Here is a 69,278-nt window from a genome sequence, read left to right as displayed (position 1 = left end):
TCCTGAACAGTTAAACTACCTGCTGTTCTTCAGAAATCCCACAGATTCTTTGGTTTTCAGCATTTTTGTGTATTTGAACCCTTTCCAACAATGTATGATTTTGACTGTATGATTTTGAGATCCATTATTTCACACTGAGGACAACTGAGGGACTCATATGCAACTACCTGTAGTACAGAAGGTTCAAATGGTCACTATTGCTTCAAAAGGAAACACAATGCATTAAGAGCCAGAGGGTGAAAACTTTTGGAATTTACAGGTCAGGGTAAATTTAAATTATTTTTTCTTCTGGGAAACATGTAGGTATCTTCTGTAGCTTCTGAAGGGCAGCACTAAATATATAAAAATATGATATTTAGGCAAAATAAGAAAAATTTATACATCTTCATTCTCTTCAAAAGTTTTCACCCCTGGTTCTTAATGCATAGTTTTTCTTTCAAGAGCACCAGTGAGTGCTTGAACATTCTGTAATATTTGCATATGAGTCCCTCAGTTGTCCTCAGTGTGCATAGGTGGATCTCAAATCATATAGTCATTTTTTAAAGGGTTTAAATACAAAAAATGATGAAAAAAAACAAAGAATTTGTGGGACCTAAAGGATTTCTTTGAAGAACAGCAGGCAGTTTAACTGTTCAAGACAAACAAGGGACTCCTGAACAACTATTACTATAAAAAAAACACAATAATAGGAATCAAGCATATGTAAACCTTTGAACAGGGTCATTTTATAAATTCAGCTATAATGTTCTGAATAGTATTATTTAACATGACTAAATAAATGTATTTAGATTGATTTAGTCATGTTTAATAATACTATTCATTAAGAAATGACTTCTATACTTATATATATATATACACAAGCTTACACCAACAAATCTAAACTGCAGTGTTAGATCAGGTAGACAAAGCTGGTTAACCAACCTCATTTTACATTTGTGAGTCATTGAAGTACAGAATAATGCTGTTTTTTCAGCATAAATCTGGTTTTGTTGATTTGTTTACTCCATCATCCAGGCAAGTTCAGCATTGCATTTTCCCATCAGTCTGTCGTGGGCAACCACAGCCCCTCCACTTGTCTTATCACTCAGAGCTGAGATAATAGGGGCAGATTTACTCTGATTAGTGCTATTAGTTCTATCCCTGTCTCCTCATCACAGATGCTTGACATGTTTCTCATAACGGCCCAGCACAGTGGCGCTGAGCAGAGAGCATGACTGACGGCTGCTCCTGACACTGGAGGTCTGTGGAAGGTGACGGCCTGACTATTCCACATTATAAATGTATCACTGGATGTTATTTAAGTGGACCGTCTCTCACAGTTTATACTGTGGCCTGAATAGAGTTGTTAAACAGCATAACTGCATATATGAACGATGACTAAGGCTATCCGGGACAGTATGAGAAGGGCCACGTTCCAACAGGCACATTGCGTCTGGATGCCTGACTCAAATCTGTACATGCAATTGTCTCTAATTGTGACATTGATTCGGGGAGATCTGCATTCTTCAGCCTCTTACGGTTTTTCCAGTTTGGGTCTCGGAGTCTAGGGAACCATTAACACGATACCAATCTAAACCAATGGCTCCAGTTTGGGCCTCCCACGGTCTCCGAGGGGCAACCTGTCCAACCCCAAAGTACCAAAATACCCCCTTCCCCCTCGGTTTTTGCGGACAGAAGGGCATTAACGTGAACGGTGTGTCATTGACAGATGCATGTCAGAGTCGGGGCAATTATGAGGACGCTCTCAAAGACAGCCTGTGTCATCACGTCTCGCAGTCGCCGTTCTGAAGTGAACATGCCCAGCCGTTGTGCGTTTGTGGGGTAATTAACCTAATGATGCCGCCATGTGATTCATAATGTATCTTCGTGAGTCCTCAGGGTGTTACTTTGCAGTTTTGGAGTCTGAGAAGTTATGAAAATGGAGACAAATGCCAGCTGGAATTGCGGTTGTGTAACTATGTTGACTATGTAAATATAAGATGATTTGTCTTTGCTCTGTAAAATCACACTGTGCTCTAAAACAAAGAATGTAGCATGTTTTCTAAGAATGTAATGTAATATGTATGTACATAATAATCTTAAAAAAAAATTGACAATGAGGACAGTAGGATAAATCAGTACCAATTACAATTTTAACTATTTCAAGTGGGATTTATGAGATTTGATCCCATTTTTCTTTGTAAAAGGCAAAAGGTTGATCATACTGATTTCAAACTTAAGAATTCAGTAGTTTGTATATATATTGAACCAAACACTATCATGAGATCTTAGTTGATAATTCAGTATACTTTATTTTTGACAAAACATCCCATGTTTCGATAGTCACAGTAATGTTTTGGTAGCGACCACATCATCTTACCCACATACTAAAAAACACTACTCAAACATACTAAAATACTAAAAATTTGCATAACTGTAGTAAAATTGTATTTATTTCCCTCTAAATAAACGATTGTGTGTTTCCTTTTGACACTATAACCGAAACACAGATGACATGTTTTTGTCGTGACTGTTATGGTAGTGACAATTTTATGGGATAACACCCAAAAAAACAAAGATGTCACTACTGAGTGGTGTGTGTTTTACGTTATTGATGGCCTCTTAGGAAATAAATAATTCATTTTCATATTATAAATAAAAAATATTTTACTGGTGTTATTGTTTAATTTGTGAAATTAAATGAAAAATTACAATAAATTAAAAAAAAAATTAAGTTGTCCTTTGTGATTAACAGTAATGTAAAATGTTAATAAATACTTACCATCTGGTTTTAATGATGCTGGAAATAAGGTGAGCAGTTTTCACAGCCCATAATAGTAGGCACGCCTTTTTATCCTCTCTCTCTCTTTCTCGCTCACTCTCACTCTCTCTGCATGCTGAATGAGACAGAGGAATAGACAGAGACAGGAGCATCGTTCTCATTCCTGGCAAGGCCTTCAGTGTCTTACCGGAGCCTCCTTGTCTGAGCAATAGCTCCCGCTCACAATTTATAGGAAAATCAATCGTTGCTCACTGTCTGTGTACTTTGCTCATTCCAAAGCTTTACAGTGCTGCACATTGTAACGTAAGCTTGGAGAGACTTGTCAGGCTCATTTATAATCCAGAACACCACAAATACAAGTGGGGTTAAAAAGAGAGTGGGATAAAAGAAAAGAAAGAATCTATGTTGCCAGGACTAGAGACAAATAATAATGCTAATAACGATAATAAACAAAAAGAGCGCTTGCACAATGTGCTCCTTAAAATATCCAGTCTTAGACAGTTTTAGGCGATTTACTTTGACCTCATCCAATCTTTCACCCAATAGACCGTAACCAGACAGGATCGAGCCGCTGCCATGGCGACCGGTGTGTTTGGTGGCGACTGGTATCAGTGGGGCTGGAGCTGCGCAGCGCTGTTTAGAGTAACTCGGGTTGCCATGAAAAAATCTGAAGCATGCACAAAACATAATATACAGGGACTCAGCGTCGCCCAGGGAGAGAGTCTCTCTGTCTGCTCTGCTCTCTACAGGTGGCCTTGTTTGGAAATGCTGACAAATAGGAAATTTGGAGCAATAGTAGAGAACTATGGCTCATTCCAAACGTCCACTGCGATGGTCTTGTATCATGTCCAGGACTCTTAAAGAAACACTTTTTGAGTCATACTTCAGGGTTTGGTCATATGGTCTCACATACATATAGAGTGTAATGTAGGAAATGCCGGGGCTAGTTGTCACACAGGCTACAATATATCTTAACTATAAGGTTTGGAGTCGGTCCAAGAAAAAATGCTTGTTTTCTCTGGGGAGTTGGTTTCACAGCTATCTTAAATATTTTTTGTAAATTCAATAGCTGTTGGGGAAAAAAGTGAACAATAAAACCACACTGGGACTTGGTGGTTCAGCTATATTACGAAAGCAGATTTTACCAAAAATTATGTTTTTGCGGCAAGTTTCGTAAGTTGTCAGAAGTGTTTTATATTCTGTAATTGTATACAACGGTTACAATTTTTACATTATCCTGTCAGTTATGATGTTATCATGTTCTTAAATTACTATTTAGTATGGACTAAACAGTGGTTTGTCGTATTTGTTATTTTTTTTTTCTCCCTGTTTCATAATAAGATTTTAATGTTTTTTTTAAGAAGTGTCTTCTGCTCACAAAGCCTCATTTATTTGTTTTCTATTTGAATATATTTTAAAAATGTAATTTATTCCTGTGATCAAAGTTACATTTTCATAATCATTACTCCAGTCTTCAGTGTCACATGATTCTTCAGAAATCATATGCTGATTTGCTGTTGAAGAAACATTTTTTTATTATTATCATTATCATTATCATTATTTAAAACTGTTGAGTACATTTTTTCAGGATTCTTTGATGAATAGAAATATCCAATAATCAGCATTTATCAAAATTAAAAACCTTTTGTAACATTATGCACTATACCATTCAAAAGCCAGTTTGCTTCAAATTGACCAAAGTGATGATAAAGACATTTATAATGTTACAAAAACTTTCTATTTATTAAAGAAACCTGAAAAAATTCTACTCAGCTGTTTTCAAAATAATAATAATAATATGTTTTTTTAGCAGCAAACCAGAATATTGAATGATTTTTGAAGGATCATGTGACTGGAGTAATGATGCCAAAAATTCAGCTTTGAAATCACATGAATAAATTACATTTATTCAGTTATTTGAAATAAAAAATATTTCAAAATGTTACTGTTTTTGCTGTACTTTGGATCAAATAAATGCAGGCTTGGTGAGCAGAAGAGACTTTTTTAAAGACAATAAAAATCTTACTGTTCAAAAACTTTTGACTGGTAATGTGTTTAAGAAATTAATTTGTAATTAAGCAAGGATGCATTACATTAAGACTGCTGAAAATTCAGCTTTGCCATCACAGGATTAAATTGCATTGTTAAATATATTCAAATAAAAAAGTTATTTTAAATTGTAATAATATTACTGTTTTACTGTATGCAGCCTTTGTGAACAGTAGAAACTTAAAATCTTACAAACTCCAAACTTATGAACAGTAGAGTGTAATATTATTGAAATCAGAACTTTAATATATATTAAAATGTCAAAATAGCTTTGAAATCTTCTGAATAGATTTTAAAAAGCTAGTGTTATAATGCAACATGATCTTGTATTTTAAGTAAAATGTGATTCTACAAAATGTACATTTACTTAGTCTACATTTGCATAGATTAAAACATACAATACTGACATATTTACAGCATCAAAACATACAGTAGTGACGTATTTACAGCATCTAAACGTACAATAGTGACGCACTGACAGTATCTAAATGTACAAAACTGACATATTTACAACATCTAAACATACAACACTGACGGATTTACAGCATCTAAAAGTACAATGTTGGTACGTATTGGCAACACCTAAAATGTGAATTATTTACGTATGAACAACTTTACAGATTTAACAAATGAATCCCAATCAATATTACAATCGCAGCATTAACATTTTTATTATATTGTATTCAGTTTTCATATCAATGGGATTATGTTTTTAATTACATTTATTAAATAAAGTTTACAATTACCACTTTGAAGGCCCAGAAAGGTAGTAAGGACATCATTAAAATAGTCCATGTGATATCAGTGGTTCAACCATAATTTTATGAAGTTACAAAAATACTTTTTGTGTGCAAAGAAAACAAAAATAATGACTTCTGTGTCAGCCTTCGACACAAGGTGAGTAATTAATGACAAAATTTTCCATTTTTGGGCAAACTATCCCTTTAAGAAATTGTTACGGTTAGGTTTAGAGATCTTTTTTTTTTTTTTAGATTTGCTATAAAATGGATATGTTTAGGTTCGGGGATAGGTTAAGGTGCCTAAAAATCTAAATTGTTTATTGATAAAATGATAAAAATGCATTGATACAAATAGCTTAATGATATAAAAGATTAGTAAATGTTTTTTAGCTGTATAGTAGTTTTAAACATTATAATATGTCTAAATTGTACATTTCAGCAACAATCAAACCATACAAAAATGTAGTTTTGTGGTGGTTAACATTGCATACCAATATCTACTTATAAGCAATGAGACTAGGCTGTATTATCTTACGAAAGAACATTTTTGCGTTTTACAGTGCAACAATGAAGGCATAGATTTGTGAAGAGGAAGCCTGTTAAGCATCTAACGGTGCCTCATTTTATCTCTGGAGTCAATCCCTGCGCGTCTGTGCTGTTATCTTCCTACCTGTCCTCTTGTTGAGGATGAGGAATCTATTAATTAAAACCTATAGGCTACAGCCATATGCTGTGATTGTTTATACAGTGCTCAGCGAACAAGGAAACTTCACATTCACAAAGGAACCATTCATAAATGTTCACTCTCCTCTCTGAAAAAAAAAAAGAGTTGCTCTTAGCATTTGGGCAAGAGGTAATTGGGATCACTCAGCTTGTCTGATGCTGATAATGGGGCAATGGGAAATTCCTGTCAGGGAGTTTGTGGTGCAAGGTGGTTTCGCAACTGCCTTGGCAGGCTCTGAGCGCTCCACACTGGGACGGTGTATGAGTTGAAGCATGCTCACATAGCTGTCATTAAACAAATTTAAAACAACAACATAACAGCAAAAAAGACAAAGCCTTTGCAGTGATAGTCCTCCTGCTATTTGAGCATTATTAATAGCAATATGCAAGATGGCAATGCATGACCTACTTTTTTTCAGTTTATAAAAAGAAGCAAAAGGCCACTGCCAAATTACACATTAATACAATACAAAACAGAACAGTTAATGAAATATATATGTTGGCCAATAGTGCAGCTATTTCATGGTCACAGTCAAAAATGTATAAAAATGTTTTTCACAAAATAAATACTTCATTATTTAGATTTTTTTATTTTGATTATTGAGATTTAGAAGCTAATATCTGTTATAAACCACACCCTGAGACACTTAAAATGAAGAAATTTTTGTCTACTGTTAACATTTGGTTTTGGCGTACACTCACATTTCCACTGTTTCTTCTTAGTCGATTCAGCTTATAAAAAAAGTTAAAAGAGTTGATTAGTTGTCTTAAAAAGTGCACAGCAACATTAGTGTCCTTAACCACATGTTTCTGTGCTCCAATTAATGTTATTTTAAGAAAATGGCCACGCAGCCCCTTCAGCCAAGAGTTTTTATGCCAGGCAAAGCATAGTTAGTTTTTAAAACCACATGTTCCAATAACCGCAGTATAAATCTACAACTAAATTGTGAAGGAGTATAGCTGTCTATGTTTTCAAACATTTGACTGAAAAAGTCATGTCTAGAAATCTTGTCTAGAACATAACTCACACATATTAAACAGCCTTGCTCAAGAATAGAAAAAAAGCCAAAGGCCTTACATGAGACAATTTTCCAAATATCAACTTATCTGATTTTTTTAGCTTATTCTTTTCATTCGAGGCCATTGTGATATGATGTAGGCCTATATATCAATCATAATGGCTAGGGAAGTCGTTGAAATTTAATAATAGAAAAGGAGTTATTGAAGCATTCATCATTTTATCTTTCAAATAGTGATTAATGAACATAAGCTTGCAAGATACACTCTCTGTTTCTCTTTAGTAACTGTATTGAAGTGAATGAGGGATGGTTGAGATGTGCAACCATGCGGCTACTGTGCGGGTCCATGTTGATAATGATAACAGCTGAAAGAGATTACTTGCAGACACTGTGTAACTAGCACTCGGGTTTCAATTACTATCCCTAAGTGCGAAGAAAAGTGGTGCAAAATTGTCACAAGTGTTGGGAGTCTTTTATGTGTACATTTTTCACATAATAAGGGCTTAATTTAGTCAAGCTGTTGCAAAACTGCTTACAGACCTGCACACAAAAAAATCCACAAAAATAGACTGAATCATCATCAGTTATTTGCTGGGTTTTCTTTTTTGTTGGCCAAGCATCATGGAAAATCTGTTGTTTACCAATTACCAAAATACCAAAACAGGCTTTTTGAAGGTGCATCGTAAACTTGTACAAAACCAGTCATGTGTGCACAAAAGGAAATGTTTGGACTACGTCTCAAAAAGACCATTAAGCACGTCGATGAACCCTTAGATTAGCTGTTGTATTGTACATGCTCAGTTCTCACGATTGAAAACTAAATGTTACAACTGCAAAGAACAGTGTTATCATTAACCTACACTAAAACTACTAAAAAACAAACAAAAAAACTTTTTAATCAACTTAATTGAGATACACTTTTATATAAATAAAAAAAATGTTATATGAATATTTGATGAAAATCATGAACTAAAAAAAAATTGGTAACACTAAGATTTTTTTTATTTTTTATTTGTTTACTCTGTCATGAGAGTTTTAGCATGGTAATATACATACATGACAATGTTAATGTGTTTGGGCTTGCCAATACATCCATAGATATGCTGCTATAAAATAGGGATGCACCGAATTTTCGGCCACCGAAAATTGTCATCCGAAAATGGCATTTTCGGTTTTAGCCGAAAGAGAAAAACAGCCAAAAATATGAGCCGAAAATATATATATATAAATATTTCGGTTTCCGTTTCGGCCCAGAATTTTCATTTCGGATCATCCCTACTGGGAACTTTTTCACAAGATGTGAAATATGTACCAATAAGTACATATAACTGCAGTTTCCAACAGAAATGAACACTACAGACGGTAAAACAGCAAGCACCTGTAATCGTTTTCAAATACAGTTATCATTACTGCTCCATATGTTTCGCTTTCTGGACAGAAAAGCTTGCACGGTAGCTCAGCCGGCACAGAATTGGACATTTAACATATACATACCTCTGGGAACTAGGGATGCATGGCAAAATGAAAGAGAAAACCGGCCGAAAATATGAGCTGAAAATATATATATAATAAATAGCCTATGGCGCAATTTAATTGTATTATTTTCAGTAAAAGTGTGGTTATGTTATTGGCTTGTGTTTTTAAAATTTAGTATCATTACAATTATTCAAGTACTGCTATAAAATCTTCCAAAATTACTTTGTTATTTACTAAACAGTAAAAAATTCTTACAGAGCATTTTCGGTTTCAGTGCATCCAGAATTTTTAATTTCGGCCCAGATTTTTCATTTCGGTGCATCCCTATTTTGCAAGACGCAAAATACATACCAATAAGTACATATAACTGCAGTTTCCAACATTAATGAACACTAGACATGGTAAAACAGCGAGCACTTGTAATCGTTTTCGAACACAGTTTTCATTACAGTTTCATATGTTTCGCTTTTCTGACAGAACAAGCTTTATCAAGCTTTTTAAGCTGGCATGAATTTGGACTTAGGATGCAGAATCCTTGGGTACTAATCCCGTGAAAAACATGATTCACGATGAAGATGAAAGATGAGAGACTGAAAAACAAGCCAAAACGACATGCTTGCAATTGCGTTTTTTACATCGTATTTACTTTTTTTGTTGTTCATACTACTGGGTAGATTCAGGTGAAGTTACAGAGCATTACAAAATTCTGACATTTCAAGTCAGAACTGCCGTGACACGTACAAAACCAACGTCACATAAAATGTACTTTTAAAAGTAATGCATTACAATATTGAGTTACTCCCTAAAAACCAATCTAAACTAATAATGTTACTTAGTTACTTTTAATGGAAAGTAATGCATTACGTTGCTTTTTAAATGGGCAGGGCTTGCTTGTTTGTTTTTAATATAAAAAGTTATATTTTTGGCAAATCTAAAAGCCTTTTGCCTTGAGTAATTTTTGCTTATTAGTATGGATGAATTGGATCATTGAAGGTCGGCAGCAAAGACATGGGTGACAATGACAATTTTCGGTGGCCGAAAATTCTGTGCATCCCTTTTTCACAGCAGCATGTCTATGGATGTATTGGCAAACCCAAACACATTAACATTGTCATGTATGTATATTACCATGCTAAAACTCTCATGACAGAGTAAACAAAACCTTAGTGTTACCACAAAACCAGTCATACGGGTCAGTTTTTGTTTTTTTTGAGATTTATACATCATCTGAAAGCTGAATAAATAAGCTTTCCAGTGATATATGGTTTGTAATATTTGGCAGATACAACTATTTGAAAATCAGAAATCTGAGGGTGCAAATAAATCTAAATATTGAGAAAATTGCTTTTTAAGTCTTCTAAATTAAGTTCTTATCAATGCATATTACTAATCAAAAATTACGGTACGAAAAAAAACTTCATTGAACATGATATTTACTTAATATACTAAAGATTTTTGACATAAAGAAAAATCAATAATTTCGACCCACAATGTATTGTTGGCTATTGCTACAAATATACCTGTGCTACTTATGACTGTTTTTGTAGTCCAGGGTCACATATGGACTTTTTTAAGGCGCAAAGGTGTACCTATTGCCAAAAGCTGCCCTAGTGACATTTATTGTACCATCTTTTCTTGAGGGTGTAAGTAGACAAGAAAAACAAAAAGGCCTATTGACTAAAGATGAGGCTTGAAGGCTCAGCAGCTTCTGTGAAACCACAGGTCTTGTAGAGAAAAACATTATTTTTCTCTGCAACTATAAGTGGTATGTTTTTCCATGTGACGTTGGAAATGACAGTTGACGACAAGGTTAAATGATTGGATTTCATAGATGTGTCTCTGGTGTGCCCAGGTGGCATACTGTACCACCATCAGTCTGTCAGACGTGCTCATCTTTGCCAAGGTATTTGAGGTATCCTGGATTATTTACAATGCAAATGATGCAAAGAAGCATTTTCCACACTACCGCACCAAAGAATATTTTCCATGAGCTTCATCGTGCGGCACCGGGAGTACGTCCCGCCTGCTTTATCGAGCAGAGAATTACGAACGTTAGCAAGATTTCAAAGCTCATAAAAGTCATTTCGAGTCAACCGCAAGCATGCCCAGGTGAATAGATATATTTTACATTTATTGAATATAGTTTCATTTCCATTACACCACAATACAAGCAAATACTGTTTATTTAAACAGCTTCGCTTACATTATTTTCACTTGTATTGAGATCTACTGGAAGGCTAGAAGCCAATTAAAAAAATAAATCTGTTTTAATTGGCAGATACATTTAAACATAAATAATTTGTATGGAAAATTGTACATATGCTAACATATTTGTGCATCTTAATTTCTGTTAGTAACAAAGGAGACGTTTGAGCAACACATCTGAAAGAAAGCAAGAATAAACTTCCATGAAGACATTCAGATGACGTATTTGGCATTGCAGTAAACAAAATGAAAACTCAGCAGGACTCTAACATGTCTAATCGATCATGGCAGCAGCTTTCCAAACACACATCCACACACACTCCTCGATAAACGCTATTGTTTAGGACTGTTAGCTGTTGGACGTAAAAATAGACTGAGTCATTCATCTTGCTTCTTTTCTTGTATTTGGCTGTTTCCTTCTTTTGGCCGAGTATAATGGAAAATCTGTTCTTTTATCAATAATCAAGTCACTACAACATGCTTTTCTGAGCTGCATAGTAAATAAAACTTTGCCTAGCTTGTTATATTTAAACATAGAGGCATGTATGCACAAGAGGAGGTGCAGAGTTTGGGTAACACCTCCAAAAGATCATGAAATCCTTAAAGGAATAGTTCACACAAAAATAAAAAATTGCTGAAATTGTTCTCACCCTCAAGCCATCAAGATGAGTCATTTTATCGAATCATATTTGAAGAAATTTAGCATTACATTTGCTCACCAGTGGTTGCCCTGCAGTGAATGGGTGCCGTCAACAGCTGATATAAACACGGTAATCCACAAGTAATCCAGACGACTCCTTGTGAAGTAAAAAACAAATCCATCACGAAGGTTTTCGTCTCGCATCAAAATCCACCGACATATTTGTTTAGAAAGGTTTTCATTTGTAAACAGTGCTAGATTTGTGCATATTTCTCTTCTGACTCAGACGAAATGGTGTATTTTAGGTGGAAACAACGGTTTGAAGTCTTGATGTCTTGTTTTTATCAACAGTTTGGACTCTCATTCTGACGGCACCCATTCACTGCAGAGGGTCCATCGGTGAGCAAGTGATGTAATGCTAAATTTCTCTAAATCTGTTTTGATGAAAAAGAAACCCTGGGGGTGAGTAAATTTTCAACAAATTTTCATTTTTCATTTTCCAAAAAATAAATCCTTAGTTTAGCTCTGGTATTGTACAAAACCTCTCACCGTAGAAAACAAACTGTGTATATAAACATTCTGTATATAAACACTATTAATTAAGAGGAAGGACATAACAACACAAAGTCAAAGTACAAAAATCTCTTTGTATACATCTATAAATCACAAAATAGGACATGGTAAGTGGAAACAGTGAGAACCGATCTTTCTGAAGAGGTAAAAACCTCATTGTAGACGGCACATGAGAGAGGCAGATGTGGATCGACTGTCCTCTGTAAAAGTCTTTCAGTTTTGGATCCAACTGTCTCTGCTTTGTGGGTTTTTATATGTCCATGTCTTGTCCACGAACAAGCCGAGAGCTTTGTAGCAGTCATATATTGTCTCATGAGGAGATATGGTGCTGGGTGATAGTCCAACGAGGAGCTATGCAGTCGTGGCATGCCAGATATAGTCTGGCTGTAAAACGAGGCTATACCCCCAGTAACATGCCCATGAAATCTGAACCATTCTGTATTGTGATCGATGCTCCAGCTGCATTGTCCACGAATATTGAGGTGTACTGCCCGGCCTGTTAGAAAGAAAGCATCACGTTATTCAAAGTCAGTGTGAATCTGCAACACATTTTAATTCATTTGAGATGTATTTGAGATTATCCAGTGAGATATTTTGGGTTTAATCAAGAATTGTTTGGTTAAGATACCATTTACAATAAGATCAGAACCACACATTAAAGGATTAGTTCACTTCCAGAATAGAAATTTCCTGATAATTTACTGACCACCATGTCATTCCAAGAAGTCATTTTTTTCTCCATTCAAAAAGAAATTAAGGTTTTTGAGGAAAACATTTCAGGTTTTTTTTCCATATAGTGGACTTCAATGGTGGCAACGGGTTAAAGGTCCAAATTGCAGTTTCAATGCCGCTTCAAAGGGCTCTACACGATCCCAGCCGAGGAATAAGGGTCTTATCTAGTGAAACGATTGTTAATTTTTTAGAAAATGAACAATGGATGTACTTTTTAATTACAAATGCTCATCTTGCACTAGCTTGACCTCACGCATTACATAATCACATTGGAAAGGTCACATGAAGTACCAACCCAGTGTTTACAAAGCGAATGTGCAAAGAAAGTCAAATGCCCTTTACAAAAAATGGTAAAACAACAATGTTGGACGATTTTGAAGTTGGTTCGCCTTACCCTACCTACACAGACAAGTACAGACGAAAAACTAACCATGCATGACTTTGGCCCTGTTTACACTAAAACTGCGTCTAAATGGTTCCATAAAGAACCTTTATTATCTGAAGAACCTTTCTGTTTCACAAAAGGTTCTTTGAGGCGAAAGAAGGTTCTTCAGATTATAAAAAGGTAAGAAAGAGATGGTTCTTTAAAGAACCTTTGGCTGAATGGTTCTTTGTGAAACAAAAAATGGTTCTTCTATGGCATCACTGTGAAGAACCTTTTAAAGCACCTTTATTTTTAAGAGTTTATTATTTAGATGGAGGATGTCCTTTGAGCAGTCGAAAGGGGAATCTACTTATACATATCTATGGATACAGCAACAAGCATGATGTTATGAGAAAATGTGGGCAGCCACGCTATCGTTTTCAAAAATTTCCGTTTTGTTCCGTTTACATTAAAACGCAACCCCAGAGTTTTCAAACTAAAACGGGATCTACAGCATTTTCAAAAGTCTCGGTTTTCGAGGGTCGAAAACGCCGGAGTAGTGTAAACAACAGGCGTAACCGTAGTAAAAGTTACGCATTTTAAAACTAAAATGCTCTAGTGTAAACACAGCCTTTATCAAAGTGATAACGTAATGTGTGAACCTGCCCCCAATAGTCAACTAACCATTAGTCGACGAGAAGAGGCTTGGTCAACCAAAATTTTATTAGTCACTTAGTCGCAGAGAAAAAAAATTCACAGCAAGTGGCGAAGTCACGCAGTCCGTCACGGAGAGATTGTTAACGGCTGATCTATGTGGTAATATAGTACATCGGGCAGGACATCCAAATGCTTGCCTATCATTCATCGACCTCAAATATGGCTTTTCATCTGAAATATGTAAGTAGTAGCATCTAATCTAATGTTAACCTAGAAAAATGTGCGCTATTGAAGTGTCTGTGTGGAGTGTCGAAGTTGAACAGTATCGCACTCACTGCATGACAGATGGAGGTGCCGGTGTGGTCACTTGCTCTTAAAATACGTCATTTTTGGTCATACAGATAAAAGTAATACATCTTTTGAATCTGTAAAGACTATATGTTTATTTGCGTGCACTCAGAATAACAACGAAACATTGCGCTTTTGTAAAATAATTAAGCAAACAGAATGCTACCGTCTCTGTCTCTGTGAACTCGAGTGTGAAACTTCAAAACTCTCTGTATACTTGCCTTACAGACATAAAATGGCAAAATATCTATGGAGAGCGAAATGTCTACTTTTAAATGAACCAATTCTAATAGAAAACAAATATTCTCAGATTATGTAATACAGGCGCATCAGTACTGTAGAGATGACGAGTCAGTGTCGTCGACTTTATCTCTTAAACCGAAAACAAAGAAAGCGCTTGTTTATCAATAGATTATTAGTCTATTAGATTAATAGTCTCCTTGCTGTTTTTTCCTCATACATTCATAATTATAATATATGGCGGTGTGCTGTGACAGACTTTATTAGGCAATTATTAGGTTGTTAAAGGCTTATTGATTTATATGATTTATTAATAAATGTGCGACTAATAGTCGACTAACGCTAAAAATGAACGACCAGAAAAATCTTTAGTCGAGGGCAGCCCTAGTAGACGCATCGCAGAGCTAGTGCAAGATGAGCATTTGTGGTTAAAAAATATATAAATTTGTATTTTTTTTAAGAAAATAACAGATTGTTTCACTAGATAAGACACTCATCGTGTGGAGCCCTTTACAGCTGCATTAAAACCGCAATTTGGACCTTCAACCCGTTGGCCACCATTGAAGTCCACTATATGTGACCCTGGACCACAAAACCAGTCTTAAGTCGCTGGGGTATATTTGTAGCAATAGCCAATAATACATTGTATGGGTCAAAATGATTGATTTTTCTTTTATGTCAAAAATCATTAGGAAATTAAGTAAAGATCATGTTACATTAAGATTTTTTTGTAAAATTCCTACTATAAACCTATCAAAATTTAATTTTTGATTAGTAGTATGCATTGTTAATAACTTAATTTGGAGAACTTTAAAGGTGATTTTTCTCAGTATTTTGATTTTTTTGCACCCTTAGATTCCAGATTTTCAAATAGATGTATCTCGGCCAAATATTGTCCTATCCTAACAAACTATACATCAATAGAAAGCTTATTTATTGATTTATTATATCTCAGTTTTGTAAAATTTAACCTTATGACTGGTTTTGTGGTCCAGGGTCACATATGGAGAAAAATCCTGGAATGTTTTCCTCAAAAAACTTAATTTCTTTTCAACTAAAGAAAGAAAGACATGAACATTTTGAATGACATGGGGGTTAGTAAATAATCAGGAAATGTTTATTTACAACTCTTACCTGAAGTTCCAGCAGTCCATGGACAGATACTGTAAATATCTTGCTGTTACTCTCAAGGCCAACAATCATTTCCAAAGAGCTGCATAACAGAACAAAAAATGTTATTGATTTAAATGTATTTTATATTGTATTTTATTTTATTCATTTTACTTACAGATGTCATGGCACAGTGTTAAGGTTATTCAAAGAAAGATCAGTTTGTTTTGTTATACATAAAAGCACATTGATTAAAAATAAGTATAGGTATAAGTTCCCTTTAAAGTTCTCTGTAAACCCTTTCCAGCAATAACTTTTAGGAATTACCCTTACTGCTGCTAAAACCAACAGGGACCCCATGAGTCAAAGGTGGCGGTAAAGGTTACAAAGGTGACAGGGACCAGACTGAAGGTGAGAGGACATTTTTTAAAGGCCTGCTCCATTTTAACACAGGAAATGCCTTGCTGGTTCCACACAAGCTAGAACAGACAACATGCTTTACAGCCCATGCGTTACTCACTAAGAGCGAAAGAGCGCTAACAACCAGCAAACACGGAAAGAGAGTTTATCCTGATCTGCCACCCCCATTCCCCCTTCCCCACCTCATGTACCCCTTTCTCTTTTCTTTTAAGTAAATTCATTTTTGTTTGATTTGCGAAAGAGGATTTTTATGACATGCACTCACACGCTTAAGCCACTGAAATAAAAACCACATGCTCAATGTAAAAAGGAGCTCAAGAAAAACACTAATTTTCATCATAAGCGATGTATTCCTTAGAGTCTGAATCATGAATTTATATTGATGTGGATGTGGTCAGTGGACAACGGGTCCAAAATCGAATGTTAATAAATAGACTACTTGAGGGTAAATTACACATAATGTAATCATAATAACTCTGCTAGAAAAATTGCTAGTGTCAGATTTTCTCCTGGATGCTTTTGCTAACAGAACTGACACTAAGTCTGACGGAAAGACTCGAAAATCAACGAAAATCACAAGAAACTCTGTGTGGCCAGTTGGGGAACAAATTTTAGCACTTTAATTATTTAAAGTTTGAATGATTCATTCTTGAATCAAACATTGCTATTTCACTCAAGAGGTTTTCAGAAAATAACAACTTAAATTTTTGTCTGTTTATCACACAAATGGACTTGTACAAAGCCCCTAAAGGGACATGGTGGTGAGAAAAAATATATAAGATGAAGGAAAGAATGTATTTTAAAGCATTTGCATTTGCTTGCAAAATGTTTGCATTTCCTGAGAAATGATGTTCACTTACAAAACTCCCGCAAAAGTATTGTGTTACCCTGAGAAACTACTCTGCATTTTCCATCCCATATTATTTCCATCACAAAAGTTTTGCAAGTTAACGCAGTTTCTGGGGAACGGAAATGCATTACATTTTTTTTCCCCTCAATCTCCCATAGTCTTGTAATATACAGTTAATGCCAAAAGTTTACATACCCCTTGCAGAATCTGCAAAATGCAAAATTATTTTACCAAAATAAGTTTTTTTTAAATTTAGTACTGAACTGAATAAGATATTTCACATAAAAGACGTTTACACATAGTCCACAAAAAAAAAAAAAGATGAATTTATCAAAAATGACCCCATTCAAAAGTTAACATACACTTGATTCTTAATACTGTGGTGTTACCTGAATGATCCACAGCTTTTTTTGTTTGTTTTGCTTTTTTTTGTTTAGTGATAGTTGTTCATGAGTCCCTTATTTGTCCTGAACAGTTTAACCGCCTGCTGATCTTCAGAAAAATCCTTTAGGTCCCACAAATTCTTTGTTTTTTTAGCATTTTTTTGTGTTTGAACCCTTTCCAACAATGACTGTATGATTTTGAGATCCATCTTTTCACACTGAGGACAACTGAGAGACTCATTTGCAACTATTACAAAAGGTTCAAACGCTCACTGATTCTTCAGAAGGAAACACAATGCATTAAAAGCCAGGGAGGTGAAAACTTTTTGAATTTGGAGATCAGGGTAAATGTAACTTATTTTGTCTTCTGGTAAACATGTAAAGTATTTTCTGTAGCTTCTAAAGGTCAGTAGTACTAAATGAAAAAAAATTATATTTAGGTAAAATAAGAAAAAATGTACATATCTTCAATCTGTTCAAAAGTTTACACCCCTGGCTTTTATGTGAAATATTTTATTCAGGTCAGTACTAAATAAAAAATAACATGCATTTTGTATGATCCTACTTATTTTGGTAAAATAATTAACATTTTGTAGATTCTGCAAGGTGTATGTAAACTTTTGACCTAAACTGTAGTATAATGTAGTTGTATGAACCACATTTATAATACCTTTATGGTAGTTTTGTGTCTTTTCTAAAGAGATAGTTCACCCAAAATTGAAAATAGTTGCTGGTAGCCATTGACTTCTATAGAAAAAAAACTCAGTGGAGACAACAAACTGTTTGGTTACCAAAATTAAAAACCAAAAGCTTCAGTCACCATTGTTTGGAATGGCATGAAAAAGTATATCAATATATAAGTCTAGTTTTTTTTTTTAAAGGGGTAACACTTTACAATAAGGTTCCAATATATTAACATTTGCTACAGTATTTGTCAATCATTGTTAACATTAATTAATACAAATAAAAGTGTTTCTTGATAGTCCATATTAGTTCAGGTCCATTAACTAACATTAATAGATAAAACTTTTGATTTTAATAATGTATTAGTAAATGCTGGAATAAAGAAGTACTTTTCATTGTTCATTTATGTTAACTAATGTTAACAAATGGAACCTTACTGTAAAGTGTTACCAAATAAATAATTAATAAAAAAAGTATCATTTTATTTTATTTTTATTTTAATGTGATATTAAAATGCAGACTTACGTATATCTGTGGCAGAGTGATTCAATGCAGATCAAAACTCGAACATTGTCTCTGGCTCTCAGCTGGTTCTTACTTTTCTTCACCTCAGTGTGGTCTGCAAGAGCATACACAAAGTACAAAAAAAAAAATCATATTTCCTGGGAATACACTTCAGACATGCACTACAAACTGTTGTATGAAGAGTAAAGGCTGTTGAAATGTTGTTTGACAGAGCTTTGTATGTGGAGCACACGATGCCACAGCCAGTCATGTTTGACCTCCAGCCGCGTCTAAATATTGGTCTGTTCTATAAGTCTGCAGTGGATTTGTGAATTTGTTTGGGGATGTTGATTTTCTGCCACAGTCTACTGCAGAGAGCCAATTCCCTTTCCCGGAGCTGCATGGCGGCGCCACAGCTTAGAAGAGTTTCGCATTCAGATTCCCTGGGGCTTATTTCAGTGTAACTCCACATAAGCATTGCCTCTGAAAGGACGGATGAAGGATCACTGGACCCCCTCTTTAGAGGAACAACTAACAAAAACAAAACAGAAAAAAAAGTACGGTTGTGCGCTTTCAAGCACGGCACAAATTTCTGAGCTTTTTAAACATGCAAGATTGTGCAAGACACCCTTAAATCTCAGCAAACAAATGCAGCACGGTTGGAATGTACGTTACGGGGAATGCAATCCATCTGTTGAGAAAGTGCCAAGTTTAAAACACATCCATTACATGATGGCATCTTCTGATAGAGTTGACACTGAAATATTAATTTGTACTCCATGCATTTGTATTTATAGCAGAGAAACTGGATTTTCCATTAATCTGTCTGCTGTGTTTGGCTGACAATTTTATCCAAAGCATTTTTAGTGGATAAAAAAAACTCAATATCCAAATCCATTACATTTCTTCAAATCCATCACAAGATTCAAAGGTTCGGGGTCAGTAAGCATTTCCTTTTTTTTTTTCTTTTTTTTTTTTAATTAATATTTTATTTAATAAGGATGCATTAAATTGATCCGAAGGGACAGTGAAGATATTAATGTTACAAAGGTACACTACCTTGTACACTACAAGAAATTTTTTTTTTTTAAGAATTCTCTTCTGCAAAAACAGTATAATTTTGAAATATTTTTACTATTTAAAATAACAGTTTTCTATTTTAATATATTTTAAAATGTAATTTATTCCTGTGATTTCAAAGCTGTATTTTTAGCATCATTACTCCAGTTATATGATCCTTCATAAATCATTCTAATATTTAATTTGCTGCTCAAAAAACATTTTTATTATTATGATGTTGAAAACAATGTATAATTTTATATATAATTTTTTTTAGGTTTCTTTGATAAATAGAAAGTTCAGAAGAACAGCATTTATATTAAATAGAAATCTTTTGTAACATTATAAATGTCTTTATCATCACTTTTGATCAATTTAAAGCATTCTTGCTAAATAGAAGTTTTAATTTCTATAATTAATAATTAAATTCTATAATATCGGATCAAATTGCATTGGATCAAACAATTGCAAGTAATTTGGATCAAATAAATGCAGGCTTTGCGACCAGAAGAGACTTAAAAAAATGAATTATAAGTCATTATTAACGATTAATAATGATTAATCCCACACATTAAAGAACATATGAAACAATAATTTCACATTCAATCTTCAAATTAATGTAGAAACAACATAAAGACAGTATTATTAATATTTGTAATATTTGAAATTATTTTTTTTCCTAATATTTAACCATTGACTAAAGCCATTCAACATTACAGTATAAATATGAGAATTATGATCAATTTTAACATTTATTAGACTTTTAAAAATAATAACTTCTAATTTAAGTGAACTTTAAACAATCTTCACATAAACCCATTATTTACCTGTGCCCTTCAGCAAGTAGGAAACATACAGTAAAGTTACACTAAACACTAAAAGAATCCTTAAAGCTATAAAAGTTATTGATTTCCTCGCTTTTATTTCGTTCTTTGATTAACAGATATCACAGCAGCTAGGTTATTAGCTTATTTGGCTGCTATTACTTTAAGAGCTGCCGCTGATGAACGTGACGTGCATCTGACACACATGCTCGTAGTTTCATTTGCGCTTTAATATGAAATGATACAGGCATTTGTGCATGCAATTGAGGCTCGCTCGCTACGAGCACAGTGTAACAGCTGACAGGACAGGTAAATTCTTTTTTTACTGTCATATGGCCTGACGAAATCTCATCTGACCGCAGCTCACTGATGTTCTACTGAAGCTCCCTCATCACCTGTACCTTTTCTGCACTCGTTTGACTAGCCGGCAGTGAAGTGAAATTGGAGTGTGCATCTAAAAAGTCTCCCGCTTGATGTGGTCTTAAAGACATTCTGTGACTAAATAAACACACTTATTGTCAAGAAAAAAAGAAAGTGAAGCAGCAGTTGTGAGTGGGGTGGCCAAGCCTAGGCCCCCTCTACGTTAACTGTGTTAAATATTTGTGTTAACGTGCTAATTTTGACAGTACTAACATTTATATTTTAAAGTCACTGTAAATCAAACCCATATTCTATTGTATAAACATGGGTTTGATTCTGCTAGTAATTATCATACCTTCAAACCTCTTGTCTAACACTGAAAAAGTGTACAAAAACAAAAGATTACGAAACACAGAAAGTTTGTTCCTTCTGAGGTGAACCTTTCAACCTTTCCTTACCAATATGAACATTGGCAGAGAACTGATAAATTCCAGTCACAGGAGCTGTAAATCGTCCAGTGGACTGGTCCATCCCCGTCCCTCTGAGGAAGGCACCTTTGGCAGGAGGCTGAAGGTATGAAACAGGTGAGAATTATAGAGGGCCTACAATGAACAAACCGAATAACCATTGACAAAACATCAACACCACTCACTCAAAATCAGACTACGACTTGCATTCCAAGCATCTCAAGAAAATGTATTTCAGCAGAATTCTTGCTTTCCACATTCTAATAAACTCCCATGCAAATCGAAGCATTCTGCATACAGCTTTCGAAAAAAATATACCAGTTTAAGGGCTCAGTTTGGGAGCACATAACCATTAAATGGTTAGAAATATGTAGACATCTGCCAAGAATCCTCCGATTCTGTTTTTGATCATAACTGCACGCTGCAGCCATGCCAGACCACATTATTCTGCATTACGCCTCCAGAACCCACCAAGAGTTCCAGACTCAGACGCTTTTATAATGAGTCCTCCGATTAGTGTGCTAAACACTGTTCGCTTCTGCCATTTTGGTGCTGTCAGCTTCGAGCACATACAATGAATGCCTTTCATACACATGTCAGATCCCAACAGATATGTGAGAAGAGCGTAATTTTATTTGACATCTATTTCTACGTCGGATGAATAAAACTTTGTATTGACATTTACAACCATTCTTACGTCTATTTGACAGGTTTGAAAGACTATATGATCGTAATTTCTTTAATGCGGAAAGTAAGAATCATACTTCCGCAGTGATCAGCAGAATTAAATTGCTCATTGGAGCCTAGATTAAATCTTGTCTACATTAATCAGTCGCAATTTTTTTCCGCAACTAGAAGACGCTCCAAAAATACGCTAACATTGATTTTCGCTGGCTGATCAGAATGCCACAGGGTAAAGCTCTTCGTTGAAACGGCGCACTGTTTCAAATGGTGTCTATTTTTATACACACCACTCACTCGTCCAAAACCTCAGACAGAGTACCTTTTGTACACCACCAAGAAAGCAATGTAGCACATTTGAAAAAGGATATATTTTTTGGGGAGGAGTGTGGCTTAGGCCCTTCTTGATTGGCTCAGTAAACATTCAGCCAATCCAGTGTCTAGTCATTAATGTGCATGTCAAGAGTCAATCGGGAGGTTACAATCACAGGTGGCCTTCATTTAGCTGATTGGGGGAGTTACAGTATCTGTCTGACTGGCCAATGCCAGACAGCTTATTGATTTTGCAATTCCGTTTGGTGATGAAGAAATTACACACTTCACCTTGAACACACACACACAGGTTGGATCTGTTTTGAAAGGGTGTTTAGTATTGTGTAAAACCATTGGCATGAAGAAGCCAAATGGAACGAGGACAAAATAAGCCAATCTGAAATTATTTGCAACAGACTGGAATTTCTAACATTCTGGCAAAAGCCGATCCCGCTGCCGCAACCAGACGATCACATGTTCGCTTTGGAAGCTGTATCATTTACCATAAATGACTGTTTCTAAATAGCAGGAATGCTTATTTGAATTACCATTGATGTGAATTTGCTATTACCCAGTTTTATATGCAGTATAAATATTATATCTGCTTAACATGCAGCACAAGTACACTACAGTCAAAAGTTTTTGAACAGTAAGGTTTTTTTTTAGATTTTTTTTTTTTGGCATTTTTGCCTTTATTGTGATAAGACAGATCAGGAATGACAGGAAGCGAAGTGGGAGAGAGATAGGGAGTGAAAGACGGGACGCCCGGAGCACAATGGCGCTGTATGTCGTCACGATGCCCACAAGGCTATCGGCGCAGACAAACAGTACGATTTTTAATGTTTTTTTTAGTTATTTTATCCAAAGTACAGCAAAAGCAGTATAATTTTAAATATTTTTACTATTTAAATGAACTGTTTTCTATTTGAATATATTTTAAAAATGATTTCAAAGCTGAATTTTTAGCATCATTACTCCAGTTACATCATCTTTTCAAAAATCATTCTAATATTTCGATTTGCTGCTCAAAAAACATTTATTATTATTATTATTATTATGTTGAAAACAGCTGAGTAGAATTTTTTCAGGTTTCTTTGATGAATAGAAAGTTCAGAAGAACAGCTTTTATCAGAAATAAAATCGTCTTTAGCATCATTTTTGATCAATTTAAAGCTTCCTTGCTTAATCAAGTAATTAAGTTGGCTTGAGAAAGCCAACTTACTGATATTTTATTTAAAGGTCCACTGAAGTGCCTTGAAACACGCAGCGTTATTCTATGTGGTGACGTGCTTTTAACTGAAACAAAAACATATCGCCCAGCCCCGCCCACTTATTTTGAATAGCTAATAGCGTTTCATTTATATCTCTTCGGGCCAGAGCCGTTAAGCTCGATAAAGCCGCATTTGTAGCTTATGACAGCCACAGACTAATAAATTACCCCACAGATTCAATATGAAACTCATAGTCATGCTGAGGCTGTGTAGTTTAATACATGCCGATTGCACATATGGGCGCATATGATCTGCTCCGTGTATTGCATCTCTGTGTAGGGGGGCGGGACAATACGGACTCTAGAGAGCATTTGATTGGACAGAACGTTTGATGAGAAACTGAAGTGCATCATCAAAATTGTTGATTCATATTGGCGGAAGTGACGAGACTGTAAGTTTTGAATGTCCATATCTTGTAAACGCGAATTTTGTCGTTGTTTTGAAGCACACTAGCTTATAGATAATCTTAAGGATAATATATTCATACTAAAAGCCAAAAAAACTTTAATTTTGATTTCAGGGGAACTTTAAACTTACAGTTATTATTATTCTTCTGAGACTAAAATTATCAACTCTAACTCCTCCTAGAGCTTTAACTCTACAAACTCCAAACTCAGCCCAGATCTTCAGACTGATCTCGCCGGGTGTGCTATATCTTTTCTAACTGATCAGACTTACGGTTTTCCTAAAAATAACGATTAAAACTGGGAAAAATCCCATAGACTTACATTGACGGAATGTTCAAATGAGCCAAGACTATTCAAACTCCAACTGTCAAAACTCCCAGAATCCTTTGAGACTCAATCAAACTTCCCTTCTATGTACTATTTCTAATCCAATCAAATTCATTCAAACTCTATCTATCTATCTATCTATCTATCTATCTATCTATCTATCTATCTATCTATCTATCTAAATCATGCTAACAATATGCTAATCATGCTAGAATCATGCTAGTAACCTGTTAATCATGCTAGAATCATGCTAGTAACTTGCTAATCATGCTAAAATCATGCTAGTAACCTGCTAATAGTGCTAAAATGTTAGAATCATGCTAGTAACTTGCTAATCATGCTGGAATCATGCTAGTAACTTGGTAATCATGCTAAAATCATGCTAGAATCATGCTAGTAACCTGCTAATCATGCTAAAATCATGCTAGTAACTTGCTAATCATGCTAGAATAATGCTAGTAACTTGCTAATCATGTTAAAATCATGCTAGGAACTTGCTAATCATGTTAGAATAATGCTAGTAACTTGCTAATCATGCTAGAATCATGCTGCAAACATGCTAGCAACTTGCTAATCATGTTAGAAACATGTTAACTTGTTAATCATGCTAGAAACCACCCCGGGTACCCTAGCAACCGCATAGCAACACCTTAGCAACCACCCCGGGTACCCTAGTAACTTCAAGCTTTAAAACTGCTGAAAACTTCAAACTATTTCAGACTGAAAACAGTCAAACTTTTAAAACTTTTAAAAACTTTAAAAACTTTTTTTAAACTATCTGGTCAGACTTTCTCAAGCCAACTTCAAAGTTTGTCTTGACAAACTTTTTTTATCTAGTTCATTTCTATCATTTTAAAGTTATTTTAAATAGTAAAAATATTTCTTTAGTTTTTGCTGTACTTTGGATCAATTAATGCAGGCTTGGCGAGCAAAAGAGACTTCTTTAAAAAACATTAAAAATCTTACTGTACAAAAACCTTTGACTGGTAGTGTATAATAGACACAAAGATGCTCTTTTTTGTCCATTTGATGTTAAAAGTCTAGATATAGGGAATTATGATTTCATTTATGGTGAGGAAGAAAACAAAGACAATAACTTTTAAAAACAATTAAGTGGGATACTAAACAAAGCTGTTTAAAATGGAAAAAGGCAAAAAAAAATCTCACTGTGATTTAGGACAAAATATTGATAAGAAGCCAAAGTCTTTGAAACATCGTTTTTATTTTTTTTTACTTATCATATTCATAAAAGCTGGTTCATTTTAGTAAATAAAATGCATACAGCACTGTTTTCCGATTCACAAAATAATTACAGAGTTTTAATAGATCGGCAATGTTGAATCAGAAGACTTCTTTTTAGTGAATCAAACAACAAACTATGACATTTAAATCAGTGTAAAAATTCCCACTTCTTAAAGAGATAGTTCACCCAAAAATTAAAATTCTGTCATTAATTACTCACCCTCATGTCATTCCAAACCTGTATGACCTTTGTTTGTCTTCCAAACACAAATTAAGATATTTTTGATGAAATCAAGAGCTTTCTGACCCTCCATAGACAGCAACGCAACTGACACAAAGGTTAAAATAGTCCATGTGACATCAGTGGTTCAACCTTAAAGCTTGTATCAGCGATTTCTAGCCTAAAACATAAAGTGTCAAATTCAGCTGACCTTTCATCACGATCCGCTCGCTGCCTGCCCCATAAATTGTCTGTGAAAAAACCGCGTCTCTCTGGTCAGCCTAGGGTCCGAGATATGCCAAAAAAACAATCGGCACTACCAACCTTTCCACACAAAAACAAACAGTGTTCCAACCAATCAGCGTCAGGGGTTTGGTGTTGTGGACTTTCGCTCCGCCTCCCTCACATCCCAGCACCAGTAGGAAAGTCCACAACACCAAACCCCTGACGGTGATTGGTTGGAACACTGTTTGTTTTTGTGTGGAAAGGTTGGTAGTGCCGATTGTTTTTTTGGCATATCTCGGAACCTAGGCTGACCAGAGAGACGCGTTTTTTTCACAGACAATTTATGGGGCAGGCAGCGAGCGGATCGTGAAGAAAGGTCAGCCGAAATTGACACTTTATGTTTTAGGCTAGAAATCGCTGATACAACCTTTAATGTTATGAAGCTATGAGAATATACTACTTGTGCACAAAAAAACAAAAGACAACTTTATTTAACAATTTCTTCTCTTCCATGTCAGTCTTCAACGCACATTCACAAGGCACAGCAGATCGGGGTTCTTCGTCAGAACGCCGGCTCCTGTACCAGCATCACCACACGCGTGTGTCATGGTACATCAAAGACTGACACAGAAGAGAAGAAATTGTTGAATAAAGATGTTATTTTTGTTTTCTTTGCACACAAAAAGTATTCCTGAGCTTGTGACATGGACTATTTTAACAATGTCCTTACTGCCTTTCTGGGCCTTGAACGTGTCAGTTGTGTTGCTGTAAATGCAGGGTCAGAAAGCTCTTGGATTTCATCAAACATATCTTAATTTGTGTTCCGAAGATGAACGAAGGTCTTACGGGTTTATAACGACATGAGGGTGAGTAATTAATGACAGAATTTTCATTTTTGGGTGAACTATCTCTTTAAAAAGACAGATATATTTCCATTACGATGGATGCATGGATAGATATTCCATTATGATTATGATATAAGACAGATTTACTGTCTGCACTTACTGTCTGAAAGTTCTGCAGTTCAGCCAAAGTCTTTTTGTCCACAACGACAGGGCCTTTGAGTTTGCAGTGGAAGGCTTCCTCGATTCTCCTGTAGGAGGTCATACTCTCTAGGGTAATCAGAGCCATGGGCAGCTGACTGGGTTCGTTGGGCCTGTCCACTGCAGCTCGCCTCTCTGTGGCCTCTATTCAAGCAGATCACAAGTAGACACATCACTGCATGCAGTTAAACACCTCATCACTGTATCTCTCAAAATGTCCAGCTCATCTTCATGATAGCCCCTTGATAATGATAGAAAATGTCCATCACTGGGACTTACATGCGTTGTGGGTCCTTACCTTTGATCATTTCTTTGAACTCTCGGAGCAGGACCTCTTGAGTGACCTCTGCCCCGGGAGATCCTGGGGGTCCCTGAGGCCCTGGAGGTCCAGGAGGGCCCGGAGGACCAGGCTGATAGTCAAAGAAATATAACTGTTATATAACTTCAGATTAAGTTTCAAATTTCTTTGAATGCCCAAAAGATCATCCCAGTTTATGTAATGACGTGTTACAACTTGAAATTTATTAGGAATGCGTTATGCAATATATTACGAATTCTCTGGTTGGGATAAATTGTACATTAAAAGATAATTTTCAGTCACTTAACTTTTTTTTAAGTGCCATACATCTGCAGTTGTTCTTGTTAGTTCTTATTGGCATCTAAATTTTCATGCGTCTCTAGCTACCTTTTTTATTAATTAGTAATGGTGGTAAGCAAGTGTTGGCCAAAGAATGTACTAAAGTACAAAAAGGCATGCACGTCACTGGAAAACAAAAAACATTGTGTAAGCGCTTGGCCAAAAGAACTATGTGTTTAGGAAAAATGTTGGCACACCACTACTGGGAGAAAAAATCACTTAACGAAATAATTAAGAATCGAATTAAATAATTTGCTGGAAATGGACTCACCCTCAAATTTAACATTATATTACTTGCTCACCAATGGATTCTCTGCAGTGAATGGGTGCCATCAGAATTAGAGTCCAAACAGCTGATTAAAAACATCACAATAATCCACAAGTAATCCACACAAGTGTTTGTAATAAAGTCATCATTAAAATGTTTTAACTTCAAAACATTGTTTCTGGCTAAAAACTCAGATTCCAAAAATAATTATTGCGAAATAATTGTAATGAATTGTTCAAAATGGCAAGTTACCAAGTTGAATCAGCTCAGTTGAGTCACCAAATTCAACATCAAAACATTTTAACTTCAAAACATTGTTTCTGGCTAAAATATGAGTCTCATCTGACTCAGGAGAGAAATATGCACCGTTTACAAGTGTAAACAGTTCTAAACAAATATGTTTCTTGTGTTTGATTAGATGTGAGAGGACAATAGGGCTTTTCGATGGATTTGTTTCTTACAAATATTTAGCTTTTTACTTCATAAGACATTCATTGATTGATTGTAGTTGTGTGGATTACTTGAAGATTTACTGTGATGTTTTTATCAGCTGTTTAGACTCTCATTCTGACGGCACCCATTCGCTACAGAGGATCCACTGGTGAGCAAGTGAGTAATGCTAAATTTCTCTACATCTGTTTTGATGAAGAAACAAATTCATCTACATCATGGATGGCCTGAGTGCGAGTAAATTCTCAGCAAATTTTCATTATCGGGTGAACTATTTCTTTAACTTTTTAAGACATTCTTAAATTCCCAATTTTTTTCTGGATTTACAAGAATTGTTCCGTACATTCCGGGTGAATGAAAATTCCTTTCCTTCCCACAATTTCAGCTCTGTCTCATGTGCTACTGTTGATTATGTGTTTGACGTTTGATAACATGTGTTTGTAAAGATTTTCCGCACCAGCGGTCGTTTTCGCTTTCGGCATTTTCCGGGAAAGGGGCCCACAGGTCGCTTCACGAAATCCATCCATGATCCAAGAGGGTCCACTCTCTGGTTCTCACTGACCTGCTGAATGAAAACACAAACATGATTATTTATATGACTTGCATTTTTTTTTTTTTTTTGCATATTTCTGTATAATATCATTCGGATATGATGCATACATGACAAATTGTCTTAATATTAGGTTTGGTTGGTGTACATAAAAAAGGTATGCTATACTCCCATTTTTATGAGTCATTGAGAGAAGTTCTAACTGTGTGATTTATCAAATATTTAATCCAGAGATCATCTCCCAGTTGGCATTGAGTGCAGTGCATCGTAGCTACGTAACGAAATCCAGTGAGTCATAATTTCTGCTTACAAAACCTCACAGTAAAATTATGTCTAAAGATGCTATTAAATGGTGCCAGACATCAAGGCAGGTTGCACCACTGCAGTAAAGGAATGGGTCTTTTGTATGACATGCAGCACTACCTCATGCCAAACACAGTCAGTCAAATTTTCTCTTGAGGACTTTACTCTTTGCTTAATTACTCCTCCTCAGTAGCTCTCTCAGGTGCTACGTCAATTTTGCCCTGTAGGGTCTGTGAAAAATAAACAGTCTCTCTAAATTGATCTCTCTCAGCAAGTTTCCATGAGCACAACATTACTGTTCACCTAAAAATGAGAGGCCCGAGACATTGCATTATACTGCGGGTTCCTTTTTGCAACTGTTTAAACACATACAGTGGCTTTCAGTGGAAACATTGCTGGCTTCTTCTTTCCAAGAAGCTCTCAGAGCCTCAAGTTCATTTCTGAGAGGTAGATTTCGAACTCAGAGAGAGGTTATCAAATATGCAATCTGTGATATAACTCATTCTATTTGGCAACAGTTTGAACCCTCTAAATCCCACACTGGAATAATTTCAGCAGTCATCAGCCAAACCAGTGACATGTCCGCTTTTTGGGGAAGATTGTACATTTTGAGCTACTTTCTCAATAGTAGCATTCAGAATTTAACATAAAAAATGTTTGAGATGGCTGTCTAGTAGAAAGAACACACTGTTTGCAGGGGTGTGATGAAAAATTACTCATGTAGGTCACACCCCTAAAAAGCACCAATGGAGTAATATTTTGAAGAACATTTATTTTATACAAAAAAAAAACAGTGCCTCACATTTTATGTTGCTGCCTTATGTTAATTTGCTTTAAATTATTTTTTCCCACATCAATCTACACTCCATAAAACAACTCAAATAAGTATATTTCATAAGTATTCATACCCTTAACTCAGTATTTATGACGCGACAAGCTTTGCACATCAGCATTTGGCAATTATCTGCCATTCTTCTCACTACTTCACCTCTCAAGCTCTGTCAGGTTGGATGGGGGCAGACGCACATTTTCAGGTTTCTCCAGAAATATTTGATTGGGTTCAAGCCAAGGCTCTGGCTGGGCCACTCAAGGACATTCACAGAGTTGTCTATAAGCCACACTTGCTGTGTGCTTAGGGTCATTGTCCTTTTGGAAGGTGGACCTTCTGCCCAATCTAAGGTTCTGAATGCTCTGGACTGGGTTTTCATTAAAGCTATCTCTATATTTTGCTGTGTTGAGCTTTCCTTCTACTCTGACGTGTCCCTCAGTCCCTGCCTCTGAAAAACACCCCCGCAGCATGTGACTGCTTTCACCACACTTTACTTTTAGGATGATACTCTGCAGGTGATTAGCAGTGCCTGGTTTCCTTTAAACATGATGCTTGGATTTGAGGGTCTGAGGGTTGTTCAGGTACTAGAGTGACCATCAGGTTCTTGGTCACCAAGGCCCTTCACCATCAATTGCTCAGTTTGGCCAGGAGGCCATCTCTAGGAAGAGTCCTGGTTGTTTCAAATGTCTTCTATTAAGGGCAATGGAGACATGTTTCTGTGAACCTTTAATGCAGCAGATTTTTTTTTCTGAACTCTTCCCCAGATGTGTGGCTTGATGCAATCTAAGCTTTACAGGCAGTTTTTTTTACCCCAGGGCTTGATTTTTGCTCTCATATACGTTTTCAGCTGTTAGACCTTTAATTAAGATGTGTGTGCCTTTTCTAATTCATACCCATTGAACTGAATTTGCCACAAGTTAACTCCACTCAAAGTGTAGTAACATCTACAAGCAATATGAATGCTCCTAAGCTAAATTTCAACTGTCCCAAAAAAGGGTATGAATACTTATGCAATGGAATCATTTAAGTGTTTGATTTAAAAACCTGTTTTTTGTTTTGCCATTATGGTGAATGCAGTGTAGATTGGGGGGATTACAGCAGAGCAGAAACATAACAAAATGTGAAAAAAATGAAGGGCTATGAATACTTTTGCAAGGCACTGTAGTTGTACTGTTACTCATAAGGTAAACTTCATACAGTGATCCTTACAATTTCATCTAGAGTGTCAAAATGTGTCCATAGTTCACTGTTACTTAGTTTGTGCTTTAAATTCCATCTTGCAATTTCAAAAGCTAAGAAAAAATTTCCTTTTTATTATTTTAAAATGTGAAAACCCGTTCTACATACTTTGACTTTTAACTTAACCGCATTTTGACACACTACCCACAAATATAACTTGAACTCCACCAGAATGCTAAACTAATACAGAATAATTATATAAATATAAAATATAAATATTTATTTAAACATAAATGTCACTTGATCAACTAACCACCAACAATGCTGAAGAGCTGACAATGTTTTCGCTGAGATGAAACGTGAGGCTTTGTAAATCCCAGTAACCACAAATATGAATTGAATCTCCTTGAGCCCTTCCCTAAACTTCAAGTGACTGCGGTCGAGATAGAAACAGAGATAGAGACAAGTTGTAGAGGTGAGCTGTCTGAAATGGAATTTGTTTAGGTTTGGCAGCGAGACCTGGATCACTTATCTGTTAAACTAACACGCTGCATCTCTTCACAGAAAGACCTGCCTCACGTTAAGCTGTAACAAAGTAACCCCTTGTTTTTCTCATACGTACTGGAATGAGACAAGCTCATATTTTTGCTTGGGTGTATTTTTTTTCCCCTCTCCCTCTATTCTTGTGACAGGAGACAAAATAAACAACTTAACTAGCACACAAGCCTCTCGCATGTTGGATGTCTGAGTGTTATTGTTGTGAATTAGGAGCCCGGAGACAGCCAAAAGACAGACAGATTTGTACAGATACTGTTACAGCAGAAGGCAATCCCTCAGATCTTCCCCAAACACCGGGAGAAGACGTGATTTGTTTCTTTTCCATTGTCTTTTATGGAATGCTTTATAAATACAGACTGTATCATTGGTGTGTCAAAGCAGCGCAGAGCAGGCCAGTCGTTCCAGAAAATGATCCGCAGGATTCTAATATTACCAAAAAGAACAAACGCTCAGGTCATGAAGTGCCTCAAATACTGTTGATTCAACACAGTTCTATTAAGGATCAATATCGAGCTTGGCGGCTCCATTGAGTGGTTTAATTTCCTGTGCCAAATAGAAGTATAAGCCACAGATGCTAGCACAGAAGCTAACTTGAAGGGATAGTTCACCGAAAAATTTTATTTTCTCACCCTCAAGCCATCGTAGGTGTATATGGCTTTTTTCTTTCAGACTAATACAATCAGAGTTAGATTAAAAATATATAAATTATATCCTGGCTTATGTTTCAAGTTTTTTAATAGCAGTGAATAGGTGTTGAGATGCCATTAAAAGTCTATTAAAGTGCATCCATCCATCATAAAAAGTACGTGGCTCCAGGGAGTTAGGCCTTCCAAAGTAAATAGATGAAAAAAAAATCTATATTTAAAACTTTATAAACCGTAATCTCTAGCTTCCGCTAACTGTTGTATGCACATTCATGAGAGAGTGGCATTCCAGTGAATGACGTAAAATTTTCTACTTTTGCCCACTGACAAAGAAATGATCAATTTTATTGGTAGGTTTAATTGGACCATGAGAGACAAAATAACAACAAAATCCAGAAAAACGCATTTTAAAAGTTTTTAATTCATTTGCATTTTAATGAGAGGAATAAGTATTTGATCCCCTATTAATCAGCAGGATTTCTGGCTCACAGGTGTCTTTTATACAGGTAATGAACTGAGATTGGGAGCACTGTCTTAAAGGGAGTGCTCCTAATCTGAGCTTGTTACCTGTATAAAAGACACCTGTCCACAGAATCAATCAATCAATCAGATTCCAAACTCTCCACCATTGCCAAGACCAAAGAGCTGTCCAAGGATGTCAGGGACAAGATTGCAGACCTACACAAGGCTGGAATGGGCTACAAATCCATCACCAAGCATCGTGGTGAGAAGGTGACAACAGTTGGTTTGATTATTCGCAAATGAAAGAAACACAAAATAACTGTCAATCTCCCTCAGTCTAGGGCTCCATGCAAGATCTCACCTCGTGGAGTTTCAATGATCATGAGAACAGTGAGGAATTAGCCCAGAACTTCACGGGAGGATCTTGTCAATGATCTCAAGGCAGCTAGGACCATAAGTCACCAAGAAAACAATTGGTAACCAACTATGTTGTGAAAGACTGAAATCCTGCAGCACCCGCAAAGTTCCCCTGCTCAAGAAAGCACATGTACAGGCCCGTCTGAAGTTTGCCAACGAACATCTGAATGATTCAGAGGAGAACTGGGTGAAAGTGTTGTGGTCAGATGAGACCAAATTCGAACTCCTAGGCGTCAACTCAACTCGGCGTGTTTGGAGAAGGAGGAATGCTGCCTATGACCCCAAGAACACCATCCCCACCATCAAACATGGAGGTGGAAACATTATGCTTTGGCTTTGGGGGTGTTTTTCTGCTAAGGGGACAGGACAACTGCACTGCATCAGAGGGACAATGGACTGGGCCATGTACCATCAAATTTGGAAATGGGTTGTGGATGGGTATTCCAGCATGACAGTGACCCAAAACACACGGCCAAGGCAACAAAGGAGTGACTCAAGAAGAAGCACATTAAGGTCCTCTAGTTGCCTAGCCAGTCTCCAGACCTTAATCCCATAGAAAATCTGTGAAGGGAGCTGAAGGTTTGAGTTGCCAAACGTCAACCTCGAAACCTTAATGACTTGAAGAGGATCTGCAAAGAGGAGTGGGACAAAATCCCTCCTAAGATGTGTGCAAACCTGGTGGCCAACTACAAGAAACGTCTTACTTCTTTGATTGCCAACAAGGGTCTTGCCACCAAGTCATGTTTTGTCAAGGGGTGCAATACTTATTACACTCATTAAAATGCAAATCAATTTATAACTGTTTTTATAAATTGATAACTGCATTTTTTGCTGTTATTCTGTCTCTCACTGTTTAAATAAACCTACTATTAAAATTATAGACTGATCATTTCTTTGTCAGTGGGCAAATGTACAAAATTTTTCTTACACCAACAAGTTTGCGATTAGAATCCATTAGTTCATTAGCCTTTTAATTTTGTTATATGAAAAAAAACACATCTCTGCTAATTTCGTAAAATAAACAGGGCATCATTTTACTGATTTAACTTGTCTTTTAGAATAATCATTAAAAGAATCGGCTCAAGAAAGTCATTTGTTATGTGAACTGAACTACACTGCTTGCACAGTATGTTCTGATTCACTAAAAAGAATCGGCTCGATGGTGTCTTTTGATATGACTCGATGGTGTCTGTGATACAACAGTGAGCAAAAGCTAGAGATTACGGTTTATAAAGTTTTAAATATGGATTTTTTTTCTCACACAAATGCATCAATTCACTTCAGGAGGCCTTTATTAAACCTCTGGAGCCATGAGGAGCACTTTTTATAATGGTTGGATGCACTGGATTTAAAAAAAAAAACATTCACTGCCATTATAAAGCTTGGAAGAGCCAGGACCTTTTTAATATAAATCTGATTGCATTTGTCTAAAAGAAAAAAAGTCATATACATCTAGGATGGCTTGAGGGTAATTTTCATTTTTATGTTAATTATCCTTTTAAAGCTTAAGGGAAATGTACTCTCTTTTGGCCTCGGCATGAGACTTCCAACCAGTTTCCACAAGATTGGCGAGGTGGACAAGTCAACACCTTCACCTTTACTTCAGAATATACGAGGAACTTCCATTAACACTTTGAATGATCAGAGTCGGATCAGTTGGTGTACGGGGAGGATCCATAATTCTGTCAAGACAAGGATTAACTTGCCTGAAGTTGCTGCTTGGAAATGTTGTAGAAGTTTGTGGAGACACATCTATATCCACACAATCTCATTTCATCATGTTCCCTCATGTTCTTCAGTCAGAAAAGTATAAACTATTCTCTGACTGTCAGAAAGCAACGATTCTGTAGAGTTAAAAGTTCTCTGAAATGTTTTTTTGGTTACAAAGGAACATTTTCACAGAGACTTCAGGCTGATACGGAATGTGCGGTGGTTTGCTCAGTGCGATAAACTTTCCAATATTTCAGGGTGCTGTGTACACAGTCGATTCGGTTGACAGCGGTAGCATGGCTTGTATGGAAAGCCCTATACGCTGAAGTATTTCAGATCATGACAGATCATGGCAAGCTGTTATTATCTCAGCATACCACTGAGGTGGATTTTTCTCTGATGAGTTTGTTTTGGGGCTGTTAAAACAGCAGAGCTTTGTGGAGCAAAGCTGCCAAATGCTCCATTAGAGACTTAGTAAAAAAAGTTTCGATGAGAGTCTGAAAGAACGCTGAGTCTTACCAGACTTTATAATAGCCTTACTAAGCAAACACAAAGCTCCTTATTATTTTCATATAAACAGATGAACACAATATGGAAATTGCATCTACTTTTGTTGTTGACCGTTTAAAAAGTTTACCCAAAAATGAGAACCGTATTATTTACTTAACCTCATTTTGTTCCATACCTTCCCTTCAACTGTGGAAAAGACATTTTGAAGCATGTTTGTTCTGTCTGTGTTTTTGTCCACAGCCACTAACTTTTAAATGTCTTAAAATTATCTGCTAACGTTTCTACAAGTGCAAGCAGGAATCTATAATTACAAAGCCATTTACTTATGTAGCATGTCAAAACTTCTGTTTAATTGTAAATGGTTTTTGCCAATCTGCAATTTCACTTTTTGGGGTTTACCAGAACAAAGTGCCTGTGCAATTCAATTAAATCTGTAATTCACCTATTAGTGTATTGTTAGAGATGTTTCTGATGACTGATGAGAAAGCATTGTGGTAATGACTTTCAATGACTAATTTAATAGTCTAAAACATAATTTAGGTAATAATGTAATATCAAAATTCCAACATATACATATTAAACCAAAGAACTGTTTTGAAATAATTAGCTTGATTAAAAAATGCAACATTTCTCCACAACTCTTACTGCTCAGTATGTATTCACAGAGGGAAAAAAATAAGAAAATCAGTTTATTTTCAGAGAGAAACGTCACAGGCTATTTTTGTGGCAGCGTGCCACAGCAAACATAAACACGGCCATAAAAATCTGCCTTGAGGCCACAATCAACAATTGTGCAGCAGTGTTTGATTGTGAAAAACCTTCATTTCATTACACAGTCTGACGGTACGAAATGACAAAATGTTTTGACTTGACATTAACTCAATGACAAGTATATAGTCCAGACTTTACAAATTGGCTCCGTTCTAAAACAGCCATGAGGTTTAGTGACACTTTATAGAAGAAATTGCTTCTGTTTGTTGATCTTTGTACCTCAAGTCCAAAATTTACCAGACATTACAGTAACACCCTAGGAAGCTGCTAAAAATACCAAACCGTTAGGTCTATTTCTGTCTGAATGTAAAAGTTTGTATTAGTATGTAGCCCCAAATTCAAATGAAATACTATCTGACGATTAATAACGTTTGAAACGCGTTCCTCAGGACTGTTGTCAACATGACAAAGATGCAATAGCCATTCCAGTAAAAATAACACTAGCTGACATTGAAAAATAAATAAAGCACGCAATACAAACACATCAGACATAGTTGGCAAAAAACACTACAGGTGCTTTACAGTGAGAAACGGTGACTGAGGGTTTTCCCAAAGTTATTGTTGTTTCTAGAAGGGTGTATCTTGACTGTCTGTGCATTCATCCATGCATGGCTTGATGATTTAACCCATCCCACGCCTTTGGGGAAGGATCCCCCTTTACTGCATCGACAGATAGACAGGTTTGCATGCATTCTCCATGCCACCCGCCCATTATTTCCCAATTCACCCACCATTTCTCACATGGTCAGAGTACACAAGTCTTCACGGCATGTGTGCGAGAGAACAAAATGCGATGATGGTATGTTCCCAAACACAGCTTTATGGGTCGGTACACAGATTTATGGGTTTGATTATATGGACGCATTCACACCACACCTCAGATTCTTACCTGCAATTATGGTTTCTTTTGGTACCAAGTCATTACTGCTTTGGAACTCAGAACATAGAGATACGAAACAAGAAATGATTATTTGGCTGGATATCAAGCGGCAGAAAGCTTCAAAGGCCATCATTTAACAGGTAACAGACCCGGCACCACTGTATATTTCATTACCGAGGCCTCATTATTCTGTAATTCCTTCCCTGTGGACAAGGTCTGATAACTAATACACTCCAAATGGTCGACAGATAGAGTTTTTCTTTCGCATGTATGTCGAATATTTGTTTGGCAGTTACCATAAAGCTCCTTTCATCACATTCTTACGTGAGCAGTGAAACAGGCAGTTAACCGCTTTGTTATTACTCAGGGGGGGAAATGCGCCCATTATAGGCCCACAGGTCATTAAACAGTGACATCAAAGACGTCTGAATCCAATTTACTCTCTATCTCCGCTCATACCAAGCACAACAACATGTATGTGTCAGAATACACTCGTAACTTTACGAAACGAACATCTAGGCGAGGTAATGAGGCTCCGTGTTGTTTTAATAACTCGCACTGTTCCACGCCGTCGTAGCAGGGTAAACATTGTTTAGATATTTATATGTATATCAAGTGTGCATTCCTGGCTAGTGAAGACATGTGAGGGGAGAGAGAGCCACAAGACTTATTATGAGATCTACTGAGGAATTATCCTGCCCTCCTCTCACCATAAAAAAGTCAGAGTTGAAGAGAGTCTGATTGCAGCATCACACCTGCTTTGTGTGCAAATTATAACGTTGAGCTAGTTTGCGCTGGTGCTCATTTCCCTTATTATCTGTGGTAGGTCAAACGGACAGCTGAGAAATACTTCAGATAAACACCTACAGCGACGTATTGTAATGCTGCACTCACCAAATAACTCCTGTGGTTTTGTGATCGTGAAAGTTCGAGAGTAATTTTGAACACAAAAGAGATCAAACTGGATAACCACATAAGATTATATCTCATCTACTAGCTCTGTAATGCATATTTCAATTTCAGCTGATGAAGAAATGTGTGAGATGTTCATATGAAGTGTTATTGGCAAAGATTTGGGGCAGTTTTTTTATTTTTATTTGAGTCATTTGTACCCCATAATGTCTGTACATGCTGTTCCTCTGTACTCTGTGAATGTCCCAGTGGCCACTGTTCAAGTAAATTACAGGGCTGGATTAAAATATTTCTATTCTTTGCAATTAATCACATTTGGTAATAAGTCATTTTTATATTAGACAACCTCAGACTTGTAAGGGCTCTGTTTTTGAGAACACAATGTTTTCATGACTTCTTCAGGTACAACTAAGCCAAACAGAGACAACTCACTATTCACTGGTCTCTCTTTTGTAGTGCTATGTACTGTATTGATTCCTGGTTGGGTTGGATTTGATTTAGATTCTCAAACTTGCTATTAGAATCCACTTGATTCTGTTTCATTATATTTTTGTCGTATGAAAACACATCTCTGCTAATTTTGTAAATTAGACAGGGCACTGTTTTAGTCTGATTTAAACAGGTAACTCTTTGCAAATAATCATTAAAAGACTCAGCTCAAGAGTGTCATTTAATATGGGAAATTGTTGCACAGTATGTTTTGATTTACTGAAAAGAACCAGCTCATATGAGTCATTGGTTTCATGAATCAAACTACACTGGTTGCACTGCACCATGTTTTAATTCACTAAAATGAACTAGCTTATAAAAGTTGTTCGTTCAAGAGGTTAATTACACTGGATGCGCTGTTTTGATTCATTAAATCGAACTGGCTAAGAGTCATTTATTTTATGAATCGAACTACACTGGTTGCACTGCACCATGTTTTAAGTCACTAAAATGAACCAGCTCATTAGAGTTGTTCATTCTTGAGGTGAATTGAGGTTGTGCTATGTTTTGATTCATGAAATAGAACTGGCTCATAAGAGTTGTTCGTTTATGAGGCAAAGTGTTTTGATTCACTAAATAGAACTGGCTCATAAGAGTTGTTCGTTTATGAGGCAAAGTGTTTTGATTCACTAAATAGAACTGGCTCATAAGAGTTGTTCGTTTATGAGGCAAAGTGTTTTGATTCACTAAATAGAACTGGCTCATAAGAGTTGTTCGTTTATGAGGCAAATTGTTTTGATTCACTAAATAGAACTGGCTCATAAGAGTTGTTCGTTTATGAGGCAAAGTGTTTTGATTCACTAAATAGAACTGGCTCATAAGAGTTGTTCGTTTATGAGGCAAATTGTTTTGATTCACTAAATAGAACTGGCTCATAAGAGTTGTTCGTTTATGAGGCAAAGTGTTTTGATTCACTATATAGAACTGGCTCATAAGAGTTGTTCGTTTATGAGGCAAAGTGTTTTGATTCACTAAATAGAACTGGCTCATAAGAGTTGTTCGTTTATGAGGCAAATTGTTTTGATTCACTAAATAGAACTGGCTCATAAGAGTTGTTCGTTTATGAGGCAAAGTGTTTTGATTCACTAAATAGAACTGGCTCATAAGAGTTGTTCGTTTATGAGGCAAATTGTTTTGATTCACTAAATAGAACTGGCTCATAAGAGTTGTTCGTTTATGAGGCAAAGTGTTTTGATTCACTAAATAGAACTGGCTCATAAGAGTTGTTCGTTTATGAGGCAAATTGTTTTGATTCACTAAATAGAACTGGCTCATAAGAGTTGTTCGTTTATGAGGCAAAGTGTTTTGATTCACTAAATAGAACTGGCTCATAAGAGTTGTTCGTTTATGAGGCAAATTGTTTTGATTCACTAAATAGAACTGGCTCATAAGAGTTGTTCGTTTATGAGGCAAAGTGTTTTCATTCACTAAATAGAACTGGCTCATAAGAGTTGTTCGTTTATGAGGCAAATTGTTTTGATTCACTAAATAGAACTGGCTCATAAGAGTTGTTCGTTTATGAGGCAAAGTGTTTTGATTCACTAAATAGAACTGGCTCATAAGAGTTGTTCGTTTATGAGGCAAAGTGTTTTGATTCACTAAATAGAACTGGCTCATAAGAGTTGTTCGTTTATGAGGCAAAGTGTTTTAAATAGAACTGGCTCATAAGAGTTGTTCGTTTATGAGGCAAAGTGTTTTGATTCACTAAATAGAACTGGCTCATAAGAGTTGTTCGTTTATGAGGCAAAGTGTTTTGATTCACTAAATAGAACTGGCTCATAAGAGTTGTTCGTTTATGAGGCAAAGTGTTTTGATTCACTATATAGAACTGGCTCATAAGAGTTGTTGGTTCATGAGGCGAAGGGCACTGGCTGAGCTATGTTTTGATTCACTATATAGAACTGGCTCATAAGAGTTGTTGGTTCATGAGGCGAAGGGCACTGGCTGAGCTATGTTTTGATTCACTATATAGAACTGGCTCATAAGAGTTGTTTATTCGTGAGGTGAATTACACTGGTTGCGCAGTTTTGATTCACTAAATAGAACCGGCTCATAAAGTCATTTGTTTCATGTATCGAACAACACTAGTTGCACTTCACTGTATTTTTTGGGTCACTAAAATGAACCAGCTCATAAGAGTTGTTTGTTCATGAGGCAAATTACACTGGTTGAGCTATGTTTTGATTTGCTAAATAGAACTGGCTCAGTTGTTTGTGAATCAAATTACACTGTTTGCGCCATATTTTTTCCTTCAATAAATGAACCTGCTCATAAGATCCATTTGTTTGTGAATTGAATTACCCTGGTTGCACTGCTTGTTTTCTGATTTTCTAAAAAGAAGTGTATCATAAGAGACATTTGTTCATGAATCAGACTACACTGGCGCTGTTTATTTTGAATGAAGCCCTCATTACACCCTGCTAAATTAATGAATGTAAATGAAAAATGCAGAATGCAGTGACATCCACAAGGCATGAAGTGCAGGAAAAAGACTTTAAAAGACTGATATTGGGATTTTAAGAATCAAACATGCCTATGGCATATATTGGTAGCTGGACATCAAATATCATACGGATTCTACAAAACCCACCCATACCTGTAAAGATGATCTCCATCCCTGTGAATGTCACTCTGGGTCCCCAGCCCGAGTGACGCTCCCTGGCAGTGACAAATCTGGCAAAACACTGGGTTTTAGAGTGATTATGTCATTGCTCTCTGATTGTACGGGACAAGATGAAAAGAATGTAAGCAAGGGGAGGGAGAGTGACTAATCCTTCTCAAGGTGTCCTCTTTCAGGACCCTTTCTGTGAGGCTTTGTGAGGGGCTTATGCGGCCTGCTGCCCCAGTTTTTTCAGGGGGCCGCACCGCCCCTATCGGATGTCCCAGACACAGCGGAGTCAGCCTGGCCTGTGAATGACAGAATCAATGGGCTGGGAAAGAACTCTGCCAAGGGTCTTTAAATATCTCCCCACCTAACCTTCAGGAATTACATCATGGCAGCATGCCTGCGCTGGGCCATGAAGGGAGGAAGAAGAAGATGAGGAGAAGGAGGCAGTGGTGAGGAGAAGAACACACCTGGGATGCAATGAATGTACAACATCAAGAGGTTGACTCAAGGTCAACATGCTTCTTTTACTATCATTTCTGTCACGTGATCAATTTAATGGAAAAACAGTCCATTATAGTGCAGGGTTTGACTGTCCCTTTTAATGTCAAAATCAACACAGTATGGAGATAAGACACATCCAGACTGTCACAGCATACTTCACTGATGTGTAATAAACTCAATAAGACAATAACCCTTGTCAGCAAGATCACTGAAGCAGTTGTAGTTAAAGTGGTTGGCACAGGGGTAGCTGGGAGTTATTTGAGAATGCCAACTCTATGGGTGGGCTGAGACAGGAGCTAATTTTCCAATGGAAACCCTGATATCTAAACAATATAGGAGCAATAAACAAATACAGAGTTGGAATAGTAATACGTTGGCCTTGGTGGAGCCAGAAAATGTCAACGCACTTACGCACAATTCTGCTACAGACGACCAAATATGATATTTTCCAAGGTTTATGCGCATAGAAATACATAGTAATTTTGTATTTGTTTATTTTATACGCAAATGCAACAGAGTCCCTGTTTACCCTTTTCATCATCCGTAGCCTACTGACACCACAAGTCTCAAATAACAAACAATCCTTTCTTCGTTCTGGTAGAGAACCCCTATTGAGAAGACTAATCGATGCTCTGATCATATGCTCTGAATGTGCATTCTTCACATATCTCATGCCTCAATCATCCATTTCACACATTAGAGCCTACAAACCGCACTATTTATCATTCTAAATCGCATTCTGTCAAGCTGTTCTAGAGAATTAGACCTGTATAATTCTCAAGAAACATACATGTTTGACTCTATGCCAAGCTAATCAAAAATGGTTGTAGCTTCTCCATCACAGGCTTTGGATGAGCTCGCTCTAAGCTTGTTTAAATAGCCAAAGTTTGCAAAGCAGCTGGCGACTTCTGCTCAGGCGCATTTACAAAGTATGATGAGAGACAACTGTGAGTGCCAAATGCAGTCAGCTTTGCTTTCTGATGAGTGTGCTGACATATTTAACAGAGCATTTAAAACACATCATTCTGAGGTATTTTCTCTGCCTGGCTGTTACAGGGTGATTTTGACACACTGTGAGGAATGATTGGTTGCTAAAATGCAGTACATTTACACAATTGGCAGATGTTTTTATCTAAATAACTTAAAGTGCATTTAAGGTACATAATTTATTATTCTGTGCATTGCCTGAGAGTCCTGTTGAGCTACAGGAAGTCTTAGTGTGCATTAATATGAATTATAAAGTTATAAAGGCCTATATACAATACATAAACATTACCATTCAAAAGTTTGGGGTCAGTACATTTGTTTATTAAAATTCTTTTATGTTCACCAAGGCTGCATTAATTTGATTAAACTAGAATAAAAACAATAATATTGTAAAGTACTTACTGTTTTCTATGTTAATATGTGACCCTGGACCACTGTAAATTGAGATACATACATCATCTGAAACCTAAATAAATAAGATTTCTATTGATGGGTGGTTTGTTATGACAGGACAATATTTAGCCGAGATACAACTATTTAAATATCTGAAATCTGAGGGTGCAAAAAAAAATCTAAATATTGAGAAAATCGCCTTTAAAGTTGTCCAAATGAAGGTGTTAGCAATGCATATTACTAATCAAAAATTAAGTTTTGATATATTTACGGTAGGAAATTTACAAAATATCTTCATGGAACAAGATCTTAATATCCTAATGATTTTGGGCATAAAAAACGGTAATTTTGACCCATACAATTTATTTTTGGCTATTGCTACAAATGTACCTGTGTTACTTAAGACTGATTTCTTTTTTTTTCTGTGATGGCGAAGATAAATTTTCAGCAGCCATTACTCCAGACTTTAGTGTCATATGATCTTTTGTAAATCCATATAATATGCTAATTTGGTCCTCAAGAAACATCGATTAATATTTTTGTGCAAACAGTGATTTTTGTTTTGTTTTCAGGATTCATGAAGTAATAGAGTTCAAAAGAACAGCATATATTTGAAATAAAAATCTTCAATGATCAAATACTAAAAATAGTACTAACCGCAAACTTTTAAACAGTAGTGTATATAACCAGTGTGTTATATCATGTCTTCTATCATTTTGCATGCGATTTTAGTACCCAGCTAGGGTGAGGTTGTCAATAAAACAGAGCCCCAAGACATGTAAAACACAGTAACAGTGGCGTCAGCTGTCTGTGTTTTCACAGCCTTGATTTACTGATCACTGCAATATCAGAGGTTTGCAGTAAAACGCACAATAAATAGCAGCCATATGATATGACATACCCTGAAAATGTGCAAAAAATGTACCTTTAGCTTGTCCCGTGGGGCATACCTTAGAAAATACACTGTTGACGACTGCATATGTGACCCTGGACCACAAAACCAGTCTTAAATAGCACTGGTATAATTGTAGCAATAGCTAAAAATATATTGTATGGGTCAAAAAGATCGATTTTTCTTTTATACCAAAAATCACGTAAAGATCATGTTCCATTAAGATATTTTGTAAATTTTCTATCATAGATATAACTTAATTTTTGATACTGTAAGTAATATGCATTGCTAAGAACTTCATTTGGACAACTTTAAAGGTGATTTTCTCAGTATTGAATAAAAAAAAAAAATTGCCCCTTATGACTGGTTTTGTGGTCCAGGGTCACATATTAGTACTTTAAGATACTAACATGTACATTTAAGGTAATAATAAACACTTCTTAGGCATTCTGCCTCAGTAACAAGCTGTTATAGCCCTAAAGGGACAATTATCAAACTTTTTTCCTAACAGTGAGCCTAAATAAAACAATAATTGAACTATTTTCATGTTGAATCATAAACATAATCATGTGCAGAGCTGACATATACCTTTGTGCTGCCATCCAGCTCCTCACTGTTGGAAAGAGTGGTGTTGAATGCTTCGGTGTGCTGCGGAGCGAGCTCCTTCGGCCTCTTCCGTGTCTTCCTGGCCTCAGCCCACCCTAGAAGGATGCACTGGCTCCAGACCACTGCCGTCACCACAGCTAGCAGCCAGAAACGCATCTTCAGCCCACCAGCCAGGACACCGTAGTTGGGTCAGAAAGCAGACTCTTTCTCACTGCGGGAAGTTCTCGACTTGGAGAAACACAAAGGAACAGCGAGACGTCCCACACGCTTGACCTCACTGGAAGAAAAATACTGTAATAGGCAGGCAAAGTGATTAAGGGACTTGTTCGCTCCACCTGATACCTCAGCCTGGTCTTGATCTTCTCAACAGCCAGCGGTGTGAAGCAAGGGCAAAGCAAAGCAGAGCTTACTCGACTATGAAATGTGTCAAGTGTGGAGTGGTCCTGGGAAATGACAGGTCGTCGCTGAGCTGACAGCAAATAAACCCATTAGTGAGATTTTTCACGCTTCCTGTCCCACGGGGGGTAGCAGAGGGCAACTGAAGAAGGTCCCGATGTGGGAAAGGGGGGGTGTGGATGGAAATTACTCAGATTCCCTCTGACTTTCTCTCTGGTTCTTTACCTCCGGCTCGCTCCTACTGGGATGTGGAGTCTCTGCGGTGATGCATCTGAGCAGATTCTCTGGTAAGCAATGCTGAGCTCTTGCCCCATCAGTCTTCACATGTGGTTCCTTCTTGAAGCCGAGGTGAGAAAAAAAAAACGTCCTGAGGGAATTGGAAGTTGGAAGCCCTCCAGTTTTCGTAGCCTTTGGCCTTCTCTTACCTTTTTTTCCTTGCAGGGAAAAATCGGTCCCCCACGGCCAACTTCAAAGCAGAGAAGCACTTGACGGTACGATCGCACCCAAATGCATCAGAGTAACACAAACAAATGCACGCTCTCCTCAAAGTGCAAGATCTGTCTGGACTTTGTGGTAGGTCTTGCTCACAGTTCTCTCCAGATCTTATGCCGTTGCTCCTGCACTCTCTCACTCTGCTTACAGGAGGGCTCGCAGCAGAGTTTATCACAGCCCCCTCTCTGTCTCTCGCTCTTTCTCCCTCTCTCTCTTTCTGATTCCCCTGCTTCTCTTTTCCTCATCAGTGAAACTGGCAACCTCAGTGGGCTCAGCCCTGTTTTATCTCACTAATGAAATACTCAAGTCTTGAGGGAGAGCTCTTTGGCAGGCGGACTCTAGGGAATGCGTGTTCATGTGTGTAGGTGTAAATCTGTGTGTGTGTGTGTGTGTGTGTGTGTGTGTGTGTGTGTGTGTGTGTGTGTGTGTAGTGTAGTGTCCTACTTTGCAGTAGCTCTGTACATGTGACAAAACAACTCAGAAAGAACTGCTTTAAGGCACTAGAAAGTGATGTTTGACTAGCTTACTAGAAGTCTGGGTCTGAACATTTATATGAATTGACGTGATGTCAATCATCCATCTGCATGTGCACATACTAAGATGACCGTGTCAGAAACATATTCCATAGTACGTTTTCCCATTATATGCAACAACTTGCAAAACATGGCATTAAAAGTGAGTGTAAGTTTAGTGATTCTAATAGTATTTCTACAATATAACCACAAGCTTTTTTCATGTTCATGTCTTTAATCAATTAGTGTAATAAGTTAAACATTAATGTAAAATACATAATCCTATTAATTTAAGCGAAGCATTGCCATATGTAGATTTTTGTAACTTTGTGGTTAAGTGTACAGTCTGCCAGCAGAGCAACAATACTGGGAGATATTCTACATGCCTTGATGCTCTTCCCCCATCTGGTGGCTGGAAATAAAGCAGCAGAAATCTTGACATAATTCTAGTTTTTCAGTCTAGTATGTGTATATTACTTAAATCTACCAGGAGTATCCATATTGCAAGGCAGCCATTATTACTCTTCATTACTACCGCAGTTTTTAGTGCCATGTGATCCTTAGAAAGGATTCTAATATGCTCATTTGCTTATCATTTCTTCTTATTATCAATGCTAAAAACTGTTTTTGCTGCTTAATATTTTTATGGAAACTATGATACACTTTTGGGGGTACGTATACAAAAAAATAATTAGGGATGCATGATATATCAACATAAATATCGATATCGGCCAATGTTCGTCATTTTTTAACCTATCGGCATCGGTCCGATATCGTACCATGTCTTTTGAATTACGGTTATGTCACAGTTCTCATTTTTGTTTGAACATTTTTATAGATGGGTCTTAAAATTGACTTGTGTTTTTATGTTTGCTTGGTAGAAACCTTGTTTCAGGGTTTGACATTTACATTTACATAAAAATGTGCACGAACAGTCAGGATATGTGTTTGATATTTTGATTTAGCCTTTTTCTCAAATTTGAGTTTAACTGGAGTGCACAGATCTGAAAACATGTTGCCATGAATACTGGCATGCTTGATAAGTGGTAAAAGTTGGTTACTTATGTTTTATGGTAGCCCTGTAACCTTGTTATTTGGAAATAAAATACATTCTGAAAATAAAGGAAGAAATTAAGTATGTACAAACTTTTATCATCTCAGAAACATTTTTTAAAAACACATATCGATATCGGTAAATATCGGTCATCGGCCATAACAGAAAAATTAATATCGGATATTGATATCGGCCAAAATTTTCAGATCGGTGCATCCCTAAAAATTATACTTTTATTCAGCAAGGATGCATTAAATTGATCAGAAAATAAGTGACAGAAAAGACATTACAAATGTTTACAAAAACATCTGGTCAACAGCACATTTACAGTAAATTCCCTTAAAGCAGCACTTTACAAGTTTGGTTAAGTTCTGTGAGACCATTTTAATTTGTAATTGCATTTCAGAATATTACTGCTTTACTGTGTTTCTGATCAAATGAATGCAGCATTGGTGTGCATTATAACTATTTTATTTTATTAGTTCATTTTAACTATTAGTTCTTATTTAGTCAAGAGACCTACAGTTGAGGTTAAAAGTTTACATACACCTTGCAGAATTTGCCAAACGTTAATTATTTTACCAAAATAAGAGGGATCATACAAAATGCGTGTTATTTTTTTATTTAGTACTGACCTGAATATTTCACATAAAAGACGCTTACATATAGTCCACAATAAAAAATAATAGTTGAATTTATAAAAATTAGCCTGTTTAAAAGTTTATATCCCCTTGATTCTTAATACTGTGTTGTTACCCGAATGAGCCACAGCTTTTTTTTTTTTTTTTTTTTTTTTTTTTTGATGAACCAAATTCTTTGGTTTTTCAGCAATTTTGTGTATTTTAAGTCTTTCCAACAATCACTGTATGAATTGAGATCCATCTTTTCACACTGAGGACAACCAAGGGACTCATATACAACTATTACAGAAGGCTCAAACACTCAGTGATGCTTTAGAAGGAAACACAATGCATTAAGAGCTGGGGGTCTAAACTTTTGAAAAGAATGAAGATGTGTATAAAAATATGGATCTCAAAATCATACAGTCATTGTTGGAAAGGGTTCAAATACAGGTCCTTCTCAAAAAATTAGCATATTGTGATAAAGTTCATTATTTTCTGTAATGTACTGATAAACATTAGACTTTCATATATTTTAGATTCATTACTAGGGATGGGAATTGATAAGATTTTTACGATTCCAATTCCATTTTCGATTCTGCTTAACGATTCGATTCTTTATCGATTCCCTTATCGATTCTCATTTGGAAGAAAAGGGACAACAAATTGTTGATTAGCATCTCTCGTGATGGTCATCTAAATGTAATGCATGAGAAGGCGTTCATTTAACGTTAACCGTTACTAACAGCAAGTTTTTACACAGCTAATATGATGGCAGTGTTTGTTAGTTAATTAGTTACCTGTAGTTTTATTAGCCGAGGACATGCTAACGTTGTTGCTGCTGCTGTCGCTGCTGGGTTGAGAACTGTTAGTCCGGAGCGGATCGAAAACGCAACATTCTTTTATTGTTATTGCATGCTGTGTGTGCAAATGTTTTAGCATGTTAGTGGTATTTCCTCCCTTTGAGGAATTGCAAGTTTTTTATTGCAAGTTGCCCTATATTCGTCTTTTTTGGTGAAATACAACCAGACTTTTGAGCGTTTGTTCCGCTTAGGCGCCATGCTTACTATTGACTGAGCGTAAGCTACGCAACGTGCATAAGGTACGCAATGCGCGTGATGACGTCATTCGAGCCCACTGGAATCGTTAAGGGAATCGTTTGCAAATTTTGCAAACGATTCAAAGGAATTGAAACACTGGGAACCGGTTCTCAACAAGAACCGGTTTTCGATTCCCATCCCTATTCATTACACACAACTGAAGTAGTTCAAGCCTTTTATTGTTTTAATATTGATGATTTTGGCATACAGCTCATGAAAACCCAAAATTCCTATCTCAAAAAATTAGCATATCATGAAAAGGTTCTCTAAACGAGCTATTAACCTAATCATCTGAATCAACTAATTAACTCTAAACACCTGCAAAAGATTCCTGAGGCTTTTAAAAACTCCCAGCCTGGTTCATTACTCAAAACCGCAATCATGGGTAAGACTGCCGACCTGACTGCTGTCCAGAAGGCCATCACTGACACCCTCAAGCAAGAGGGTAAGACACAGAAAGAAATTTCTGAACGAATAGGCCGTTCCCAGAATGCTGTATCAAGGCACCTCAGTGGGAAGTCTGTGGGAAGGAAAAAGTGTGGCAGAAAACGCTGCACAACGAGAAGAGGTGACCGGACCCTGAGGAAGATTGTGGAGAAGGACCGATTCCAGACATTGGGGGACCTGCGGAAGCAGTGGACTGAGTCTGGAGTAGAAACATCCAGAGCCACCGTGTACAGGCGTGTGCAGGAAATGGGCTACAGGTGCCGCATTCCCCAGGTCAAGCCACTTTTGAACCAGAAACAGCGGCAGAAGCGCCTGACCTGGGCTACAGAGAAGCAGCACTGGACGAAAGCAAATTTTGCATGTCATTCGGAAATCAAGGTGCCAGAGTCTGGAGGAAGACTGGGGAGAGGGAAATGCCAAAATGCCTGAAGTCCAGTGTCAAGTACCCACAATCAGTGATGGTCTGGGGTGCCATGTCAGCTGCTGGTGTTGGTCCACTGTGTTTTATCAAGGGCAGGGTCAATGCAGCTAGCTATCAGGAGATTTTGGAGCACTGCTGAAAAGCTTTATGGAGATGAAGATTTCATTTTTCAGCACGACCTGGCACCTGCTCACAGTGCCAAAACCACTGGTAAATGGTTTACTGACCATGGTATTACTGTGCTCAATTGGCCTGCCAACTCTCCTGACCTGAACCCCATAGAGAATCTGTGGGATATTGTGAAGAGAAAGTTGAGAGACGCAAGACTCAACACTCTGGATGAGCTTAAGGCCGCTATCGAAGCATCCTGGGCCTCCATAACACCTCAGCAGTGCCACAGGCTGATTGCCTCCATGCCACGCCGCATTGAAGCAGTCATTTCTGCAAAAGGATTCCCGACCAAGTATTGAGTGCATAACTGAACATAATTATTTGAAGGTTGACTTTTTTTGTATTAAAAACACTTTTCTTTTATTGGTCGGATGAAAAATGCTAATTTTTTGAGATAGGAATTTTGGGTTTTCATGAGCTGTATGCCAAAATCATCAATATTAAAACAATAAAAGGCTTGAACTACTTCAGTTGTGTGTAATGAATCTAAAATATATGAAAGTCTAATGTTTATCAGTACATTTACAGAAAATAATGAACTTTATCACAATATGCTAATTTTTTGAGAAGGACCTATACACAAAAATGCTAAAAAACCAAAGAATTGATGGGATCTGAAGGATTTTTTCTAAAGAACAGCTGGCAGTTTAACTGTTCAGGACAAACAAGGGACTTATGGATAACTATCACAAAACAAAACAAAACAGCTGTGGATCATTCAGGTAAAAATATCACATGCATTTTGATTCCTCTTATTTTGGTAAAATAATTAACATTTTGCAGATTCTGCAAGGTGTATGTAAACTTTTGACCTCAACTTTACCAATTCTAACCAGCGGTCTGGTCATCTTTTATATGTTAAAGGGGTCACTGGATGCAAAACTAACTTTTACGTGTTGTTTGAACATTAATGTGTGTTGGCAGTTTGTGTACACAGCCACCCTACAATGATAAAAATCCACCCAGTGGTATTTTTTTAATCTTTAAAATAATATCCCCTTTTTAAAACCAGGTCATTCTCAGCTTCTTTTTGGTGTGACAGCAATCCGACAGAGGCCGCTCCCACGATAGTTGATGGACATTAGCGCCTTACCTTAGATCCACCCTCACTGAGCTGAAACAGTCCGACTCCGATTGCCATTGTGTGACTCAGGTGCAGAGGAAGACAAGAATGTCTCAGATTGAGAGATTGAGGTGTTCTGTTGTTGGATGTAATAATGAACACAGCAGTAATCATTTACTCCCCACATCTGAGCTGCTGAAGACGAAGAGAATAAGGTTACTTTTGTTTTTAAAAAGAAAATCACTGATCCCGATCTACATATGCCTCTATGTTCATGCGAATCGCTCCTGATGCAGCTTCACCCACAGCAGAAGTGAGTAAGGCTTTTTTTATACATCTTTGCAAACTGCCTTTCTTAATAATGTGCTTGTTGGCAAGTTTCACCTCTAAACACGGCTAAATGTGGCTAAAGTAAACTTACACTCATAATTTCACATCAGAGAGGGACCATGCATGTAAAATGAGTTGATTTTTTGCAGAGCTTATTTTGAAAAGGTAAAAGTTTTTTTTTTTTTTTTTTACACTATTGAGAATTTTTAACCAAAGTATATTATAGACTTTTCATTAAGACCCTAAAAAATCATATGAGCTTGTGGACAATGGGCATCCGATGACCCCTTTAAAGAGACCCTCTCAATTCCCTTGTTTTACAGATTATATGACACCTGATAATAGGAAACTCAAGCAAAGATTATGTTACAATCAAAAGTATATTCTACTTAACATTCGTACAGGGTAATCAGCAAGGAGGAAAATCTCCATAACATTACACACCTTTAATGAAGATCTGCTCTGGGCAAAGTTTGCACGCTGGTGAAAAATAGCAAACCACAGATGTTGACCTTGGGCACTAGTGTAGATTAACCTCGCCACCCCCATTTGATCTGTCTCCCAGGTCCAGGACTGTCAATATGTGATATATTACAAACCCTAAAGCACCGAGAAAAAAAAAAAAAAATTGCATGTTAATAACTTAAATCCATGTAAGACTTTGGCTTTCTAAATCTATATCCACTATTTTCCTCAGAAGTTTTTTCCGGATAATGAACTGAAAGTCCATTATCTGGAAAAAATTAAAAGAATAACTACGTTAAGTAAATGGTAAAACTGTTTGCACTACAAACCAGTGTGCTTATAATTATGATAATACATTAAAATAATATGGTAAGACACACCAATTTGCAATATCAACCAGCTGTTTTGTACAGCTGAAAATAGCTGGACTGTTATTGAACTAGTTAAAGGTGTAGTTCACTTTCAGAACAAAAATTTATAGATAATGTACTCACCCCCTTTTAATCCAAGATGTTCATGTCTTTCTTTCTTCAGTCATAAGGAAATTATGTTTTCTGAGTAAAACATTTCAGGATTTCTCTCCATATAATGGACTTCAATGGTGCCCATTTTGAACTTCCAAAATAAATGGCTCTAAACGATGACAGTCGAGAAAAGAAGGGTGTTATCAAAATGATGGGTTATTTTCTAAAAAAAAAATTACAATTTATATACTTTTTAACCTCAAATGCTCGTCTTGTCTAGCTTGGCAAGACAAGTGTTTGAGATAAAAAAGTATATAAGTTGTAAATGTTTTTAGAAAATAACCGTACGTTTGGCTAGATTAAACCCTTCTTCCTCAGCTGGGATCATTTAGAGCTCTTTGAAGCTGCATTTAAACTGCATTTTGGAAGTTCAAACTCGGGAGCACCGTAGAAGTCCATTATATGGAGAGAAATCCTGAAATGTTTTCCTCAAAAACACCATTTCTTTATGACTGAAGAAAAAAACACATGAACATCTTGGATGACAAGGAGGTGAGTACATTACCTGTAAATTCTTGTTCTGAAAGTGAACTACTCCTTTAAGAAATAAGAAGCTATGTGGGGACATCAGCACATCATCATCTCACTAGTTATGGTAATTAAAAAAATGGTACCTGACTTTTCATGTCTATAATAAAACTATGTATTTGCTGTAGTCCTAACTCTTCAACAGGCCCCCAAGCTAATGTGAGTTTGAGACAACATCCTCAAAATCCAAAAAAGTAAGGCTAAAAGATGGTCAGATGTATATTTTATAGCCATTGGTCTGCTGGTACAGTAGATGGCGATATGTGCGTTATCCGCGTTATCTCTCACCTCATGTTACACAAGAAGAAGACACGCGATTTGACAACGTAGCAATGTTTCATTCCTGAACGCCTTTCTGGTGTCAGCTCGTGTGAACTCTTGCGGTTACCGGTCTGTCCTGTGTGTGTTTGTGTGATATCTGATTCCAGAGAAGGAGGACGTCACGTTCAGGGCCATAAACCGCTCCAGCGACCAGCGTTTGGTCTCGAGTGGCGACGTGTACAGGAACTGCGCGATGAGCTGCACATAAACACTCCGCTCTCGGTGCTTTCAATACAGCAGGCCACTGGCTTCTGTTCATTCATCTGATATTTTATTTTTGGAAAGGACCGTTCCAACGTACAGGTAAGTGGATTGGCATTTATTTCCGTTCATAGCTGCATCTGGTTTTGACAGGTGTTGTCAAACATGTGCTGATTCATATTGAGCGCAAACTTAATTTGCGTTCATTCTGTCAGTTTATCACAACCTAAAGAAGCCTTTGTTTTTGATCTCATTTGATTAAAAAAAAGGTGATTTTAGCTGGTGTAAGTTGGTTTCCTTTAAACCAGAAAACTGCTAAGTCTGGCGTAATAATTAATATAAAGTTATATATTATTTTTCAGCTGCACATTGCTCAGTCTTATTTGAATATGTTGAAATCTGCTTATGTTTGTGTTCTAATGTGGTTTCATTTTTCTTTTAGCAGTCTTTCTACATCTGTTTGTGACGCTTAAGCTTTAAAACCATGTCTAGCTGGAGAAGATCTCAGCTTGGCCGCCTGTGCGCCTCAACTTTGGCAGTATTTGTGATGCTGGCTTTGAATGTTCAGGCCAGGCCAGCAAATATATCAGCGTTAAAAGACAAACACCCCAACAGCAAAGAGGACAATGAGATCCTTCCACCTGACCATCTGAATGGTGTGAAGATGGAAATGGACGGTCACCTTAATAAAGACTTTCATCAGGAGGTGTTTCTGGGGAAGGAGATGGAGGAGTTTGAGGAGGATTCAGAACCCAGAAGGAACAGGAAGAAGCTTATTGAAATTTTCACCAAGTATGTATACAGCTGTGGAAACAATGCAATTTTGTACTTGGGTGTACTTGGGTGGCGTTTATAAAGGCAATAGTTTAACCCAAAAAACATCGGCCAATTTTTAAGTTGTGGTGAAACGGAAGTAGTGACAGATTTTTTTTCTGTATTGCGACACATCTGAGTGACACAGAGAGAAAAAATGTAAGGCGAGGATTAGTTCTATCTACCAGTTACTGACTGGATAGAGAAAATGATTGAAGTCCAGAGAGAAGTCTGGTATCTTTATCAGAAAGTTACGATAATTTGATTAAATGGCAAGCTAAAATAAAAATCGTTAAACATGCATGGATGAATCGTTCATAATAAGATGCATTTAGAAAACAGAACAAATTTTCATTTCATGCTGACTTTAGCAACAATAACCAAATGTTTGATTACTTTAAAGTGTTAAAGCTAAAAATATCATGCAAATTGGACAACTTTTAATTGTTTAATCATGCCTGCTGTTACTCTCTGTTTCTAGGGTGGATATTAATAAAGACAGGAGTGTGAGTGCTAAAGAAATGCAGCGCTGGATCATGGAGAAGACAGAAGAACATTTTCAGGAGGCTGTTAAAGAAAACAAACTCAGTTTTCGTGCCGTGGACCCTGATGGGGATGGTAAGAGAATGTTATTTTTTAGACCCATACCATAATAAAATTATATGTCAAGTAGAGATACAGTTGGAGTCAAAAGTTTACATACACCTTGCAGAATCTGCAAAATGTTCATTATTTTACCAAAATATGAGGGATCATACAAAATGCATGTTATTTATTTAGTATTGATTTGAATAAGATATCTCACATAAAAGAAATTTACACATAGTCCACAAGAGAAAATAGTAGTTAAATTTATAAAATGGACCCCATTCAAAAGTTTACATACTCTTGATTTTTGACACTGTGTTGTTACCTGAATGATCCACAGCGTTTTTTTGTTGTTGTTTTTTTGTGATAGTTGTTCATGAGTCCCTTGTTTGTCCTGAACAGTTAAACTGCCCGCTAGGGTTGTGCCGATAGATTATAGTATCGTGTATCGACGATAGTCAGAGATATCATCTGTTTCTGATGCCTTTGACAATAGCAAGATGACTATTATTATTATCTGTCAAAAAGGCACCTAACTTTAGCAGTGCAGCATGGAGAGTCAGTTCTAGGATGCTTCAGAAACTTGCCGCGGTATAACACAAGCATTGACTACGTCAGAGCCGTTACACACCGCAGACGTTCATACAGTGTAGATAGATTAGTCAGTGATGATGTTCTTTGATAATGTAAATGTTCAGACACACAGCGGTAACATTATCGCAATATGACAGGTAAAGAAAGATAAATTCATTTACATTAATACCCACACATTTACCACTCACTGAAGATAGCGAATAGCAGAGAATGAAACCCAAAGTAAACTGGAACCTATCCGGCAGAACTACCATCAGCGCTCTGTACATGCCCAACTAAGTCACATGGCCATTAACAAGATTCCATTTAGAAAACGAATAAGGAATTTAGTACATAGATAATTAAATAAATTAGCACGATAATATCGTGTATCGGTGATCTCGCAGGCTGACGACAGGACGATATGAAAATTGAGCATATCGCCCAACACTAGTAGCTTCTGAAGGGCAGTGCTATTCAAGCAAAATAATAAACATCTTCTCTTGGCTCTTAATGTATTTGAAGCATTTGAACGTTCTGTAATAGTTGCATGTGAGTTGTCCTCAGTGCGAAAAGATGGATCCAAAAATCATACAGCCATAAGAGTTAAATAAATTTTACTTGTTCAGGACAAACAAGGGACTTATGAACTATCACTAAACAAAAAAAAAAGCTGTGGATCATCATTCAACAACACAGTATTAAAAAAAAAATCAAGCGTATGTAAATTTTTGAATGGGGTCATTTTTATAAATTCAACTATTATTTTCTCTTGTGGACTAAATGTAAACATTTTATGTAAAATATCTTATTCAGATCAGTACTAAATAAAAAATAACATGCATTTTGTATGATCCCTCTTATTTTAGTAAAATTAACATTTTGCAGATTCAGCAAGGTGTATGTAAACTTTTGACTTCAGCTGTAGAGTCAGATTTCTGGTAAGTTTAAACGTGATTTGTAGTTATAAAGGTTTTCTGTGTTTAACTAGAGCAAAAAAATAAAATGAATGTTGTTTTTGACATCTGGCATGATGATTTCATAACACTTAACAATGGTCTTTTTGCGCGCTCTCAGGACATGTAACTTGGGATGAATACCGTGTGAAGTTTTTGGCCAGCAAAGGTTTCAATGAAAAAGAAGTAGCTGAGAAGATTAAAAACAATGAAGAACTGAAAGTGGATGAAGAAAGTAAGTTGTAATTTAGAAGATGCATTGGCCTGATATGGTCTAGTACTCATAACAAAGCCGTTTCTAATAATATGAATAAAACGTGACCTTACTACAGCTCAGGAGGTTTTGGAGAGCTTGAAGGATCGCTGGTTCCAGGCAGATAACCCTCCAGCTGACCAGCTGCTGAATGAAGAGGAGTTCCTCTCGTTCCTGCACCCAGAGCACAGCAGAGGCATGCTGAGATACATGGTCAAGGAGATCGTCAGAGATCTTGGTAAGCTTAAGAATCTGACATTCATACCCAAGGAAGGCCTGAACATTTCCTTATTGGTTAACAAACCTTATATGTTTTCTAAACAGATCAAGATGGAGATGGAAAGTTGACTCTTGCTGAATTTATCTCCCTCCCCATGGGAACTGTGGAGAATCAGCAAGCCCAAGACATCGATGACGACTGGGTTCGTGAAAGAAAGAAGGAGTTTGAAGAAGTCATTGACGCTAATCATGATATGATTGTAACCATGGAGGAACTAGAGGTTGGTCCTCTTTTATCAGTTCTGTTAAAGGATAAGAACACTTCTATAGAATCTCATTTTAATGTATATCTGTCCCACAGGAATACATGGACCCTATGAATGAGTACAACGCCCTGAATGAAGCCAAGCAGATGATTGCTGTGGCGGATGAGAACCAAAACCACAACCTGGAACTAGAGGAGATCCTTAAATACAGCGAGTACTTCACTGGTAGCAAACTCATGGACTATGCCCGTAACGTACATGAGGAGTTCTAAGACGGTCTCCTCAAGTCTTTATGAATAAGAAAAGCATGTATATATCCCTAAAGTGTCGCAAGGATGATCTTTGCTTGCTTCCCAGACTGGGATCAACAAGTGCATTCGGACATGTTTGTAAATGTACAAACCTGCAAGCCGCGAAACCTTCTCTAATGTTGCAGTGTGCAGATATGACACATTATTAGGACTTTGCCTTCATAATGTCATAGATGTGATTTCCAATTGAGCCCCATAAAGGTCCATCTAAATAATTTAAGACACTTTTGTCACTTTCATCATGTTTTTGAGTGTTGATAATTACGAGAAATGTCTGTATATGAGGAATTGGTGAGGGGAAAGACTATTTTCCACGTGAAGGTGGAATATATATATGATTAATGTAAATAATGTAGTTGTTTGGAGTGCCATAATATATAATATGTATTCACATTTTGGGTGGGTTGATTTTGACAGGTTTTGAACTTCCTCAGATGTGTGATTTCCAAAGATGACGAGCCAGAAAAATGATTTGGGGTGGTAATTTTGTGAAAATTGTAACATAGAGGCATATATACAGCACTTCTATTAAAGAAAACAAGAAATTAAGAAATCATATTAAGAGTTAATAGGATAATTAATCCGTCCAGATGTGACCTATTTGTACATGGAAGTGTTTTTAAGAACCCCATTAAGTCATAATTGTATATAGACTGCATATTATTTTATTACTTTTAAAAATTCAGTTTGCCATTACCTCAAAGTCTCCTTCAGTCAAATGTTAGTCCATATAGTAGAGCATATTATTCCATGATGACGTTGATGTTTCTCTATTGACATCTGTATTGTAAAAAGAGATTTAATTTAAACATAAGAGAAATGCTTTGAAAGGAATTATATTATTAGGAACTATAATTTTCCCTTTTAAATTGCTATGAAAAATGGAAGGACCATTCTATGTATTTTCTGGATTTGAGAATAACGTTTTATTAAAATACACATTTGCCTCAGGAAATTAGGCTAATGTGTCCTATTGATTGTTTGTGTATATAATCGAGCTCTAGTTTTGGTGGTAAGCATTTTTGAGCATGTTTTGGTAATAGTTTAAGATTTAAAAATTATTTTTTTCTATATAAATTATTCATAGCTGTTTTGTTATTGATTTCTATTGTGTTTTTGAGCTGCTAAGGGTTTCACAATTATCCTTGTTCATTGACTGATCATATTACATTCATCCTGTGGAAATTAAACTAATTGCTTAAAGTAAAAAAAAAAGCTGAATGTCATCTCATTCTCATCTCATTTTCCTCCGCTTATCCGGAACCGGGTCGCGGGGGCAGCAGTCTAAGCAGAGACACCCAGACTTCCCTTTCCCCAGACACTTCCTCCAGCTCTTCCGGCGGAACACCGAGGCGTTCCCAGGCCAGCCGAGAGACATAGTCCCTCCAGCGTGTCCTGGGTCTTCCCCGGGGCCTCCTCCCGGTGGGACATGCCCGGAACACCTCCCCAGGGAGGCGTCCAGGAGGCATCCGGAACAGATGCCCGAGCCACCTCAACTGGCCTCTCTCGATGTGAAGGAGCAGCGGGTCTACTCCGAGCTCCCCCCGAGTGACTGAGCTCCTCACCCTATCTCTAAGGGAGCGCCCAGCCACCCTACGGAGGAAACTCATTTCAACCGCCTGTATCCGGGATCTTATCCTTTCGGTCATGACCCAAAGCTCATGACCATAGGTGAGAGTAGGAACGTAGATCGACCGGTAAATCGAGAGCTTCGCCTTACAGCTCAGCTCTTTCTTCACCACGACAGACCGGTACATCGACCGCATTACTGCAGAAGCTGCACCGATCCGTCTGTCAATCTCCCGCTCCATCCTTCCCTCACTCGTGAACAAGACCCCCAGATACTTAAACTCCTCCACCTGGGGCAGAGACTCCCCACCAACCTGAAGAGGACAAGCCACCCTTTTCCGACTGAGAACCATGGCCTCGGACTTAGAGGTGCTGATTCTCATCCCAGCCGCTTCACACTGGGCTGCAAACCGCCCCAGTGCCTGCTGTAGGTCCTGGTTTGAGGAAGCCAACAGGACAACATCATCCGCAAAAAGCAAAGATGAGATCCTGTGGTCCCCAAACCAGACCCCCTCCAGCCCCTGGCTGCGCCTAGAAATCCTGTCCATAAAAATAATGAACAGGACCGGTGACAAAGGGCAGCCCTGCCGGAGTCCAACACGCACCGGGAACAGGTCCGACTTACTGCCAGCAATACGAACCAGACTCCTGCTCCGGTCATACAGGGACCGGACAGCCCTTAGCATAGGACCCCGGACCCCATACTCCCAGAGCACCCCCCACAGGACACCGCGAGGGACACGGTCGAATGCCTTCTCCAGATCCACAAAACACATGTGGACTGGTTGAGCAAACTCCCATGAACCCTCCAGCACCCTGAACAGGGTATAGAGCTGGTCCATTGTTCCACGACCAGGACGAAAACCGCATTGTTCCTCTTGGATCCGAGGTTCGACAATCGGACGAATTCTCCTCTCCAGTACCCTGGCTTAGACCTTCCCGGGGAGGCTGAGAAGTGTGATCCCCCTATAGTTGGAACACACTCTCTGGTCCCCCTTCTTAAAAAGAGGGACCACCACCCCGGTCTGCCAGTCCAGAGGCACTGTCCCCAACCTCCACGCGATGTTGCAAAGGCGTGTCAACCAAGACAGCCCTACAACATCCAGAGACTTTAGGTATTCAGGGCGGATCTCATCCACCCCCGGGGCCTTGCCACCGGGCAGCTTCTCAACTACCTCGGCGACTTCAGCCCGGGAAATGGTTGAGTCCGCCTCTGAACCCCCGGCCTCTGCTTCCTCAATGGAAGACGTGTTGGTGGGATTGAGGAGATCCTCGAAGTATTCCTTCCACCGCCCGACAATATCCCCAGTTGAAGTCAGCAGATTCCCACCCCCACTGTACACAGTGTTGGCAGGGCACTGCTTCCCCCTCCTGAGGCGCCGGACGGTTTGCCAGAATCTCTTTGAGGCCGACCGATAGTCCTTCTCCATGGCCTCACCGAACTCCTCCCAGACCCGAGTTTTTGCCTCCACAACCATCCGGGCTGCCGTCCGCTTGGCCCACCGGTACCCCTCAGCTGCTTCAGGAGTCCCACAAGCCAACCAGGCTCGATAGGACTCCTTCTTCAGCCTGACGGCATCCCTTACTTCCGATGTCCACCACCGGGTTCGGGGGTTGCCACCACGAGAGGCACCAGAGACCCTACGGCCACAGCTCCGAACAGCCGCATTGACAATGGAGGCGGAGAACATAGTCCACTCGGACTCAATGTCTCCAGCCTCCCTCGGAATCTGGTTAAAGCTCTGCCGGAGATGGGAGTTGAAGACCTCTCTGACAGGGGGTTCTGCCAAGCTTTCCCAACAGACCCTCACAGTACGTTTGGGCCTGCCGAGTCTGTCCAGCTTCCTCCCCCGCCAACGGATCCAACTCACCACCAGGTGGTGATCAGTTGACAGCTCCGCCCCTCTCTTCACCCGAGTGTCCAAGACATATGGCCGGAGGTCAGATGAAACAACCACAAAGTCAATCATCGACCTCCGCCCCAGGGTGTCCTGGTACCACGTGTACTGATGGACACCCTTATGCTCGAACATGGTGTTCGTTATGGACAAACTGTGACTAGCACAGAAGTCCAACAACTGAACACCACTCGGGTTCAGATCAGGGGGACCGTTCCTCCCAATCACGCCCCTCCAGGTATCACTAGAATTGCCCACGTGGGCGTTGAAGTCCCCCAGCAGAACAACGGAGTCCCCGGTCGGAGAGCTTTCCAGCACCCCTCCCAGTGACTCCAGAAAGGCCGGGTACTCTACACTGCCATTCGGCCCATAGGCACAAACGACAGTGAGAAACCTATCCCCAACCCAAAGGCGCAGGGAAACGACCCTCTCGTCTACTGGGGTAAACTTCAACACATGGCGGCTAAGCTGGGGGGCTATAAGCAAGCCCACACCAGCCCGCCTCCTCTCACCGCAGGCAACTCCAGAGTAGTGAAGAGTCCATCCCCTTTCGAGGAGTTGGGTTCCAGAGCCCGAGATGTGCGTGGAGGCGAGCCCGACTATCTCTAATCGGTATTTCTCAACCTCCCGCACCAACTCAGGCTCCTTCCCCCCCAGTGAGGTAACATTCCATGTTCCTATAGCCAAATTCTGCGTCCGAGGATTGGGTCGCCGAGGCCCCCGCCTTCGACTGCCACCCATCCCACAATGCACCGGTCCCCTATGGCCCCTCCCGCAGGTGGTGGGCCCACGGGAGGGCGGCCCCACGTTGCTTTTTCGGGCTAAGCCCGGCCGGGCCCCGTGGGGTAAGGCCCGGCCACCAGGCGCTAGCATACGAGCCCCAACCCCAGACCTGGCTCCAGGGTGGGGCCCCGGCTGCGCCATACCGGGCGACGTCACGGACCTATGTTGATTTTCAGCCATATGGGGTTTTTTGGACCGCTCTTTGTCTGGCCTGTCACCTAGGACCTGTTTGCCTTGGGAGACCCTACCAGGGGCGTTATAGCCCCTGACAACATAGCTCCTAGGATCATGCAGACACTCAAACTCCTCCACCACGGAGGAGGCTGAATGTCATGAAACTTTTAAATGCATTGTTACATTATATTGAAATAACATATTACACATTATTATATATTATACTGTTATTCTGCATTTACACCTTGCAGAATCTGTAAAATGTTAATTATTTTCCCAAAATAAGAGGGATCATACAAAACGTCCAGGTTACGTAGGTAACCCTCGTTCCCTGAAGGAGGGAACGGAGACGTTACATATGGGAACTTGCTTGAGAGTCCAATCATCTCTGAGCCTTATTCAAAAGGCCAATGAAAATTGGCGAGTGGCATTTGCATGCCAAGCCACTCCCAGTACATACGGGTATATAAGATGGTGGCCAGCCAGTCATTCAGGTTTTCGCTGAGGAGCCGGAACGAGCCTTCAGGGAACGAGGGTTACCTACGTAACCTAGACATTCCCCTTCAGTCGTTTCACTACGACGTTACATATGGGAACAGACCCTATGGAACAGGCCACGACCCTGACGCCACGTTACGCACAACCCCACGTGCTGACAGGCGGACGTGTCAGCAGATGGAAATGTAACGTAACCTTCCCAACGCCCTGAGGGCCAGTAAAGGGGGCCCCACAGGGATGCCAGATGTACTGAAGCATGGGTTGGGGGTGCAGAGCACATGAGATCTTTACATGTGGAAATGAAAGTAAATTCAATATATCCATAAACTTTTAGGGATATACGAGGGAAACAGCGGCCTTCTGGCTGAGCGCTGGAAATACTGAGACATATTGCCACAACCTGCGGGGTGAAGGAGACACGGCAGGATCACAGTCAGGGACTACTCCACATCTAGGCCTGACTGCGGGGCATGGAGGACCCAGGGTTCGCTGGAGGGAACATTCTGGGAAAATAGTGCACAGATCCTCATGGGAATGGCGCAGCAAGCCGACACCAGCCGTCCTCCCGCTCACCTGAAGTCTATGTCTATGTTAAGACACGGGAGGATACGGCCTCTACGCGAAGGTTGTAGAACCTAGCGAAGGTATTAGGTGTCGCCCAGCCTGTAGCTCTACAGATATCTGCTAATGAGGTGCCATGAGCCAACGCGTAAGATGAAGCAACACTCCTAGTGGAGTGGGCATGAACACCTAAGGGGCATGGCTCTCCCTGATATAAGTAGGACAGGGAGATGGCTTCCACCACCCAATGGGCCAACCTCTGTTTGGAGACAGCATTCCCTTTCTGCTGACCTCTAAAGCAGACGAAGAGCTGCTCGGTGCGTCTGAAGTGCAGAGTACGGTCTACGTATGTTCGCAGAGCATGAACTGGACACAGCAGCGCAGAAGCTGGGTCTGCCTCCTCCAGGGGCAGAGCTTGCAGGTTCACCACCTGATCGCGGAAGGGCATGGTGGGAACCTTGGGCACATACCCGGGCCGGGGTCTCAGAATGACGTGAGAATCTCCGGGCCCGAACTCGTCGACGCGAGTCGACAGAGAAAGCTTGTAGGTCCCCTACCCTCTTGATGGAGGCCAATGCAGTCAGGAGTGCTGTCTTAAGTGACTGGAATTTTAGCTCAGCTGATGCGACTGGCTCGAATGGGGGTTCCCGTAGGCCTCGAAGGGCGACGGAGAGATCCCAAGAGGGTACTAGGTGCGGTCTGGGAGGATTAGTCCTTCTCGCACCTCTAAGGAACCTCACCACCAGTTGGTGCTTCCCAAGGGACGTTCCGTCCACTGCATCGTGATACGCTGCAATAGCAGCAACGTACACTTTGAGAGTCAAAGGGGACAGCCTGCGCTCCAACTTCTCTTGCAGGAAGGAAAGCACTACTGCAATCGGACATCTCTGGGGGTCCTCTCGTCGAGAGGAGCACCAGTCGTGTGTAAGCCTGCCTCGTGGAGGGAGCTCTAGACTGAGTGATAGTTTCTATCACGGCCTGTGGAAGGCCGGAGAGATCTGACGCGTCCCGTCCAGGAGGCAGACATGCAGGTTCCACAGGTCGGGGCGCGGGTGCCAAATTGTGCCCATCCCCTGAGAAAGAAGGTCCTTCCTAGAGGGGATCTTCGAGGGAGGGGCTGCCGCGAGGGAGATGAGTTCTGGAGACCAGGTTCGGGTGGGCCACTGTGGCGCAACCAGCAAAACCTGCTCCTCGTCCTCCCTGATCTTTCACTGGGGGAAAGGCGTACTTGGGCCCCGGAGGGCCCCAGTGGGAGGATTCCGGGGAGGCAAACAGATCTATCTGGGCCTCGCCGAAATGACTCCAAATCAGCTGGACTGTCTCGGGGTGGAGTCGCCATTCTCCAGGATGGGTGGACTGCCGTGAGAGCTGGTCGGCTCCACGGTTGAGTTCCCCTGGTATGTGAATGGCACGTAGTGATTTCAACCACGTTTGACTCCAAAGGAGCAGACGGCGGGCGAGTTGTGACATGCGAGGGGAGCGGAGGCCGCCTTGGCGATTGATATACGCCACAGTCGCAGTGCTATCAGTACGAACAAGCACGTGCTTCTGGCACAGCGTTGGTTGGAAGCGATGAAGGGCCAGAAGCACAGCCAACAACTCGAGGCATGTGCCACTGCAGTCGAGGTCCTGTCCAGGAGGGAGGCCTGAGGCACCTCCAAACCGATCCCCCTGGCGGCTCGGAGGAGCATAGCCGAGAGTTCGGCGTCAGCCTCAGACTCTCCCTCTGATGCTGCAACAGACATCTCTTCCTCCTGTGGAGCGCCAAAGGAGACGCTCAGCCCGGCTTGCGGGGAAGCGTACTGCTCTGGCAGCTCGACGGGGTCACGCTGAGGTGCAGAAGGTCGCAGGGCTTTGGGAGCCGGCGGCACGTTCTGCACGGTGACTCGTAAGTCACCCTTGTGTCTCGCCACGGCAGCCGAAAAGCATTGACGGCTTAACGATGTGCCGCGGGACAACAAGGGGAGCTGCCTTGTGAAAGAACGGCGATTCTTCAGCGTAACCATGGTCATGCGTTCGCAGTGAACGCACAAACCATCCGTGAACGCTGCCTCAGCATGTTCTCGGCCCAGACATGTAAGGCAGCGTTCATGTCCATCCTGGAAGGTGAGGAAACTGCCACACCCAGCAGCGCACGGCCGGAAAACCATTCTGAAAAGAACGTCTTACACAGCCGTGAGAAATTGCTCTTTTAGTCCCGGTCTGCCTAGGGAGGAAACCACGGCACACTGTGCACTCAATGGGGGTTGCTCGCTGGAGAGCAGGAGGCTTTAAATGGCCGTGAATGACCCGCTGGCGGCTGCCAAAACACTCTGTTAGATGTTTGCTCTTTTTGATTTTGCCTAAATATCATATATTTTTTCATTTAGTGCTGCCCTTCAGAAGCTACAGAAGATGCTTACATGTTTTCCAGAAGACAAAGTAAGTTCAATATATCCTGATCTTCAAATTCAAGAAGTTTTCACCCCCGTCTCTTAATGCATCGTGTTTCCTTCTGAAGCATCAGTGAGGGTTTGAACCTTCTGTAATAGTTGCATATGAGTCCCTCAGTTGTCCTCAGTGTGAAAAGATGGGTCTCAAAATCATACAGTCATTGTTGGAAAGAGATAAATACACACAAATGCTGAAAAACCATAGAATTTGTGGGACCTGAAGGATTTGTCTAATGAACAGCAGGCAGTTTAAATCTTCAGGCAAACAAGGGACTCATGAACTATTATCACTAAACAATAAAAAAACAGATGTGGATCATTCAAGTAACAACACAGTATTAAGAATCAAGTGTATGTAAACTTTTGAACATGGTAATTTTTATAAATTCAAGTATTATTTTCTCTTGTGGACTATATGTAATCGTCTTTTATGTGAAATAACTTATTCAGGTCAGTACTAAATAAAAAAAACATGCATTTTGTGGGCTATTATCCCTTTTATTTTCTGCAATGTGTATGTAAACTTTTGACTTTAACTGTCTACTATTTATAATCAATGTGTAAAATCTACATTACCTTTTCAAATTACTTAAAAAATTATGCTTATGAAGACTGCTAACATTTTGTCTTTCTATTTAAAACTTGTTTCAGATTGTGGAGGTAACAATCAAATTTTTTATAATAAAAATAAATGAAAGCTACACTATAAACTGAATGTCATTATGCATCCTCAGCATCTCAGGCCTAATTGCTAAATATTCTCCATAAAATCTAGTCATATTAAGAATTAATGTGACTTATCTGTGAAAAAGCCTGTTTAAAAGCCCAGCATTCATTTATGTGTTCAGGTTTGGATGCAGGGGTGTGATGTACAGTATACCATAAGTAATTATAGTTCACTGTACTTTTTTTAATTAAACTTCATTAACTGACTTCTAATTTACTCACTTTCTGGGGTACAAATATACTTTTTACACCTTAAAGTTTTGTTTTTAACATTCCTGTTACATATTGATCATTAACTGGTAGATTATAATGTAAAGCTATCCTTATATTTTTATCTGTCTTGCTAAACAAACAGCAAAATCACACTGTCAATTAAATTAAACCATAATCATTCACACTTTACATTCCTTGTAAAAATACATAATTTCATCTGTTAATTTTAAATAATTTACTTAGTTAAGTTTGTAAGTACTTTGAAATATTTACTTTTACACAAATATATTTTTGTTACTTCTGAGCTACTTAATTTAAATAATTTTTTATAGAGCCCATGCTTTAAGTATTTTAACCCTACCAAGTTTGTTAAATAGCTTAGTTCCTTCAAACAACATCATCAGAAGCAGAGCATGTTAGTCTACAACAAAGCAGTTTAGATCAGCACGGAAATTCAACTAGCCTTTTCAACAGGGAAGTGTTGTCAAGTGCTATTTTTAAATATAGTACAAATGTTGCATAATATAGAATACATATTTGCATATTTTACATTACCTGTCTAAAGTTGGAATGAATTGAGGTTTTAAAGGGGTCATCGGATGCAAAATTCACTTTTACAGGTTGTTTGAACATTAATGTGTGTTGACAGTTTGTGTACACAGCCACCCTACAATGATAAAAATTCACCCAGTGGTATTTTTTTAATCTTCAGAATATCCCCTTTTTAAAATCAGGTCATTCTCAGCTTCTTGTCGGTGTGAGGACACACCGACAGAGGCCGCTCCCACGATAGTTGACGGTCAGACTCTGATCGCCATTGTATCGACTCAGGTGCAGGGAAAGGCAAGAATGTCTCTGATTGAGCGATTGAGGTGTTCTGTTGTTGGATGTAATAATGAACATAGCAGTCGTCATTTCCCACATCTAAGCTGCTTAGCAGAGGATTAACGGTACTTTCGTTTTGAAAGGAAATGCCGATCCCGATCTACATATGCGTCTATGCTTTACCCACAGCATCTTTGCAAATGGCCTTTCTTAATAATGTGCTAGTTAGCAAGTTTTGCAGCTAAATGCGGCTAAAGTGAACATTACGGCTTGTCATCCCACTCCAGAGTGGGGCAGGGTGAGCAGAGCTCATTAGCATTTAAAGGAACATGCAACAGAATAGCTCACTCTAAAAAGGGCTGATTTTAATAATGTAAAAAGAGTGTTTTTTACACTACCATTGAGAAATTTTAACCAAAGTATGTTATAGATTTCTCATTAAGTCCCTAAAGAATCATATCAACTTGTGGAAAATGGGCATCCGATAACCCCTTTAAAAATGTTCATGAAAGAAATCTTACTGCTCAAAAATATGCTCTTAAAAATAAAGGTTCAGAAAGGGGAGAATTGTGTGGAAGCCCGTTTCTGCCACTAAATAAAAAATTAAAAAGGTAATTACGACTTTTTATCTCACAATTCTGACTTTTTTTTTTCCGCAATTTCGAGTTTACATCCTAAAATTCTGACTTTGTTTTCTCAGAATTGCGCGCTATAAACTCGCAATTCTGACTTTTTTTCTCAGAGTTGAGATATAAACTTGCAATTGCGAGTTATAAAGACTATGTTCACAAAAATTCGAGTTAAGATCTCACAATTCTAACTTAACTCTAATGTTTGTAAGAAATTAATACTTTTATTTAACATAGATGCATTACATGACAGTAAATACATTTATATTGTTGCAAAAGGTTTCAATTTCAAATAAATGCTGTTCTTTTGAACTTTGTATTCTCAGAATTGCATCATATATAAACTCGCAATTCTGGCTTTTTTTTCAGAACTGTGAGATATAAACACAACTGTGAGTTATTAATTTAGAATTGCGAGATATAAACTTGCAATTCTGACTTTTTTTTTCTCAGAATTGTGAGATATACACTAGCAATTGCGAGTGTATATCTCACAATTCTGAGAGGAAAAGGTCAGAATTCTGAGATAACAAGTCGCAATACCCTTTTTTTATTATTCAGTGGCGAAAACGGAATTCCATAGTTTACAATGATGAATGATAGAATTTTTTTTAACCATAAAGAAACATTTTTTCTTAGAGTGAAGAAAATTTTTAAATCTAAAGAACCCTTTTTTCACTGTAAAGAAACTTTTGTGGAATGGAGAGGTTCCTGTTCAAACAGAGGTGGTCAAACATTTTATAGTTGGTTTAATGGTCAGTTAATATATTAAATATATACTTATAAATACTTCATAATATATTTGCATTTCACTAACTTACACTTGGCATTGTGTACTGATGTAAATATCATTGGCTGTTTTGACAAACTGCTTACTATGTTCCTTATTTGCAAGATGTTTTCAATTAAAGTTCTTTTTAAATGACTAAATACAATACTAAACGCACATGAAACTGCTCATAGAACTAATTTGCAAATCTTGACCACAAGGAGGCAGTAAAGTGTCAAAAATGTATACACTGTTGGTGTGAGCATCATATGTGCCTCTGAACTCCAAGACCCTAATAAATATTACTACATGTTCTTTACACACATGCATTGCACAATCCAGTTTGCCTCCAGCTATTATTTGATGCCATCTTAAAAATCATGCATAGCATCAAAGATTTTTGCAAACTTGACGCATGCATGTCACTTTCACGCTTAATGCATCTAATAAGCATCCAGCTGGCAATCTTTAAATTATTAAAATAAGCTAGAGTCTCTTTTCTGTCCAATAAATAAAGCTGTCCTAAATGCTGAAGTTCTAGCAGAGCTCTACTATAGGGTGTGGCATTGTGTAAAGAGCAGACAGACGGGTTTTAAGTACGGTGGTGGTAGAGAGAGAGGCTTTTTTTTTCACTGCTAGAGACTGTTATGTAAGGAGGGAGAGTCTTCCCACCTCCCCTCTCTGTTTTTGTTTTTCTCAATGAGCCAGGCTCTCCCTGACGCAGGCCCCTGCGCCTGTCCACTAGGCCCCTTTCCTGGAAACAGAGCCTGGCAGGGGCCACTCAGGGGCAGGTTTGGTGGGGGGAGAGAGAGAGTGATTGTGGGAGGGGGTCTCCTTCCCCTTCCTGCAAATCACATGGCTCCAGACTTGAGTCTGAGCCTTACAGAAACCTCAGATTTGGTCAATCTGGGCACAGCTCGCGTTGAGCATATGTGTTCAGGTCATTGAGTGCACGGACCGTAAGTCACTGAGGGTGGGGGGCTCTAGGCAGGATTAAGTAGTTTATATCCTGTTCACTGATTATTGATATGTACAAAGAGGCTGAAGACTCAATGAATCTTGAAGATATCTTGGGATTTCAACCCTTTAAGAGCACATGTGCATA

The 69,278-nt window shown here is 38.4% G+C and overlaps 2 protein-coding genes across 4 annotated transcripts; one reads left to right on the top strand and one right to left on the bottom strand.

The window, feature by feature from the left end:
• Window positions 1-10,882: 10,882 nt before the first annotated feature.
• On the bottom strand, window positions 10,883-45,589 carry c1qtnf12 (C1q and TNF related 12). 2 transcript variants are annotated; one of them, XM_073823760.1, is made up of 8 exons: window positions 44,455-45,589; window positions 28,729-28,836; window positions 27,215-27,326; window positions 26,879-27,060; window positions 21,180-21,288; window positions 18,500-18,593; window positions 15,662-15,740; window positions 10,883-12,682 (listed from the first exon to the last, which is right to left on the bottom strand). In XM_073823760.1, the coding sequence occupies exons 1-8, from the start codon at window positions 44,626-44,628 to the stop codon at window positions 12,584-12,586; spliced, it is 957 nt and encodes a 318-aa protein (XP_073679861.1). In that variant the 5' UTR covers window positions 44,629-45,589; the 3' UTR covers window positions 10,883-12,583. The 2 variants fall into 2 exon arrangements, with proteins under 2 accessions (XP_073679861.1, XP_073679862.1); XM_073823761.1 differs by having other exon boundaries at window positions 28,729-28,833.
• Window positions 45,590-52,883: 7,294 nt separating this feature from the next.
• Window positions 52,884-58,054, top strand: sdf4 (stromal cell derived factor 4). Of its 2 annotated transcripts, none has more exons than XM_073823286.1 (7): window positions 52,884-53,219; window positions 53,563-53,909; window positions 54,412-54,548; window positions 56,169-56,282; window positions 56,380-56,538; window positions 56,625-56,800; window positions 56,881-58,054. In XM_073823286.1, exons 2-7 carry the CDS (start codon window positions 53,602-53,604, stop codon window positions 57,055-57,057), a joined length of 1,071 nt encoding a protein of 356 aa, XP_073679387.1. In that variant the 5' UTR covers window positions 52,884-53,219; window positions 53,563-53,601; the 3' UTR covers window positions 57,058-58,054. The 2 variants fall into 2 exon arrangements, with proteins under 2 accessions (XP_073679387.1, XP_073679386.1); XM_073823285.1 differs by having other exon boundaries at window positions 52,885-53,219; window positions 53,560-53,909.
• Window positions 58,055-69,278: the final 11,224 nt, after the last annotated feature.

This window comes from Garra rufa, chromosome 18 (assembly GCF_049309525.1).
Source record: "Garra rufa chromosome 18, GarRuf1.0, whole genome shotgun sequence".
In the NCBI taxonomy this organism is placed as follows: Eukaryota; Metazoa; Chordata; class Actinopteri; order Cypriniformes; family Cyprinidae; genus Garra; species Garra rufa.
Note: the sequence above shows the minus strand (reverse complement) of the source record. Positions and strands in the feature narration are given on the sequence as shown.

Bases quoted from the DNA above. Each gene is read 5' to 3' on its own strand.
- c1qtnf12 (XM_073823760.1), bottom strand. From the start codon at position 44,628: ATGCGTTTCTGGCTGCTAGCTGTGGTGACGGCAGTGGTCTGGAGCCAG. The intron at 27,061-27,214 runs GTAAGGACCCAC...CTGCTTGAATAG, and splicing joins GTTCAAAGAAATGATCAAAG to AGGCCACAGAGAGGCGAGCT. The intron at 15,741-18,499 runs GTAAGTCTGCAT...TCTGTTATGCAG, and splicing joins TCACTCTGCCACAGATATAC to CTCTTTGGAAATGATTGTTG.
- sdf4 (XM_073823286.1), top strand. From the start codon at position 53,602: ATGTCTAGCTGGAGAAGATCTCAGCTTGGCCGCCTGTGCGCCTCAACT. The intron at 54,549-56,168 runs GTAAGAGAATGT...GCGCGCTCTCAG, and splicing joins CGTGGACCCTGATGGGGATG to GACATGTAACTTGGGATGAA. The intron at 56,539-56,624 runs GTAAGCTTAAGA...TTTTCTAAACAG, and splicing joins GGAGATCGTCAGAGATCTTG to ATCAAGATGGAGATGGAAAG.